Source organism: Rosa rugosa, chromosome 2 (genome assembly GCF_958449725.1).
Source record: "Rosa rugosa chromosome 2, drRosRugo1.1, whole genome shotgun sequence".
Taxonomy (NCBI): Eukaryota; Viridiplantae; Streptophyta; class Magnoliopsida; order Rosales; family Rosaceae; genus Rosa; species Rosa rugosa.
In genome coordinates, this window is record NC_084821.1 from 26,936,331 (window position 1) to 27,008,419 (window position 72,089).

The 72,089-nt window shown below is 37.5% G+C and overlaps 1 protein-coding gene and 1 long non-coding RNA gene across 2 annotated transcripts; one reads left to right on the forward strand and one right to left on the reverse strand.

Annotated features, from left to right (window-relative positions):
* Positions 1 to 26,997: 26,997 nt before the first annotated feature.
* Positions 26,998 to 28,902, reverse strand: LOC133728461 (uncharacterized). The gene is made up of 3 exons (XR_009855859.1): positions 28,680 to 28,902; positions 28,172 to 28,236; positions 26,998 to 27,217 (listed from the first exon to the last, which is right to left on the reverse strand). It is a non-coding gene; the product is annotated as an uncharacterized LOC133728461 (long non-coding RNA).
* A 12,104-nt stretch (positions 28,903 to 41,006) lies between these two features.
* On the forward strand, positions 41,007 to 47,145 carry LOC133731588 (calcium-dependent protein kinase 8-like). Its single transcript, XM_062158960.1, has 10 exons — positions 41,007 to 41,406; positions 41,668 to 42,244; positions 42,887 to 43,010; positions 43,145 to 43,288; positions 43,550 to 43,702; positions 43,803 to 43,918; positions 44,083 to 44,250; positions 44,608 to 44,838; positions 45,637 to 45,784; positions 46,523 to 47,145. The coding sequence occupies exons 2-10, from the start codon at positions 41,738 to 41,740 to the stop codon at positions 46,546 to 46,548; spliced, it is 1,617 nt and encodes a 538-aa protein (XP_062014944.1). The 5' UTR covers positions 41,007 to 41,406; positions 41,668 to 41,737; the 3' UTR covers positions 46,549 to 47,145.
* Positions 47,146 to 72,089: the final 24,944 nt, after the last annotated feature.

The following is a 72,089-nucleotide window of genomic DNA, read 5'->3' on the forward strand; positions in this document are numbered from 1 at the left end:
ATCTTGAGAGGACAAAGAATTGGTACAATGAAGGATCCAAGTTATAAGATTAGAATTGGGTATGGCAAATAAATAACATACTTGATTCAACAATGCATTTGATTTCAAAACTTCCTTAGTATAACCACAATCCCGACTAAAATGTACTGCTATTTCTTGATGTCCACCACACAACATACTGCCGGTTTGTGTAATTGGGATATGCCTATGTTGCTTTGGTCCGTCGCTGGACTCACATTTGGTTGGAAACGGACTCACTACTTGCACTCCGATACTTCAAGAACCCTGGTTTAATACCATGGAGATTGCGTACCTCATGGTTGAATTGTTTACACCAGGTTAGTCAGATCACTTTCAGAATGACACATATCTTTAGAGAAGGGAATGCTTTAGCTGACAAATTTGCCCGCTATGGGGCCGCAAATGTTGGTGCAGTCTGGTGGAGAACCTTACCCTCTTCCTTTCTAGCAGAGTTTGGTAGAGATTTGTCTTCAAGAATTAATTATCGCTTTTCTTAGTTTATGTTTTCCCGTAGATTTATAGTTTGTCCTTTGCTCTTGTCGGATTGTTTTTCTTTGTACTGTTTATGTATTGCTCCTTTGCAAGTTTGGGTATGCCCGGCTTGTTGCTTTGCGCCTCTTGGAAGTGGATTTGGCCTAGTCCACCCTTCCTGTTGTACCTTTCTTCTATTTTTTTAATAAAATTTCGACTAAGGGCGATGAGTTAGTCCTTAGTTCGCTTCCAAAAAAAAAAAAAAAAAAAAGTTTCCACATAAATATGTTTATTGTTCCTGGAACCTTGGCTTTCCAAAGCATCTTCCACAACGACACCATTGAATCTTCAGTAATTCGACTAAGATCAGACACTGAGAGCCGATAGGCAGACTTAACAGTGAATTAGCCTTTAACATCAAAATGCCATATAACTCGATCATTAGCAACCCTTGAACTCAAAGGTATTGAAAGAATACAAGAGACATCTGCCGGTTGACAAAGAGTTGTAACCTTATTCACATTCATTTGTCCATCTAAATTCATAAGATCGCTAACTCTACTTGTAAGATCAATAACACCTGATGAAGAATCAAGTTTAAAAGAGGGTCTTGTGGTATCCAAGGATTAAACCAACTAGCAATATTTAACTCATTCCCTACCTGCCACCGTATACCTCTGAATAACAGCTCCCTAGCTGTAAAAATACTCCACCAAGAAAAAGAAGGTTGTGCGTGAGCCTACGCCTCCCAAAATAAGGTATCTGGAAATTAATGTGCCTTGTAAATACAAGCAATGATGGACTCCAGATCAGTCAAAACCCTCCACCCTTGTTTTGCTAACAACGCCAGATTGAAAGCATAGACATCACAAAATCCTATCCCACCTTTTTCGAGAGGAAGACACAGTGTAGATCAGGACATTCAATGCATTTTTCTTTTATCAGAAGTGCTTCCCCACCAAAACTTAGCACAAATCTGTTGAAGGTCTTCACAAAAATTCTTTGTCAACAAGAAACAATTCATTGCATAAGTTGTTAGAGATTGAGCAATTATACGAATTAGAATATCCTTATCCGCATCACTTAACATGCGTCCTTGCCAATTTTGAAGCTTCTTCTCAAGCCGCTCCTTAATATATTGAAAATTTTTGGTCTTAGCCCTCCCAACATAAGTCGGAAGCCCCAAATACTTCTCATGAGAAGCCACCACTACTATACCAAATTGAGCAACCAAAGTAATTTGTTTCTCATTACTCACATTCTTACTAAAAGTAATAGAACTTTTATGGAAGTTCACTTTCTGTCCAGAGGCACTACCATACACATGTAAACATTGCCGGATAGAATCACACGCTCGTGAAGTAGCCTCAGCATACAACATGTTGTCATCTGCAAAAAGAAGATGATTCAAACTTGGGGCACCCTGGCAGATTGCAGTACCTGGTAACTCACCCCTAGAAGCACTCTAGGTCAATAAAGCTGAGAAGCCTTCTGTCCCCAACAGAAATAAATAAGGTGATAATGGATCCCCCTACCGAAGACCTCTTGTAGGGATAACATAACATCTAGATTTTCCTCTTACCAGAAATGAGTACCGCACAGATGTCATGCATTGCATAACCAAGTTGATCCAACTTTTTACAAAACCTAATCTCTACAACACCTTCCGCAAGTAACCCCATTCTAATATGTCATATGATTTACTCAAATCGAGCTTTAGAGCCAAATACTTATACGAATACCCATGAACCATTGACGGTCAAGTTCATATGTTTCAAAACAAATATTTATTTTTGATAAACAAAGGCGTATTTTGAAAAAAACATTACTTAGTAGCTGAATTTTAGTTTAAAAAATTAAATATTAAAAACTAGCCCACACCAAATTTTTATACTTAGCCCATATTTTTGAAATAATGGTAATTCCATTGATAATAGCGCATGCCAAGAAGGCCATTACATACCCACCTGCTGACACATAACAATGGCTAGAACAAGGATTCGTGGAGGAGCCACAGTGGTACATAGGATAGACCATATTTGAACTTATCGCTCACTTAAAAGCGAGCCTATAAGCTATGAAAAAACATAGCAAATAGACAAGCCAAACTACTTACCGTAATTTATACTTAGCCCATATGTTATTAAACTTATCGCTCACTTAAAAGCGTAATTTATACTTAGCCCATATGTTATTAAACTTAGTCCATATATTATCTTTTTTCTTTTTTTGGGTTAGATATATATATATAGGGAGTTTCTATTCATACCTCCAAAATCGGCATTTGGACCTCTTTCTTTTTTCAAGTTATACTTGACTTTGTCAACTCATGTCAAATTACCAATAAAGACACAAAAGAAAAAAAAAATTAAAAAAAGACTTTTCCCTTTTAGAGATATGAAATCAACAAATGGTCATTCTCATACCATTTTTTCCCTTTTGTTTTTGTTATGGTCTTCATCCTTACCAAGCAGCGGAGAAATCAACAGACCAGTTCCTTACTTTGCAGTTCTTCGAGGTAATTTCGGATATGCAATATTCTCTAACCAAAACACCCACAGACCACTTTCTCTTAAAATCATACTCATCCATTGGAGCGTACTGCAAATATATGAAACAAGGGAATCTTGGGAAGTTGAAGAAATGAACTGCTCTTGGCCTCTAAAGATGCATATGCCTACAAAATACAACTATAAAAAAACACCGGGGGGGGGGGGGGGGGGGGGGAGCTATCAACTGAAAGTTTTTTTTTTTTCTTTTCTTTTCAGCTTAGTTTTATCAAGAGTAAAATAATATTGTGAAATGTTCAAAAATTGATGGAGGTCCAACTACCGATTTTGGAGGTATATGAATAGAACACTCTAAAAAAAAAAATTATTGATATTATTGGATGATGGGTATTATGGCAAAATTAAGGAGGTGTAGGTAGCATATTGGTTATTTGTAAAAGTAAGTTAGAGGTCTATTAAGTAAGGAGGTCTAAATACCAATTTTAGAGGTATGAATAGAAGCTCCCATATATATATATAATTCTTTTCTTGAAATATTTTATTGGGCTAAATACTGTTTAGTACCCTGTGGTTTGTGCCCAACATCAATTCAGTCCATCGACTTTCAATTTCATCAAAAACACCCATGCATTATCAAATCTCATCTAATAGATCCTTCCGTCATTCCTCCGTTAACTGCAGCCATGAACTCGCTGACATGGCATGCCACATCAGCTTCTGTGGGCCCCATCTTTAAGGCAAAATTTCCAAATTGTCCATGCCTCCATCAGAACTAGTCTTCGTCCCCATAAGCAAGAACTGATCTTCATCCCCAGAAAGCAAGAAATCCAATTTCGTGTGACACCCAATCTCGGGTCATTTACAACATCTCCAAGTACGATTTCAGAGTCATTCCTAGTATTGCAACCTACTGACATCCCCAATTGCAAACAGAGATTGAAACTAATAGCAAAAACAATTGAAAACCTCAATTGGTTCCCCGGCACCCCACAATCAATTCCTACATGGGTTCATAAATATCAAACCCTACTAGTACCAGAATTTTCTTGTTAGATCCATTAGCCCAGCTCGAAGAAGTTTCAACTTCGTGAGAAAGAAAAAGGTACTTTATGAATCAATTGTAAAGAATAACCCAGGAAAAAAAAAAAAAAGCAAAAGTGGGAGAAAGGTTGGGGCTTTCGGGACACACTCCACAGCTTCAAGAACATTGATTTCTTCTCCCTTTCCAGATCTACTACAACAACCCTTCTTTGAGAATTAGCTCTCCAAATCAAATCTGTTTGATCTGAAATTTTCTCGCTTTCTCTCACTTTGAAGATATGGTCTGGGAAGAGGATGTGGTGGAGGAAGAACTGACAAAGGTTGAGCAGAGGATGTGGTGGAGGAAGATAACACCACTATTCTCCTCCGCCATCGACACTGCCAGAATCCCCCGGTTCTCTCTGCCCACCTTGCGCAACGCTGCCTACTCCTCCGGCGAGGCCTTCGCGTCGGTCTCAAGCTGCTTCAGAAGCTCCGACGACTCCACCAGCATAAACAGCACTCTCTCCCGAAACCGAACCATAATCATGGCCCGGATCACCGAAAGCAAGTTCCCGCTCTCATCCATGGAGCTGAAATCGAGGTCGATCTTGGGTCAGGTCGGGTTTGGGAGAAAGGTTGGGGCTTTCGGGGGAGGCGGTGGGTTGGGGTTGCTGCGGCGAAGGGAGGAAGGGTTGTTGTGGGGAGGGAGGGCAGGTGGGCTTGATGAGCTTTCTGGGGTTGAAGCCGATGATGTGGAAATTCAACAGAGATTAGTTGAGTTCTTCTGGAGATGGGAGAGAGGCATGGGCAATTTGGGAATTTTGCCTCAGAGATGGGCCCACATGAGCTGATGTGGCATGCCATGTCAGCAAGTTAACGGTTGCAGTTAACGGAAGAATGACGGAATGATCTATTAGATGAGATTTGATAATGCAGGGATGTTTTTGATGAAATTGAAAGTCGAGGGACTGAATTGATGTTGGGCTCAAACCACAGGGTACTAAATAGTATTTAGCCCTATTTTATTTTATTCTATTTTCTATTCTGCTTTAAGAAACATAGTCGCATAAAAAACTTGCTTTTTTTTAGTAAATTAGGTCAACATTTTTCTCTTTTTTCTCTTACTGTTTCTCTGAAATCAATCAGCCTCAGACGAAAAGCTTTGGTTCTTTTGCCGACTGTCATTCTCCCTCTTCACTCTTTAGGTGCAAGTTTATCCCATATTCCTCTTGGGTATATGATCTTTTGTACCTCTTCAGTTTTTAATTCATATGTTTTTTGTTTTTAGTTCACAATTGCTTAACCAAATCCATTTGAGTCCCATCACACTATTGCTACTTTATTAATATACTAATTTAGCTTGCTGACTTTGTTTAAGAGGTGTAGTCGTATAAATGCTATTGGTATATTAGGTATATATATAATTTTTTTTATTGACCAAGTGACCAACGTTTGACCCCATATGTATTGTTGGATTCTTTATCAATTCTTAGATTGTACTTTTCTTTTCCAATTAAGGTTTGGGATTATGGGTTTGCTTGTTTTTTCTGATCAGTTGGCTCTTCGTTTTATCGTTTAATGCATCGTTAGAGTAGTGTTTGTGTGCTTAACTTTTGATTTTATAATAGATAGTTGTTTACTTGATTTTATTGTTGCATTTGTCAATTGGTGATAGTTAGGTATTTAAATATAAGGGTTAAATACTTGTCACTCCTCATACTTTTTTCTTAAAAACAGTTTAGTCCAAATTTTTAAAATTAAACAGTTTAGTCATTATTCTCTCTAATTCTCACACAACAGGTCCTAAAATGACTATTATACCCCTCACTTCCTTTTTTTTTTTTAGGATTAAATACTCGTTACTCCTCATACTTTTCCCTTAAAAACAGTTTGGTCCCTCGCCTTTTAAATTAAACTGAATAGTCCTTATTCTCTCTAATTCTCATATAACAGGTCCAAAATGATCTGAAATGACTATTATGCCCCTCATTTTCTCTTTTTATTATTATTTTTATTTTTTCTCTATTTTTTTAAATTTTTCTCCCTTTTTTTTTATACTCTCTCTCCCCCCCCCACTCTCTCTCTATCTCTCTCTCTCTCTCTCTCTACCCCAAGCGGAGGCAATCCAATCCCTCTCCGCCATCCTCCTCTCCCTCATCTACGACCTCTGCCGCCGCTCAATCGACGCCGCCGTCTGCATCCCCGAGATCTTCCGATCTGAGCTGGCGCTCGCCCAGATGGAATTGGCTCCAGTGTTGTTCGAGGAGCTCTTCCTCATCACCCTTTGTGAACCTTCCAGAAGAGATCGGAAATTCACCCCACACCACTTCGAAGGACCTCTTGATCGCCTGACGTCGACTACCCAGGAACTGCCGGCAATCTTTCCCCCGACTCGCGTTCTGCTTCTGCGTTCAGACCGCCAGATCCTCCAGACCTACACCGCCGCACCGTACAAACCCTGACATCACCATCATCTCAGACCATGTCGGCAGCAACCCAGAGTGGATCATCATCAGAACCCGAAATCTGACCCAGATCGAGCTTAGAAAAACCTCGATTGCCTCGTCTCCCAACATTGACGACGACGTCACAACCAGAGCCGCCGGCTTCCATCTCAGCATTCGACGACGACGCTATCGCTCCACCTCGACCACAATTAGGATTCGATCTCAAGCCAGACGACCTGGTGTTCCGACCTTCTTCCACAGCTGAACAAGGATTAGACGTTTCGATCAACGACATGTCGGTGGCTTTTCGCGCGGGGTTGAATTCGTTGTTGAAGATGAGTGGGAACCAGACGGCGGGGCTGAAGGAGATGGAGAGCAGCTACGAGAGGGTTTTGGATGAGAATTGTAGGGTTTTCAGTGAGTATTTCAGGGAGGTTTTGGAGAATAAAGATGGAGGAAGAGTGATTGATCCACCGGCCGTGGTGTAGGAATTGAGTGAAGGAAGTGATGAGTTCCGGTTTGATGATCGGAGCACCGGAGAAGATGAAGGGTGAGGAGAAGTGGCGCTGGAGCTTGCGGTGTACGTGTGGGGACCGGGATCGACGTATGGTCGTGATTGGCTCAGGTTTCGGTCTGGATTCGAATGGTGATGGTGGTGCTGTGAGATGGTGGCCGGAAGTGGTGGTCTTCGATGATGGCAGAGGAAGAGAAGAAGAAGAGAGGTTGAGGGAGAGAGAGAAAAGCAGAAAAAAAAAAAAAAAGAGAGAGAGAGAAATTAGAAAAAGAGAGAAAAATAATAATAAAAAGGATCTTGGGGGTAGAATAGTCATTTTAGACCTGTTTTGGACCTGTTGTGTGAGAATTAGAAAGAATAAGGACTATCCAGTTTAATTTGAAAGGCGAGGGACTAAACTGTTTTTCAAGGAAAAGTTTGAGGAGTAACAAGTATTTAATCCTTTTTTTAAATTTCTCTCTCTCTCTCTCTCTCTCTCTCTCTCTCTCTCTCTCTCTCTCTCTCTCTCTCTCTCTCTCTCTCTCGAAATACAAAGGGTTTAGTTTTCTTCCAAATCAAGATCAAGAACCAAAGAGCGTTACATACACAAACTCAATATAAAAATCCAAAGCGGAGAACCAAAAACCCATCAATCATTGTCTGAAATTTCTCATACCCAGTAAGCGAAAATGAGTGTTCTTGAATACCTAGAAAAATTATATATAAAAAAAAAGGAAGTGAGGGGTATAATAGTCATTTTAGGACCTGTTGTGTGAGAATTAGAGAAAATAAGGACTAAACTGTTTAATTTTAAAAATTTGGACTAAACTGTTTTTAAGAGAAAAGTATGAGGAGTAACAAGTATTTAGTCCTAAATATAATGTCTTATCATAATCGACCAACCAAGAAAGCAAAAACTCTTGATTCATGACTCAAGAAAATAAGAGAAGATCATAATAGCAGTATAATTCTTGCATCTAATGAGTCATCATGTCAGTTTTCCTATACTCGAGCCTAGAGAGTTCGTTCATACTGCTCCTGCACCCAATACTGATAGTACAATACTCAATGAGCATCATGATGTCACTTCTCCTATACTCGAGCCTAGAGAGTTTGTTCCTCCTGTTCCTGCATCCAATATTGATAGTATAATACTCAATGAGCATCATCATGTCACATCTCCAATACCATAGCTTAGAGAGTTTGTTCCTATTGTTGATTCAACACGTAGAGATTCTATTCCTACTCCTCTCACATCCAATACTGATAGTGCAATACTCAATGAGCAACCTCATGTCACATCTCTGACTCTTGAAGATACATATTTTGTTGTTAGTGATTTGGAACAAGATCTGGGGAAATGAATCCAGATATATGAATATCTTGTTAATCATTGTGACCATATTCGACGTGGTTATATAAAGTTGGGGCCATATCAACCTGAACTTTTTGAGTATCCAAGAATTTGGTTAGGAAACCAATATCGTCGGTTCAATTATTTTTGATTCATAGATTGGCCATGGTTAGAGTATTTTCCTTCTAAGAATAAAGCATTTTGCTTCCCGTGCTTTCTTTTTGCAAAAGGTCTAAAAGATAATCCTGCACTAACTACTGATGGGTTTAATAACTAGAAAAGAGTTAAAGATGGAAGGAATTGTGTATTTTTAAATCACATTGGGGGTTCATGCTTATTACATAATAATTGTGTGAGATGCATTGAGGATTTGATGAAAACACCATAACATGTTGACATAGTTATGAATCGACAAAACAGAGAGGAAATTTTGAAGAATCAGTTGAGACTCAAGACAACCATTGAATCGTTATCTTGCATATCAAGGATGTGCTTTTTGGGGTCATGAGGAATCTTTAGATCAAGAAACTGTGGCAATTGTGTTGAACTTATAAAGCATACTGTGAATTTTGGTGAGGAAGTTGCTAAAGTTGTGTTAGAAAATGCCTCCAGAAATGGTACATACACCTCACCCACAATTAAAAGCAGATTTTAAATGTTCTTACAAACAAAGTGAGAAAGCATATTCTTGGAGATGTTGGGGATTCTAGTTTTTGTATTCTTGTTGATGAAACACTAGACTCATCTCATAAAGAATAAATGACTATTATTTTAAGATTTGTTGACAAAGAGGGTTTTCTAAGAGAACGGTTTTTTGATATTATGATGGTTGAAGACACTACTGCGGAGACACTTCATCAAGAAATATCTAAAGTTCTTCTCCATCATAATTAGCAAGTTGAAAGAATGCGAGGTCAAGAGTATGATGGTGCTAGTAACATGAGAGGGGAATGGAATGGGCTATAAGCATTATTTCTGAGAGATTGCTCATATGCATATTATGTACACTGTTTTGCTCATCAGTTACAATTAGCCTTAGTTGCAGCTTCAAAAAAAGTTGCTCTTATTGAGGTATTCTTTTCTTCCTTGAGTACGATTGTCAATGTTATTTGTGCTTCTCCAAAACATCTAAATGAATTTCATGTTGCTCAAGTAATGCATATTATAGAATTGGTGATCGATAGTTGGTGAGCGTGAAACCGGTAGAGGACTTAACCAAATTGGTATCTTGCATCGACCTGGAGCTACTTGTTGGGGTTCTCATTTTACTTCTGTTTGTGACTTGATTGATAAGTATGATGCGACGTGTACAGATCTTGAAGTTATTATGGATATAAGTCCACAGAGTCTTTACGTGCGGAAGCTAGCTAGTGGTGCTTACAATGCAATTAGGTCATTTCAATTCATATTCATCTTGCATTTTTTAAAAGAAATTATGGAATTTATTGATGTCTTATGTCAAGAACTGCAACATAAATCTCAAGATATCTTGAATGCTATGAATCTAGTGGAAGTTACAGTGAATTCTATTCAAAAATTGAGAGAAGATGGTTGGGAAGATTTTCTTGAAAAAGTGGAGTCTTTTTGCAAGCAACATGATATTGATATACCTGCTATGGATGGTCAATACAGTGTGAGTACACGTCGCTGTTATTGTCAGCAAATAAGCATAACAACTGAGCATCATTATCGTGTCAACATATTCTATGCTGCAATAGATTTTGAGTTGGTAGAGTTAAATGGTAGGTTCAGTGAAAGAGCAAATGAACATCTTATTCTTAGCTCATCTTTGGACCCTGCAGATGTTTTAAGGCATTTAACATTGATACTATTTGCACACTTGAAGAAAAATTTTATCCTCAAGAGTTGCATATTTTGAGAAGCGAGCTGATCATTTATGAGTCTGATGTACCTCATTATGATGTGCCAAAGAATGTGACTACTCTTTCTGAGTTATGCCGAGGATTTTTTGAAACAAAATGATGACAGAGATATCAAATGATTGATCGGTTGATTCATCTTGTTTTGACTTTGCCAGTTTCTATAGCAACTACAGAAAGAGCATTTTCAGCTATGAAACGTATTAAAACGATATTGCGTAATAAGATAGAGAATGGCTTTTTGGCTGATAACATGATTGTCCACATTGAAAAAGAGTTGGCCGAGAATTATGATACAGATTCAACAATTAAATATTTTGCTTCTATTCAAGAGCGTAGGGTGCAATTTGAGTAGGTATGTTCTTTTGTCTTAGACTTTTGTTATCGAATTTTTGTCAAATGTTATAATGTTGATTTTTTTTAATTAGTTAGCTATTTGATTGTTTGATATGTGTTTAATCTAAGATGTGGTTTGTATAACTTAAAAAAAAAAACTAAAAGAATTAGTAAACTTTTATTAAATTTTTTTTTTAGCCCACCCCATTCTAAAATCCTAGCTCCGCCATTGTTGATAAATATGATTTCACAGCTAACAATTAATTTTAATAAAATATAACATAACTAATTTATCATCCAAAACAACGTGAGATTTACTCACCTCTATATCCCGCTGCCATCGAACAACAATCGTGTGGATTTAGCTTGCAACTGAGCTGCTTTTTGGAGTGGATTCAATGACTATTATGAACATGATACGTATGTACAACATTGTAAACTGCATTGTGTGTGTGTGTGTGTGTGTGTGTGTGTGTGATTACATATTCATTTTTGATAATGGTTCACTTATGTTTGTTCGTTTTTCAGTTGAGGACCCAAAGAACATGAGGAACTTTGAGGTTTTGGTTTGTGAAACTGATGAGAAGTTTGTTACAATCATTGATGGAGTGTTTGCAACCTTGGGTGGAGATAAAACTAGGGGCTTGCAAATAGTGGGTTATGTCGAGCAGGAAATGAATAAAATCAGACCTGCTGGAGTGATCAAACCTAATTTTGATACTTTTTGCAACGCTGCTACTGGATATTTTCGCTTGATTCTTATGGATCCTAAATTCCATCATATCACCACAGTCTACATATGTCGATGAATTCCTGATCAAAATGTATGCGCTTTAATTATCTGGAACTTGGATTTTTTGTTTGAACTAAAATATCAAATATTTACTGTATTGAATTTATTTATTCTTTTGGTTTTGTAGAGACATCTCATTATTCAAGTGGGGGATGTGTATAAAACGGGCATCTTAGTAGAAAAGACGTATTTCGAAACTAGAAACGGTATCATCTTTGTATTACCTAAGTTAGAAGCGTATGTTAGAAAATATTTATTATAGTTTTTTTTAGAAAAAGTGAGTGTTTATTTCTTTTCCCCCCTAAAAACTAATTTTTATTTTTTATATTTTTTTTATTTATTTTATTTTTGTTTTTACAATTCTACCAGGATGGAGATGCAATATGATACTATGAAAGCACAAGAAGGTGTGGGAAAGATTGTTTGATAAATGGAACATTCGATAATCCTCACATTGGTGGAGTTCTTAAAGGTATTGCCATACTTTCTTGTTTCCTGATCTATCGTTGTGATTTGTTACTCTGTATTGGATAGTTGCTGCTTCAACCAATCTGACTATAGTTTGTGAGCCCCCGAAAATTTTGTTTAATTTTTAGAATGTAATTTTTCGCCAATAAGATTTTCTCAAGGTGATTTAAGTGAAGAAATCGATTTTGGAAATTGTTTTGGTGTCGAGACCACCTATTGGGCCTTATAAATTAAGCTTGGGCCAGAGTCCTTCGTTTTGGGCCCAGAAGGTTACAAAAGTTTAGTGAGGCGACAGTTTGTTGAATTTTCGAAGACGATAAGTTAAGTTGTAACAATGTTTGGATTTTGAGTTTTTACAAAATCGAGTTTTGGGCCTAGGACGAAGTCGAGAAGTAATTTAGGAAGTTTTCGATGAAAAATGAGTAAAAGAAAAGTTACGAACCCAAAACCGAAAGCAATTACCAATTAGCAAGAAGAGTTTCGTAATTTGTCACAAGGGCAAAATGGATATTTCACACACGCAAGTATAAATAGAAAGTTGGCAAGGGAAAAACCCTAGATTCCCATTCTCTCCCTCTCTCCTCTCTCGGCCGCATCTCTCTCTTTCTCCCCCGACCTCACTCTCTCTTCTTCTTCCCTCTGCCTTCACCGGAAAACATCATTTCCGGCCACCACCTCATGTCACCGCCACCACCAATCGAACCTTCATCCAAATCCGACCCAACCCGAGCCTCAGCACCGACATGCATCGCCGGCAGCCTCTACACTCGCCGACCCATGACCGCGACGCCACTGTTCCTCGAGCTTCGTCGATTTTCGGCCATCATTCAAACACTCTGCCGCCGCCTACGAGCTCGGGGTAGGCTATTAAGCATCACCCCAAAGCCTCGTCGCTAACCCGAAGCTGGAGAACACCGTATGCACCCTCACCGGCGATCTGGGCATCTGCAAAACCAGGGATACCACCTCCGACCTCTCCTGAGCGACACCACCCCCAGAAATAGGATCAGCGCCTCACCAATCACCAAAACCCATGGCTCCGACTTCTGTCTCCGACCAGGGCCACCGAACGCGTATGAGCTACCCAGCGCCGCCGTGAGCACCACCAGGTCATTCACTTCGTCCGGTAAGCTGGATTTTCGTCAAGTCCATCTTGGTTATCTTGAATTGGATTAAGGACCCTAATGCTGTCATTTAATTGGGATTGTATGAGGTTTTGTGGAGTCTGCGAATTTGGGATTTCTGGAGAGGAGAAGCTCTTGAGTCTGTTTCGATTAAAGTGGGAAATGGTAAGGATTATGTTCAGATTCTGTTTTGGAATGCAGAAATTGATCAATAGATGGACTGTTAATGGTGTTGTGCCTGTTAGGGATCAGAATGGATGAAGATGGTGGGAATGCAGCTATGGTGACTCAAGTCTCCGTTTGGAAAAGAAGAAATGGTAAGTGTTGGTCCCTGCCAAACTGTGGGTTTTGGTATGGTGATTGTAAAATTCTAGAGGTTGTTATTGAATGGAATGAAAAGTTGGTATGCTGCTTGAATGGTTAATGCTCTTTAAGTGATCGATTGTTGTGAATTTAACTTAATTGTGGACAAGCATGAAATGGCTAAATGTGTGTGGAGAAGATTAGTGTCATTAGTTAAAATGATGACGGAGTTTGAGTTTGTCATATTGTAAAGTAAACGGATGTTGTGAAAGAAAATAAGGAGCTTGAGTAATTATCAATGTTGAGTGGAAATGGGTAATGAAAATGGTGGATTTTATTTGATTGAGCTAGATTAGGATGTTGGATTAATGTTCATGAAATAAGGTTAAAAATCGGAGTATTCTAGTGTCGTCATATCCCGAAGTTATCGTAAGAATGTGATCATTCGGGAATGGTAACTACTATTTATTTGCTATTATTTAACGATTGAGTAAAAAGGGTCAAACAGGTTGACTTGGAATACATTAAGAAAATAAGTATAATCACCATATCCCGAAAGGAGTTTGAAAGGCGAAATCATTCGGGAGTGGTAATTATTATTTATTTGCTTAAGGTTTAGAAGCTAAATAAATTGACGTCAAATTGGTTGACCGAAATTTTAACATGGAAAGAAGTGTGATCACCATCTCCCGAATGAGCTTACTCCGTTAAGTGAATTGTTCGGGAATGGTTACCATTAAGTATCGCTTTAGAATAAATTGGTGACTCAAAGAAATTGAGCAAATGAGTTATGAATTAGTTACTTATCGAATATACTTTTGTTAAAGGATAATTCGATGGACCTAAAGAGAATTGAATGAATGCTTTGGTTGCTCGGTTAATTGGTTATAGTGACGTCAAGTTACTCATTGGTTTAATTTTATTATAAAGGACCCGAGCGTGTGCACTTGGATTTGGATAAAGGATCGAAAGTCGGGAACGAACCCGAATGTGGGCAAGCACTCCAATTCCAGGTAGGGTGAGCTGTCCCTTCCTTGTTAGAGGCTTTTCAGTATATGTGGAATGCTATACTATGATAGTATGTTGCCTGCAAGAACGTTTTTGGTTGTTCATTAGTCGATGCCTCGTGATACATGTGTTTTCAGAACTGATAATTGCAAATTGTGAAAACCGAGGCTAGACTTGCATGTTGAGATACTGTACCCTTGTAGGTGTGTACTTGTGACCTGAAAGTGAATGGGACCTAGACGCGTAGATTCCTAGGGATCCCACGGTGTCGATAACCGTGAACCTCCGGAGGGGGCTGTGCTCCTATGTTTGTCGGGGAAAGGTAAGTACAGACAGTGAACCAGTCATAGGAGACTCAGAGCCAGGAAATGGACACTTTCGCTACTTGTAGTCACAAGGACTACAGAGTAGTTGGTTGGTTCTCTTACTCAGGACGAACCAGATCGGTCACTGATTTATTTTACTTTAGCCGGCAGGTAAGTATCTCGGAGCTCCAAGTGTGTGAAGCATACTGCACATGTTTTATGAAAGAAAACAAATGTTTGTGGTTGCCACTTTTCTTAAAGTATTTTTCGATAAACGTGCACAATATTATGTAGTAAATATTTTCAAGTATATTATTTTTCAAACCTAGCATGGTTGGGTCGGCCCCTATTGGGCATGCGAGGACGAAAGCTCACCCCTACTATAGTGTGCAGGTTTCGAGCATGTGGTCGGGAAGCGTACAGGGGAGGCACATGGCACGGCTTGGCGCATTTCTCTTTAGTTTTATCAAAAGAAGGTTTTGGTCCTTAATCGGATTTTGTAGTAGCTAGTTTATTTACTTTTTATTTATTTCCTACTCGTTTACAAAAATTCCGGGAGACCCGTAACCCTGGGGCGCGTCTCCCATACTTGTAGTTACTTAGTGATCCGTTTTATTTTCCAAATTGGGCTCCGATTGCAAGCCCAAAACTCTTAGCCCTTTTCGAATTCCGCTTTTGAAAATGTGTTGTTAGGTTGCTAGAATGATTTGTCCAAGAAAGTGTTTTGTAAACCAACAACCTAAACTCAAAAGGCCTTGCGGTTTCGGGTTGATGAGCTATCGAGATGCCATTCGTGACATGTCGATTCCTCATTGGCTCGGAGTCGCGGCGCTGTGGGACCCCCTCTCGGGTCACCACAGTAAAGTGGTATCAGAGCTCTAGGTTCCGAAATACTTTCGAAATCGTTTTTTGCAAAACTAGCAACCCTTCTCATATTTTTTCAAGTGTCGAATTTGGTTGGGCAAAACGCTCGAATTTCTTGGACATTTTAAAGTATGTTGGTAAAAAAAAAAAAAAAACAAAAAAAAAGAAAAAAAAAAAAAAAAAAAAAAAAAAAAAAAATGTTTTCAACGTCCTTCCTTTATTTTGTTCTTCCCGGAGGATACCCTATTGCCTTATTTCACTTGCAAATATTTTTCATTGAGGCTACTTCCGAGTCATTCAAAGAATTTCCAACGGATTTTAAAAGTAATGATACATTTGAGGTTCCTTGAAAAAGAATTTTGTTTGTTTCCTTGTGGTGCTTTAAAGTTTGGTTTAAATTTTAAATTGCCAATGCCGTCATGATGCCGCTCGACCACAAACGCTCCAAAGGTAGTAAGTATGAAAATTGGATAAAGTGTTGGGTAAATTATTAGGGGATTGAGCATTAAGGAGTTAACGAGGTTATATTGGGTGAGTTGATACTCGGAAAAGTAGGTTAGAAATGAAGTTGAAAGGAATATTTGTGTACCCCCATGCTAGTGTTATAAAGTAAATTTTATTGATGGATTAAAGTTGTTGTACTACATATATTGTTGCACGTATTGAAAAATATAGAGTGTTGTGTGGAGCAAAGTGAAAACTTGAGTAAAAAGTGAGATAATGACCCCTATATAGTCATTTGGATAAGTGGTGTTCATATTTTCGCTCGATTTCCTCTTCTTCCTTCCGAGCGATGGCCCGACTGCAGCGGTTCCCCATCGATGCTCTACGAAAGAAGGTGTGATTTTCGAGTAAGGTAGACACCACTCAAGTGTTTCCCAAGTGGTGGATTGATAGGGAAACTTGTAATGGCAACACAAACATGAAATTGATTATTGCTGGAGCTTGGCATCTCCCCAATCTTGTTGTTAATTGGTGGAACGATATGAAGCTTTGTTGCTTTGGAAACTCTAGTGTTGTATTGTTGTGCTGACAAGATTACTTTGTGGGGAAGCACAAGGAATTGAGGAAAGACCAGTGGAGTCACATAAACTATTCTTGAGTTGCCATTGGTCTGCCTAGAGTTGAGAAATTATGTTCCCTATAATTAGGGAAATTGTTGGGAAAATAAATGATTGCGGAACCAGCAACGTGCTTGGAAATGTTAGTATGCTTTGAGACCACAAGGTCACGACCTTGTACTGGTATTTAGTAGGATCACTAGCAACGTTTCTAAGAGTGGTCAAGAAAAGATCCTTAAAGTATTATAACTTTAGCAGCCAGTTTTCTTTACTTCAAGGAGTCTTTGATTGCTTTGAAGTCAATAACGCCACAAATTTCAGAAAGTAGAAAAGTTGGTGGCACACTCTTAAAAGGCAACTTTGGTTACGTGGTTAGAATGAAGTTGAAATGGTGACGTCAAGGCGTAATTGAAAAGTTCAAAAATCTAGGTGACAAATTGCGCATTTACCTCACGTGTTTGCTTATGAGACAATGAATTCGTAACATTTCTTCCACACCAGGAGTTTACATTAACTATTTTACATTCTTGCCTCTTAGTACAAAAGTTGATTTTCGTCTCTTGCATTACTCAAAATGTTTTCCTCATAAGTCAAGAGACTACACCTTAAACAATCAAGTTTTCCTTACTAAAATGTTTTGTTTTACAAAGCTCGAACATTTTGGGTTCTTCAAAAAAAAAAAAAAAAAAAAAAAAAAAAAAAAAAATTTGTAGCCTAGAATTTGAAAACAAACTCAAACTATTTTCCTGTTCCAGTGAAAAGCCTTTGAAATTATTTCCTTACCTACCAAAAGGTTCTTGTCAACAAATCTTGTTCGAAAAGTACAAAAGTTGAAAATTTCCCTAATCTGTTTTTAAGCAAAAAAAAAAAATAATTGAAATTCCGAGAATTTTACTATTTTGTCTCTACAACTACTCAAAATGTAGTTTTATCCGACCTCTACTACTTTTAAAGTTCTGACAATTTGACGACGGTCTCAGTCAACATTTCTAGATTTGGATCTAGGGATTTGGTTGAAATTGCATACCCAAAATTTTAGTAGTGAACTCATTCAAAATTATTTTCCAACTTCTTGGAAACTTGAAATGTTAAACTCATTGTGGTTTTCTTTTCTCTTTGGTTATTCTTTTCATGTAAAACTGGTGGTTGGAAGAATGTTAGTTCACCTCTGAATTTACTCAGGACACCCATTTTGAAAGTAAAGGATTACTTTAAAGGAGAATATTTAGAAATTACTTTTTCTTGTTGTCGGACGAGGACACAAGAAAATAAAGTGCTGGTAACCGATTCAACTGTTTTGGCTTGACCAAAAATTGAAGGAGCGCTTATGATTTGATTTTTGAGTTTTGACATCAAACGAGTTCGTAGGGTGAAAATGATAGTTCAAGGTCGAGACCGTTAATGGAAATGCAACGAACTTTACAAATCTCGAGGAGTCGACTTCAATTGGTGATCCTCGAATTTCGTTGAGCATTATCGAAAGGCATTGTTGCAACTTGACGCCTTGAGCATTGGACGGCCTGTTCGGTCAATACCTAGCGACCTATTGATTGGTGTCTCATGACGAGTAGTAGACACCTAGCTGTTGCGATTTTATAGTGTGACATCAAATTTACTGAATCATGTGCTTGGTTTCGACGTCATATGGACCAGCTGTCACAATTGTTTGTTCATCGAGTAAACAGTATCCGCTAAGCTACGAATTAGGGTGTATGAGGTTTGACAACCAATATCGTTGATAACTAAGAGGTTGACGTCAGTGATGACATCGTTGACGTGTCATTTGTGGTGGCGTTCTACGAAACTTATTTATGTTGACCAACGGAGAAAGCTCGGTTTCTCTCCTTGGTTGCTACTTATATTTAAGGCTCAAATTCCCGAGTAATTTTCTACCATCGTGAAATGGGAATTGAGTGTAGACGTCAATTTGTTTTCGGTGATTTTGAAAAGTAATCTATTATTGCATGGTTGCAACGAAGTTACTATTTAGCAAGTTGCTAATCGAAAAGAAGCATGATTCATGGAATAAAGTGTATCCTATGGAATGATAATAGGAACACTTGGTGAGGTGGTAAAGATAGCTCCGGAATGGGGATGTGAAGTTAATGGGAGTACAAATTGTGAAAGTTTTACGAATGTTATTATGTTGCGTAACTTGATGCGTGATGGAGTAATCCACGTGAATTGTTTACAAGTAACGCTTGAGAAATTCTTACACTAGTGTGTTGGTCATCTAGTTGTGCAAACAAGGTTGATAAGTGGATTTACCACTGCTTTGCAGTATGTTGTTATTGAGATTATTGGGTGACTAAGTGTTAGTCCCCGATTTGTTATAAGACTCTTTGAATTATTCGGAAAGGCTAAAATTATAATGTCTTTGTATAGGGCATTGAGCTCAGAGGAGTTGGATGAGACAATGAAATCAAATGTTTGCACATACACACACAATGTGATAGAGGAAAAGTGCAATTTGCGAAAAACAAATGGTTATAGAGTTTGATGAGGTCCTCCCCATAAGTGGAGTAAGATGTACCATGTGAATGGTAAAGGTTCAAAAAGTATCAGAGGAAGGTAAAACAATGTCTTGTGCAAACTCGAGCCCGAGGTGAAAAGAAGTAACCTCTCTTATTCATGTATTGGGCAAATTTCGAGGACGAAATTTATTTTAAGGGGGGTAGAGTGTGAGCCCCCGAAAATTTTGTTTAATTTTTAGAATGTAATTTTTCGCCAATAAGATTTTCTCAAGGTGATTTAAGTGAAGAAATCGATTTTGGAAATTGTTTTGGTGTCGAGACCACCTATTGGGCCTTATAAATTAAGCTTGGGCCAGAGTCCTTCGTTTTGGGCCCAGAAGGTTACAAAAGTTTAGTGAGGCGACAGTTTGTTGAATTTTCGAAGACGATAAGTTAAGTTGTAACAATGTTTGGATTTTGAGTTTTTACAAAATCGAGTTTTGGGCCTAGGACGAAGTCGAGAAGTAATTTAGGAAGTTTTCGATGAAAAATGAGTAAAAGAAAAGTTACGAACCCAAAACCGAAAGCAATTACCAATTAGCAAGAAGAGTTTCGTAATTTGTCACAAGGGCAAAATGGATATTTCACACACGCAAGTATAAATAGAAAGTTGGCAAGGGAAAAACCCTAGATTCCCATTCTCTCCCTCTCTCCTCTCTCGGCCGCATCTCTCTCTTTCTCCCCCGACCTCACTCTCTCTTCTTCTTCCCTCTGCCTTCACCGGAAAACATCATTTCCGGCCACCACCTCATGTCACCGCCACCACCAATCGAACCTTCATCCAAATCCGACCCAACCCGAGCCTCAGCACCGACATGCATCGCCGGCAGCCTCTACACTCGCCGACCCATGACCGCGACGCCACTGTTCCTCGAGCTTCGTCGATTTTCGGCCATCATTCAAACACTCTGCCGCCGCCTACGAGCTCGGGGTAGGCTATTAAGCATCACCCCAAAGCCTCGTCGCTAACCCGAAGCTGGAGAACACCGTATGCACCCTCACCGGCGATCTGGGCATCTGCAAAACCAGGGATACCACCTCCGACCTCTCCTGAGCGACACCACCCCCAGAAATAGGATCAGCGCCTCACCAATCACCAAAACCCATGGCTCCGACTTCTGTTTCCGACCAGGGCCACCGAACGCGTATGAGCTACCCAGCGCCGCCGTGAGCACCACCAGGTCATTCACTTCGTCCGGTAAGCTGGATTTTCGTCAAGTCCATCTTGGTTATCTTGAATTGGATTAAGGACCCTAATGCTGTCATTTAATTGGGATTGTATGAGGTTTTGTGGAGTCTGCGAATTTGGGATTTCTGGAGAGGAGAAGCTCTTGAGTCTGTTTCGATTAAAGTGGGAAATGGTAAGGATTATGTTCAGATTCTGTTTTGGAATGCAGAAATTGATCAATAGATGGACTGTTAATGGTGTTGTGCCTGTTAGGGATCAGAATGGATGAAGATGGTGGGAATGCAGCTATGGTGACTCAAGTCTCCGTTTGGAAAAGAAGAAATGGTAAGTGTTGGTCCCTGCCAAACTGTGGGTTTTGGTATGGTGATTGTAAAATTCTAGAGGTTGTTATTGAATGGAATGAAAAGTTGGTATGCTGCTTGAATGGTTAATGCTCTTTAAGTGATCGATTGTTGTGAATTTAACTTAATTGTGGACAAGCATGAAATGGCTAAATGTGTGTGGAGAAGATTAGTGTCATTAGTTAAAATGATGACGGAGTTTGAGTTTGTCATATTGTAAAGTAAACGGATGTTGTGAAAGAAAATAAGGAGCTTGAGTAATTATCAATGTTGAGTGGAAATGGGTAATGAAAATGGTGGATTTTATTTGATTGAGCTAGATTAGGATGTTGGATTAATGTTCATGAAATAAGGTTAAAAATCGGAGTATTCTAGTGTCGTCATATCCCGAAGTTATCGTAAGAATGTGATCATTCGGGAATGGTAACTACTATTTATTTGCTATTATTTAACGATTGAGTAAAAAGGGTCAAACAGGTTGACTTGGAATACATTAAGAAAATAAGTATAATCACCATATCCCGAAAGGAGTTTGAAAGGCGAAATCATTCGGGAGTGGTAATTATTATTTATTTGCTTAAGGTTTAGAAGCTAAATAAATTGACGTCAAATTGGTTGACCGAAATTTTAACATGGAAAGAAGTGTGATCACCATCTCCCGAATGAGCTTACTCCGTTAAGTGAATTGTTCGGGAATGGTTACCATTAAGTATCGCTTTAGAATAAATTGGTGACTCAAAGAAATTGAGCAAATGAGTTATGAATTAGTTACTTATCGAATATACTTTTGTTAAAGGATAATTCGATGGACCTAAAGAGAATTGAATGAATGCTTTGGTTGCTCGGTTAATTGGTTATAGTGACGTCAAGTTACTCATTGGTTTAATTTTATTATAAAGGACCCGAGCGTGTGCACTTGGATTTGGATAAAGGATCGAAAGTCGGGAACGAACCCGAATGTGGGCAAGCACTCCAATTCCAGGTAGGGTGAGCTGTCCCTTCCTTGTTAGAGGCTTTTCAGTATATGTGGAATGCTATACTATGATAGTATGTTGCCTGCAAGAACGTTTTTGGTTGTTCATTAGTCGATGCCTCGTGATACATGTGTTTTCAGAACTGATAATTGCAAATTGTGAAAACCGAGGCTAGACTTGCATGTTGAGATACTGTACCCTTGTAGGTGTGTACTTGTGACCTGAAAGTGAATGGGACCTAGACGCGTAGATTCCTAGGGATCCCACGGTGTCGATAACCGTGAACCTCCGGAGGGGGCTGTGCTCCTATGTTTGTCGGGGAAAGGTAAGTACAGACAGTGAACCAGTCATAGGAGACTCAGAGCCAGGAAATGGACACTTTCGCTACTTGTAGTCACAAGGACTACAGAGTAGTTGGTTGGTTCTCTTACTCAGGACGAACCAGATCGGTCACTGATTTATTTTACTTTAGCCGGCAGGTAAGTATCTCGGAGCTCCAAGTGTGTGAAGCATACTGCACATGTTTTATGAAAGAAAACAAATGTTTGTGGTTGCCACTTTTCTTAAAGTATTTTTCGATAAACGTGCACAATATTATGTAGTAAATATTTTCAAGTATATTATTTTTCAAACCTAGCATGGTTGGGTCGGCCCCTATTGGGCATGCGAGGACGAAAGCTCACCCCTACTATAGTGTGCAGGTTTCGAGCATGTGGTCGGGAAGCGTACAGGGGAGGCACATGGCACGGCTTGGCGCATTTCTCTTTAGTTTTATCAAAAGAAGGTTTTGGTCCTTAATCGGATTTTGTAGTAGCTAGTTTATTTACTTTTTATTTATTTCCTACTCGTTTACAAAAATTCCGGGAGACCCGTAACCCTGGGGCGCGTCTCCCATACTTGTAGTTACTTAGTGATCCGTTTTATTTTCCAAATTGGGCTCCGATTGCAAGCCCAAAACTCTTAGCCCTTTTCGAATTCCGCTTTTGAAAATGTGTTGTTAGGTTGCTAGAATGATTTGTCCAAGAAAGTGTTTTGTAAACCAACAACCTAAACTCAAAAGGCCTTGCGGTTTCGGGTTGATGAGCTATCGAGATGCCATTCGTGACATGTCGATTCCTCATTGGCTCGGAGTCGCGGCGCTGTGGGACCCCCTCTCGGGTCACCACATAGTTCATGAACTTTCTACTACTTTTGTGGTAAATGACTCTTTAATTATTAGTTGAAGTATAGTCAAAGGATCAATGAGTGGTTTATTTATAAATACACACATATATAATATTATCACTACTATAGAAAATGTTTTTAATGACGTTGGAAAAAAGTCTTTGAAAACTTTGGATGACACTTAAAAAAAACGTTATCTATCAACGAGTCATTATAAGTGTCTTTTAGGTAGTGTTTGGATATGGGATTTGGAGGTTCCAAGGGATTTCAAGGTGATGGGATTATAAAGTGAATGAATTATATGGTGATGGGATATTAAAATAAAGGGACATAAGTGGTGGATTATTTAAATGACTTGTTTGGGTAATTTTTTTTTAGTGAAGGGATTTAATTATGGGATTTTGTAAACATATTTATTTTTTGACAATTTTTTTTTTATATATATTTTACCATAGAACTATTGTAGTTAATTGCAATTTTTTTTTCTTTCTAAAACCAAATAGATGTAAAACAAGAAAAATTTGTGCTTCACCAATTAATTCCAAAACTTCCATTAAAATAAAAAAAAAAACCATGACAAACCCTAGAAAAATGCAACAACTAAAATTTCACAGTCACAATTCGATTCTGGTCTTACTTGAATTCATAGACTTAAAATGTCGAACATTCTAATAACATGATAGTGATAACATCCTAAACATCACAACAAAACCATACAAATTTCAAAAGTCTCGTGGCATTGACTTCAAAACAAATTCACTTTTCTTCTCAAGTGGAATTTTCTTCAATATTTGAAACTTTGTCGCATTGTTAGCAAACACTTCAATTGCTTTCCAATGCACGATCCATTTCCAGATTCCAATGCAAGTATTTGTCTCCATCATCTTCCTTTTTCATACCCTTTTGCTTCTTATCCATTCCTTTTCTAGCTTGCATTAAACTGAAACAACCAAAAAAAGATTAATGTTAGTATACTCAATATTTCCATACATGCTGTTTAACTGGTTTCACAATCAATATACTCATCAGCCAGACAAGTATTATATAACTCAACTTATAATATGTAGGGGAAACACAACTTCCAGTACAGAAGGTCAAGTAAATTCTAGCTTGGCTCATAGGTTCATAACTAGACTAGAACCAAAGCACAAAAACCAACCACAAAACTCAACATACAGAAGCTATTACAGAAAACAAACAGTAAATTCAACAGGTAAAAATTCTTACTTTGCAATTTGCTGCTTGTCATTGGCAAACTGAGGAAAACTGAACATATCATTTTCTTAAATCCCGTCTAATAATCCTCTCTCAAAATCCCGTCTAATTTAAGTCCCTCCCTGTTTTTTTGTCAAACGATGGATTCTTCAAATGAGATTTTTAATCCCTTCTAAAAGTCATCTCCCTCCTCAAAATACCTCACCCAAACACTACCTTAAGGACGTTCCAAAAACGTCCTATAATGTCTACTAGGACACTGAAAAAGCGTCCTTGTAACTCGAATACACGTCCTCTAACATCTATTAGGACGTTCAAAAGATGTCCTCTAATGTTTACTATGACACTAGATAAGTGTTCTTAAATCTAAAAAAGATGTCCTTATATGTATTATAAGACATCTAACAAACGTCCTTAAAACTTCAAGATGAAACAAAAAAATATATATCTACGAATCCAATGATTTATGAATGTCATTACTAACCAAAATTATACATTATTGACCAAAGTACTGGTTGAATGAAACCAAATACAAAATTATTGCTATCTACAAAATCAATAGTTTAAATCAATAGACGTAGAAGAAAATGAAGGGCATTAGGAACAAACCCAAGGTTAGTGAGACCGTTCATCTGGAGGCAAAGGATGAATGACCATCACTAACTTCTTCAACAATGGATCCTTTCCCAAATGAAAAGGGAAAGAGTTAGGCATTTGGTTTCGTTAGGTCTTTTAAACTTAGTCATCTTTTATCTTCATCAACTTTGATACATTTACTTAAACACTTGAAAATCACATGTTCCACGATTAAGTGTCTTGACGAGTTTTCTTAGTAATCATTTGCTGGAATGCCCCGAATTTTGAATAAATGAAATTTAAATCTGAAACGCGATAACTCAACAAATCGCCCAAATGCTTAGAATTTTTTTTTTTTCATTTAAACTAATCAACAAATAAACTGAAACCATAAATGTCAATACAGACTCAATCACTAGAGTCAAATATTAGATCACTAAGTGTTTATATAAACTCGAAAGCATCAAAGTAAAATGTAACGCTCACTAAGAGTTACTACAAACAGCAGTACGATAACAAAATAGCAAGGTTCTAAAAAACGCTAGGCGCTAGTCGGGCGAAAGGCCGGGGACTAGCGCCTAGGGCAGGGACTAGGAGGTTATTTTATTTTATTTTATTTTTATAACATATAATTATATATATATATATATATATATATATATAAATATAAAAGGTATTATAATGTTTGAAAATAGTGAAAATACTCAAAATATAGATAAAATGTTCAACAACAATGAGATATTGAGTTCTTAGAAATAAAAAAAAAAATGCAAATTTGATTCTTCCAAGCCTAATCCTCAAATATATCCCTCTAGTACTCCCTCCTCATCGGACTCAAACTCAAAATCCATCTCATCTTCTTCCTCTTCATCCGAAACAAAATCATCCTCATGAAGTTCTCTAATTTCTTGAAGTCTACAACTTCTCCTAGGCTCTAAGCTACTATCCACTCCCGATCCCGATCCCTCTCCAACTATTTCACTAGTAAGATCGGACTTAATATCTTCATCACCACCATCCAGAATCCATCTTTGGGCCATAGTAGCTTCACTAACAATTAATACATCCACATTCTTCTCTTCTGATGATCTTGGCATTGAATTGGACATAGACTAAATTGTTTAACCTCGTTGTATCTAGTCTATTCATTTTCTTTGTATGGATCTACATAAAGAAAAAAAAAAGTATATTATGAGTTTTAAAATAATTAGTAAACTACATTACTACTTGCTTATAAACTTACAAAAATGCAAAACTAAATAAGTACTTACCCCCTCAAAAGCGCTCCAATTTCTCTCACATCCGGATGAGCTTGTGGTCAATGAAAGTATCCTTTTAGCCATACTTTGCAATTTTGGTACAAGGTTTCCATAAATATTCCACCACAAAACTAAAAAAAAAAAAACATAAACAAAACAACAACAATTATGAATTAGCCAAACTCCAAAAGCAAAACAAACAAAACAATAACAAATTAGCAATTGGCTATATAAAAAAATAAGTTGGTATTTCTTACCCGGATTATAATTGTCATTATTTTGTGCGCATCCCACCTTAGCCAAACCTCTTCCAAATCCACCATCTTTCTTCAAATACTTGTGCAATTCTACATTTATCACCAAACTTTGAGTTTGAATGTTATCGGGAAAGAATACTTCAACACAAGTGAAGAACCCATCCATGACCACATTATCATTCTCAATGCTTGGATTGGCATATGTGTAGTAAGGGTTCAAGAGGTAGCCTGCTAAATGCAATGGACTATCAAGTCGATCACGGGTTTTTCCATCAACAATGTCAAGAATTTGACGATAGTGAGCTTCTTGATCTTTGAATGCCATTTTAATCTCCTCTTTGGCTCTAAGTAGTTCTCCATACACAAAGCCCATTGATGGTTTTCTATCCCCATCAACAAGGCGAAGCACTTTGACTAAAGGGATAAACACCTTCAAGCAAAGACTTACCCCATTTCAAAAAGAAGCACTCAAAGTGATATTCACCGCCGTCTTCCCCTTTACACTCTTTGCATACTTGCTACTCATTCTTCTTCTCCATTAAGCTTTGCAAAGTGAGGAAAGTGGTTGCAAATCTAGTGACTCCCGGCCTCACTATATCTCTTTTCTTTGTAAACTTCCTCATCAATGCCAAAGTCTTGTGATGTGCATAAATATAGATGGTGAAGCTCTTTTCCTTCTCAATCACTCCTTTGAATCTAGGTTGGTTGCCAATTCCTTGAAGCATAAGATTCAAGGTGTGAGTTGCACATGAAGTCCAAAATATGTTTGGCCTCTTCAACTTCATCAAATCTCCCGCCGCGCCATATTATTTGAAGCATTGTCCGTCACCACTTGAACCACATTTTGTGGCCCAACATGACAGACCCGCTCTCGGATTCCACGGTGGAATCTGAGGTGGATCTGTATAGATCAAGTTAGAGAAAGATTTTTTTCGAAAATTCGACATAACCTCCCCTAAAAATGGACTATCCAAAAACCTGTTAATCAACAATACACTTCTAATATCATAAATCTCCAATAACTCCCAAATATGTCCTCTAGTCTCTCACAAAATCAACTTTCACTAACCATCAATGAATAGATAAAACAAAGTGTCTCGTCGAATATTTACATGCAATTTCAATAGACCTCAATTTACTTATGGCATCTCAAAGCTCCTCTAATTAACATAAGAACTACTACTAAGTAAACTATACTACTGATGTCAGAAGATCAAGTGGATGCATGCATTTGACGTGGATATTGATTCGACCTTTGCAACGCTAACCTGGGCAAAACAGAAAAACCAAAGAGCCTCGAGAAAATCATAGAAAACATGAGACAAGCTCAATGAGAGGACAAAAATAATTGAATATTTCAAACTACTTTCCAAAAATCTTATTTTCCTTAAAAAAATCATTTTTCTTTCGTAAACCTTTGGCATGCAATTAACCACTTATAGTAAAAAGACAAGTTCAAAAGTTATATGTCACGAATACTTTCAAATACCAATTTATAAGATAAACTTGTAACAAAATAAGCACTTTGCTTTAGTAAGGTCTCAAGAAAACTGAAGGTAATAACTGGGAGGTAAACTCGATACTTGCTTGCAAAGGTAACTTAGTCCAAGGCATCTTGCATAACTTCCAAAACTAAAAAAAATATTACCAAACTTGTACCCAAAAACTGGTCATACACCTACAATGATCTAAATCAAAATAGGCAGAGCGTGGCGGACAACTGGTCATGCACCCATGTTGAGCGAACTTAACATGAGCAGAGCGGAGGAGGGGGAAGAATTGGTCGTACACCTGTGTGCATCAGGCAGAGCGGGGGAGCTGGTCATACACTTGTGCGTCCACCGGTACACAAGCAGAGCATGAGGGTATACGTGCACGTAACCGGAAAACTGATGAAGTATCGATGTATCTTGCTGGGGTTGGGTACTCGTAAGGTAAGTTGAAATCCAATTTACTTTGCCAAAATAGAAGGTTCTTTCTTTTCGTACACGTAACAACATTTAAAACTTCATATCTAATAGACCATTTGAAAAGTTTCTTTCTTTCCCAAAAATAAGCAATTTACTTCAAAGCATAAATTATAAAATTGCATAATGACCACAACAATTAATTTACGAGAAACCACAATAAACTTCTTGAATATTAAATAGATAATTAAGGAAATCAAATATCAAAGAATCAAAGTAATTGCATGCATTTCTTTAAAACAAAGTCCAACTCACAATGAAGGGTGACTAGGTGAGTCCCATCTCGGGAATGTCCTCGGAAGCTTGCTCAACCGGATTACCTAGTCAATAAGAATTTATGAATAAATTAAGCTCAATCCCGAAAAACTAAGTAAAGAAACGTGAATGCATCCTAACAAATCGTATCCTCTCCTTGACGTAATGTCACCCAAGTCTTTCTATAATCAAGTATTCATCTTAACTTTCTTCCACTAGCTTCCCTTTAACTCCAACACTTCTAATTTACAATTTCTCCAATTTATTCTCAACACAAAATCTAAATTTCTCATCCAAAATGCAACAACTTTACTTGGGCTAATACTAACACATCCTAGGAAGCATAACAAATCTCAAAAGAACTAAAAATGGCCATGAAAGGCCGCCGGAGATGGCAAAGCTGCGGTGGCTCATGGTGGTCGGAATCCCAACTTCCAAAATCTTTAAATATATATGCAATATTATACTCAAAAGAAAGCCCATGAGGTAATAATGAACAACATTATACCATGGGATTTCTCCAAATTCTCAATGGTTTGGCCGGAATTCGGAAAATAGCCGGAAAACCACCCAATCTTCCCTCATTCGATTCGTCGCGCACACTTGATGATAGGTCTTGAAACTTATGTAGATAGGAAGCCCATGAGGTAAGGAAGAGATTAGTATAAGAATTGTGGCCGGATTTGGCCGGAATCGGCGCTGGCGACGGAAAATATGGGCGGCAAGGGCTAGACCTCGTTTTCTCTCTCTGCTTGATCTGTTTTTCACGTGAAAATGGATTGGGGGGGTGGGGGGAGAAGGTAATTAAGCTAGGGTGAGGCGAAATGACCAAAATACCCCTCACACGAAAATACTCATAACTTTCTCGTTACAACTCCGTTTAACGAACCGTTTGCGCCTACGCTCTCGTATTGTCGTGCTTTATTTTTCCACGCTAAGAAAATAATTTTTAGAAAATCCAAAAAAATAATTTCCTATTAAGAAGGCTAATTTAACGATACGATGAACTAAAATATCTAAATGCAATGCAAATAAATTAAGGGTTAGTATTTCCGGGTACGGGGTGTTACACAACATCTTCAATGCACTTGTCCACATATTTAAAAATATACGTCCCGGTGTGTGCCTCATCCGATGCTTCCTTAGAAGAAAGAAAAGTTGTGCCTTCCGCACAATTGACACACAAATTCATGATACTTCTTCTTTTCTGGTCGCTCCAAGCATTGGTCATAATAGAGCAACCATTCAAAGCCCACTCTTCTTATTGCTTCTTCAATGAACTTTTAGTTCTCTCTACCTCTTCCTTCAATAATGGCTCCCTTAATTGGTATTGGCTTGGAGGTCGGTAACCCGGGCTAAATTGATCAACCGCTTCGACAAACCTCTTGAAGTTATCACTATCAATGGCATGAAAAGGAATCATGGCTTCATACACCCATCTAGCCAAGTATTGATGCACACTATGTGTTCTTTGCTTAAAAAGTGCATCATTGATATTTTGTTGTCTCATCTTCCTACTTCCATCCAATGAAGAATTTGGATCGATGGGGGATGCAAAACTGTCTATAGGCCCAAGAGTATGCGGCATTGTTCTTGTCCCTTGACTCGCTTCATTGTCTTCATCTCCTTCAAGAATGACTTCTTGCTTCACTTCGGCTTCATGTCTACTCTTTTGTTTCTTCTTAGACTTTGCCTCTTCAATAGCATTCTTGCATTTGGCTTTATCCTCATCTGAAGACTTTTTACAAGGAGCCACATTTCCCTTGATGTGGGCAATATGTTGCTTCATTCGATATATCCCACCACTCACTAATTTCCCACACAACTTACACTTCAACCTATCCAAGTTTGAAGCATCCGCCAACTCCTCATATTCCCATCCAATATCACCTGAACCACGCTTCAATGATCTATCCATCTCCGACATTGCATTAGATGCCGAGGAAAATGTAGTACCCGTCATTGCCCTAAATAAGTAAAAGAGTATTCAACATTCAACAACCATTTCTATATATGCAAATATGCAATTCAGTTTACAAAAACAATGAAACCTGTCAAGTCACTCAAGTGATTACCAAAAACTCAAAAAGTGCATAACAGAGGCACATATCATAATTAATCTGAGCATACAAGTATACAACTACACAAGTATTATGTATACAACTTGTCACAGAGGCCAAATTCAATTAATCAAGTCCTATGACTCCCATCCAAAACGACCAGATATTCAATTAAGCAAAACAGAACAGTCCAAACTTAATGTCAACAATCAAAGAATCAGAAACTTAGTGCAAAATGACCAAAACAGAACAGTCCAAAATTAATGACAGAAGCTTCAAACAATCAAACTTAATGTCATCAACAACTCAACAAGACAACAATGAACAATCAATGAATGTGAAACTTAAGAAGCACTTAGTCTGAAGCAGGGAAACAAAAACCATGTGAAAGTGAGAAACAGGGGGAAACACTCAAACACAAGTCATCAACAAGACAATAACACGAGTCAAAACTAAAAACTAAAAACTCAAAACACGAGTCATCAGAATTTAGAAACACCCAACAACTTCAATTCTAACATTCACAGTTTCATACAATACCCAGCACCTTAACAAGAGATTAAAAGACTCACCGAGCTTGAAGAACCCAGAAATCGAACCAAGAGTGTCTTCTCCTTTGCTGCTTGAGTGGCTTGACAACTTGAGGAGGAGTCGAATAAGCAAACCAAGAGTGATGACTAGAAAGTGAAAACCCAGAATGGGTTCATGAGATTGTGAGAATCATGATTCATAAGATTCAAAAATTCTGAATTCGATTGAATCATTGAAATGTTCTAAAACCTAGAAATTCAACTTACCAGAAATTCGTTGTTACGGCGTCACCGGCGACTTGGACAGTCGGAGAGAGGTTGAGCACCTGAAACGCTGAGAATAGTGCGGCCGGACTGCAGAGAGAGGCTGAGAGAAAGAGACCGGAGGAAGGCGCCTCCAGTTTTGGACTTTTGGTTCAAAACGACGACCCTCCAGAACCCTATCTTCGATTTGGGACTTTGGTCTTTGGGTAAATTACTAAATTGGCTTTAAGTCTAGAGAAAAAAAATAAAAAAAGGTTGAAACGACTAATCGCCAACCGCCCAGATCCTGCCTAGCACCGCCTAGGCGGCCGATTTTCTCCTCAACGCATAGCTCACTCAACTAGGCTAAAATCGGAACGGGGAGGAGGCGCCTAGCGCCTAGGCGGCCGCCTAGCTCGATTTTTAGAACCTTACAAAATAGGTTTGAACCTAACGTACACTGCTGCAACTACACGCCTCGGTCTCAACCCTGGTTGTCCTGACCTGCAGCAATAACCCCTACACCATGGAATAGTGCACTAGGTTGCAAACAACAAACCCGGTAAGCTTTTTAAGTTCGTATGAGTAAACTCAAATAAAATGACTCAAACAACACATGTTTAACAATTTCTCAACTCAAGAATAAATTAAGCAACCCAAAATCAACTACATAAATTAGTAAGAACCCAAGTCCCTCAATGGACAATAAAAAAAAGAAACCACCCGAGACTATTTTTTAAAAACGTGTACTCATGAGTCGCAAGTAACCTACGTGTTACCCCCATGACATACAATGACAGACATACTAGAGCTCTAACTGAATCATAACTCGTCACCTGGCCAAAGACATGGTATCCAATATATTTACCTCTGTCACTACTGTGACACCAGATCCGTAGACCGAAAACATTTAAAAAATCTCACATGACTCAAAATGTTACACCAAAACTCTAGTACTCTTTCAACACAATATAAATCAACAATTACATGATATATTGCATTCCTGAAAAGAGTAGATGCTCAAAACAATAACATGAACAAAATCACAAGGGTTTTTTGCACCAACAGTGTCTGGAGACTTGGGTGACTGACAATATGATACCCGAACTTACAAAGTTATCAATATGATGCCTAGACTCACTTTTTATCATCAACATCGTACCTTCGTCAATTTTCCGTAACGGAGCCGTTAGTTTGAGCACGTGTGACTCACGTGAGTCACTAAATGAGGACAAAAAGACTGATTTACCCTCAAAAGCATTTTTTTTTCCTTTTCTTTCTTCTTCTTTTTCGGCTTCTTCTTCCTCCTAATCTAAATCATCAAGAACTCACCCTAGTTCTGGTGAAAATCTGGCCCTCAAACCCAAGAAGCCCAAGTTTGATCTCCAGCTGATCTAAGGGAACCCAACTGATTTAATTGGAGATCAAAACCTCTAGTAGAACAATTGAATGTACCTGCAATTCCAATGTGCTATAAGTCTCCGTCTTGTACCATATATCTACTTCATCCTTTTCATACCCACTTTGTTAAATTCAATACCCATTTTATTTCCAACAACAAACAATTGAGTTTCCTAAGAAAATTTCAAATGGAGTGGTGGACTGTTTGATCTTGAAAACCATGTATGGATTGGATTGATAATTTCAAGAGTGGTGAGTTTTGAGGAGTTGGAGATGGCGAATCAGGTGTGAAAGTGAAGAGGGAGACGATTACAGCATCCATGACATGGAATTGGAGTCTTTTGCTGTGATTTTCTTTGGTTTTTGATGTTTTCAGAAATTGGGTTCTTGTATTTTGATTCTTTCTCATCTGGGTTTGGCTTGGTTTGACCAGTCTTGCTGGTTTCGGGATATGGGTGCTTTTCAATATTCATGCTTTGAACTCAGAACACTTGTGTTTGGTGGGTTAGCCAGGCGAATGTCAACAAGCTTCATTTCTTGTTACATTGATATACATGGTGTTAATTTCAGTTGTTCCTGCTAGGACGAGCACCTAAACCCGCTTTCCTCTTGCTGCTCTAGATCTCAACGAAGTCATTTTCGTTAGCTCGCTGCTTCTGGATCTGGAGGTCAAGTTGTGGAATCGTCTACACCGCTCTGGCCAGCAATAAATTCAAAGAAACGACGCCGTCGAGCGAGCTGTGCTCGGAGAACTCAGACGAGATGGAGTCTCCGACAGTGTCCGTCCGTCAGATAATTGGATTCGATTTTTCTCTCGGTTTTGCATTGATTGAAAAAAGTTATCTTCTGGTTGATTGTCTTGCTAGAAAATGCCATCATCCCATCTGTTTGCAATTTGCAGATGAAAACGGAAATAGAAATAGTTTGGCCTAGAAATCTGGGTTGGCCATTTGGTGTTCATATCCACCTGTTTTGGTGTTGATGATGAGATTGTGAAGCATATTCTCATCTCCGGTCGATATGCCAAGCATATCATCTCATTCTCACCTTTGGTCTTGAATCGAAGGCACCCCATTATTTTTTAGGCATTTTCTGAATCCAAGTTTGGGAATGAGTTTGGTCATTTTTTTGTCCGAGTGTTGTTATTTTGGAAGAATTTGGGGATTTGATCGAGTTTAGGGCTGATATTAGTTGAAAAAGTCTTTTTTGCCCTCCGTCAATGAGTCACGTGCAACGCACGTGGTCAAATTTGACAGCTCTGTGACAGAAAATGACTGTGGGTATGACGGAGATATGAAAAATTGAGTTTGGGTATCATATTGATAACTTTGTAAGTTCGACCCAAGTCTCCAGACACTGTTGGTGCAAAAAACCCAAATCACAATTATTATGCTTATTACAATGTCACACTATCAAGATATATTTCACGCAAACAGACACACACACACGCGTAGTCATCCACTTAGGAATGTCATTAATACCAACTATAGTCTACAATCGCAAAACTTGAGAAAATTATTTTTATAATTAAAATCTCATTTTACGTACCTATGAACCGTAACCAATCAAGCTCATATAATTTTAAAACAAACATTTATTTTCAGAAAACAAATTCACAATTTAGCGATTAAACCGAACAATAAAATAACTCTGTTTATAAATGAACAATGTGAGATTTACTCACCACTAAATCCTGCTGCGTCTTCTCTTACAGCCGATAAAGTACATAACACTCTCCGTCAATCACCTAAGTAAAATAAGGTCTCAACTTAGTACACGATTAAAACGAAACTGGTTACGGTTTGAACCGAGCATTTGAACCCAAAATCGAAGATTTTGTCAATAGAGAAAAAACTTCCTACGAGACCTCTTAAGGTCTTCGGAACACTTCTAGGATCAATTTCTCAAAATTATAAGACGATCCAACTGTCGGATCCTCACGGATCGTAAACCGAGAAAACCGAAACTACGTTAAATCTAGCATGCTTCAAATGAACACAACGTGACCCCATAATATATCAACATGCTCATATCGATGAGTAGATGACAATCATAAAAACAGAACCTCAAAAAACTTGCCGGATGCGCCGCCTGCAGTGGCTGACCGTGGGCTCCACGCGCTGCTGGCAACCCCCAAATTGGGTCATAAAACCTATGCCAAAATGTTAATCTCAACATGTACAACAACTTTCGCAACTAGCACAAAATTTTGGCGGGAATTTACCTCAAAAATTCAAGAACTCGGTGAAACTCTAGAATTTCAAATCCTCAATTCGACCTCCACACTTCAAATCGCTTCAAGTCGCTTGGAAGGGAAGATGTGCATCTCCTGGGCTTCAAAAGCCCTCAAGAATTGACTCCTGAGGTGGCCGGAATCGGGAGTTCTGACGGTGACCCTGAAGTAGTGCCGCCACCCAACTTCTTTGCCTTACTGCGCCTTCTACAGCCAAAATCGTGCAACAAAGTTGCCACAGACTTGAAGAGGGAAGAGAGACGAATCATGGGACGGGTGGCGCGGCCAACGGTGGCTAGACGGCCGAGATATGGCCGGAAGAAGGAATGAAGCGATTTTAGGCGCGGGGAGAGAGAGAGAGAGAGAGAGAGAGAGAGAGAAAGAAACTCGGTTTCCTTTTTTGGAAACTAGGTTTTTTTTTTCTCAAAATTCTGAAATTTTTCTATTTATCCAAAAATAGAAACTTTTTTAATTGACCATAACTTCTTCATACGAACTCCGATTTTTGTGTTCCGCATGTCTACAAACTCGTATCGACTCGCTCTACGATTTCCATGAAAGAAGTTTTCACAGAATCCTAACGTATAAAAAGTCAACCCTTGAATCAAAGCATTCCAAGCGAATAATTATCCGAAATAATTTCTATTTCTCGATTAATCATAAGAACAAGGCATCGAAACCATAATTTGTACCAATTGGAACTTTTATTAATTTTACATAAAATACAAGAAATTAATACGAAAATCTAGGTCATTACATTTGCATTGGTTAGGCTTCCTCTTTTTTATTTTTTGTTGTTGTTATTTTTGGAATAAGTGTATCATCCAATTCTAATATGTATACTAGCTAGGGAGTAACACTTCATATGAGCATTTTGGCAAGGTTGTGGTCTTGTTTTGAGAGCTTATATTCTCTTGTTTGAACACGTTTGATTGATTATAATGTTCATTTCACTGCAAAAAAAAAAATCACTACTCGCATAGAGAAGAAGCCCTTTATTTATTTATTTATTTTGCATAAAAGTTAGTTGAGTTTGCAACTATTCCTCACCAGTGGTGGCGGATCCAGAAATCTTTCTCAGATAAGGCAAGATTATTAATGGACTTCTTTTCAATTGGTTTTCAAAGAAAATTTTCTTATACTTTAATTGGAGTTATAAACTCTTAAATATGTAGCAATTACATACATGAAAATTGGAGCACAAATAGATATCACTTACTGAAGCAAAATTATGAAAAACAAAAAAACAAAAAGAAAAATGATCAAGAGGTGAAAAGAGAAGTATAGTTTGTAGTTTATAAAAGTATAAATATTATGTTATCTTAAAAAGAAAAAAGTTTAAACAAAAATTATTTAAAGAAATACACAATTCTCTAAACCTACAATAGAATAGTGATGTTGATGCCACGAGTACTATGCTATATCTTTGACAAGTATTGTCTATACTATATTTAAGAGAAGAGAGTTTGCTCACCATAACTGAAGTTTTTTACTTTTATACCCCTAGAAATATTACATAACTTTATATATATGACAAAAAAATAAAAACTTCAATAAATAATTTAATAAGAAAATTTATTATTTTCAGAAACTAACTACCCACTTCTAAACGGGTGACTACCCACTTCTCCACATCTATAGGGTGTGAACAGTTTCTAGTGTTATTTATATTTATTTGAATTTAAATCTAGTTATGACTCTTGGCCCTAATTGTGAGCCCCCGAAAATTTTGTTTAATTTTTAGAATGTAATTTTTCGCCAATAAGATTTTCGCAAGGTAATTTAAGTGAAGAAATCGATTTTGGAGATTGTTTTGGTGTCGAGACCACCTATTGGGCCTTATGATTTAAGTTTGGGCCGAGATTCTTTCATTTGGGCCTAGAAGGTTACAAAAGTTTAGAGACGCGACCGTTTGTTGAAGTTTCAAAAACGAAAAATTGAGTTGTGACAAAGTTTTGGATTTTGAGTTTTTACGAAACCGAGTTTTGGGCCTAGGAAGAAGTCGAGAAATAACTTGAGAAGATTCCAACGAAAAACGAGTAAAAGAAAAGCTACGAGCCCAAAACCGAAAACAATTAGGTAGAAAAGTTTCGTAATTTGTCGCAAGGGCAAGATGGACTTTTCGCATGGGCTATGAATAAATGGGTTAGAGAAACCCCAAAATCTCAAAACTCTCTCTTCCCCTCTCGGCCGTACCTTTCTTCTCTCTCTCCCTGACCCATCTCTCTCATCTTCGCTCTCTGCACCGCCGGGAAAGTCCCATCTCCAGCCACCACCTCTCGTCACTGCCTCCACCCTTCGAACCAGCACCCAAATCCGATCAGAGCCCAGCCATTCTACCATCGATCGAAAGCTCCTAGCCACCACATGCATGCCCGGAAAGCTATGACGCCACTGTTCCTCGACCCTCGCCGGCTTCTGGTGATTCCCTCGCCCTTCCGCCACGGTCGTTCTACTCAGCAAGCAAGGCGGAGCAAAACCCAGAGAGTCCTCTTCGCCGCCGACGCCTGATGACATCGTTCGAGCATCGCCGGAGGCCTCAACTCTGCATGCGTTCGATCTCCGGTTTCCAGCTCGAATTGAGCTCAACGACATCCCTAATCGGAATCAGAGCCATGTCAATCACCAAAACCCCATAGTTTCGATCTCTAGTTCCGACCAGAGACGCCACACGCGCTTCACGCGCCGCCGTTGGCGCGTGAGATACTCCAGCACCGCCGTGATCTTCACCGGCGTAATCCCTTCATTTGGTAAGACGTTCTCAAGCCTCATTCCTTAGGTAGTTGAACTTCAATTCCGATATAAGTAGGTTTCTAATCTTGGGTTTTCTGGACTTGGTCGAAACATGGACTTCAGATCGGATGGAAAGCTTCTGGTCTTGTTTTCAATTATGTTCTTAAAGAGATGAGGAAGAACTGATGAGGTGCAGTAGGTCATTGAGTTCATGACCTTGGCAAGAATCGAGATAGGGTAAGAATCCAATCCTTTTAGATTATGAATTCAAGCCTGTTGGTTATTGTGATTGATTAATTAAAAAAAAAAGGTTCTGTGGTGGGGATGAGGAGCGAAGTTTTGGATGAAGGACATTAGTCTGAGGCCACCACTGCGTCGAAGAGATTTGTAAGATACATGGTAAGGACATTCTGCAATTTCTGTTTTGGATACAGAATTGGTGGTGGGTTGCTTATTGATTGTGTTTTATCTGCTAGGGATCCGAAAGGTTAAAGGTGGTGGATTGCAGCCACGACAAATTAGCTTCTAGTTTGGGAGAGAAGATTGGTAAGGGCCTGGTTTGGTGATCTTGGAATTGTTGTGGTTGAATTGAACAAAACTGTGAATTCATGGTGAATTAAGCATGTTGTAAGATGATTGGAAAATGGATTAAATGGAGGTTGAATTGAGGTGACTTTTTATTTTGAGTTAAATGCTTAAACAGTTTGGTAATTGAGATCGGATCAATTTTACTAAGTAAACTAGATGTTGTGATTGATGTTAGTATTGAGAAGCAGTTGGTCAAGAAAATGGTGGATCCTTTATGATTTAAGTTATTCAATTAAAGTAAAGGAAATAATTACAATTAAAGTGTTATGGTCCCGGAATGAACATAGTAAGCAAACTCATTCGGGAATGGTAAATTATTCTTTGTTTTTCTTGTCGAACGAATACTAAATAAGGAAAGGTCAAATAAGTTGAGCCGAGCTATGTTTAATAGACACAAGTGCTAAGTTTGATCACCATATCCGAAATGATTCAAATGCTATGCCATTTGGATTGTTTGGGAATGGGTAAAGACTTTATCTACAAAAGGATAATCCGATGGACTTTAAGGAAAATTAAATAAATGCTTTGGTTGCTCGGTTAGTTGAGTTATAATGATGTCAAGTTACTTATTGGTTTAATTTTATTATAAAGGACTCGTGCGTGTGCATTTGAAATTGGATGAAGTATCGAAAGTCGGAAACGAAGCTAAGTTTGGGCGAGCACTCCAATTCCAGGTAGGGTGAGCTGTCCCTTCCTTGTTAGAGGCTTTTCAGTATATGTGGAATGCTATACTATGATAGTATGTTGCCTGCAAGAACGTTTTTGGTTGTTCATCAGTCGATGCCTCGTGATACATGTGTTTTCAGAGCTGATAATGGTTGATTGCGAAAACCGAGGCTAGACTTGCATGTTGAGATACTGTACCCTTTGTATGTTTGTGACCTGAAAGTGAATGGGACCTAGACGCGTTGATTCCTAGGGATCCCATGGTGTCGATAACCGTGAACCTCCGGAGGGGGCTGTGCTCCTATGTTTGTCGAGGAAATGTAAGTACAGACAGTGAACCAGTCATAGGAGACTCAGAGCCAGGAAATGGACACTTTCGCTACTTGTAGTCACAAAGACTACAGAGTAGTTGGCTGGTTCTCGTACTCAGGACGAACCAGGTCGGTCACTGATTTATCTTATTTTAGCCGGCAGGTAAGTATCTCGGAGCTCCAAGTGTGTGAAGCATACTGCACATGTTTTATGAAAGAAAACGAATGTTTGTGGTTGCCACTTTTCTTAAAGCATTTTTCGATAAACGTGCACAATATTATGTAGTAATATTTTCAAGTATATTATTTTTCAAACCTAGCATGGTTGGGTCGGCCCCTACTGGGCATGCGAGGACGAAAGCTCACCCCTACTATAGTGTGCAGGTTTCGAGCATGTGGTCGGGAAGCGTATAGGGGAGGCACATGGCACGGCTTGACGCATTTCTCTTTAGTTTTATCAAAAGAAGGTTTTGGTCCTTAATCGGATTTTGTAGTAGCTTGTTTATTTACTTTTTATTTATTTCCTACTCGTTTACAAAAATTCCGGGAGACCCGTAACCCTGGGGCGCGTCTCCCATACTTGTCGTTACTTAGAGATCTGTTTTATTTTCCAAATTGGGCTCCGATCGCAAGCCCAAAACTCTTAGCCCATTTCGAATTCCGCTTTTGAAAATGTATTGTTAGGTTGCTAGAATGATTTGTCCAAGAAAGTGTTTTGTAAACCAACAACCTAAACTCAAAAGGCCTTGCGGTTTCGGGTTGATGAGCTATCGAGATGCCATTCGTGACATGTCGATTCCTCATTGGCTCGGAGTCGCGGCGCTGTGGGACCCCCCTCTCGGGTCACCACACTAATTAAAGATTTCAAACTACCTGGTAGCGTCGTTATTGGAGAGAAGAAAAAGAAAGGGTTAAATACTGCTTACTCCCTATACTTATAGGGTTTCATCGTTTCAGTCGACCTTCGAATTTCACCTAAAAAGTCCCTGAACTCTCAATTTCCTCCCAATTGGTCCCTGCCGTCAAGTATCCGTCAAAAACTTCGTTACCTTCCCCTAAAAAGTCTATTATACCCTAAATTACTTAAAAAAAAAAAAAAAAAATCTCTTCCACTCTTTTTTTATTTTTACCTCTTCTTCTTCCGGCTCTCTCGCCTCCTTCTGTTCATCTCCTCATCAAGATGGTTCCAATCCACTGGTCTTCAAGAGGTGAAATGAAAAAAAGAAATAAAAGAGAGAGAGAAAAAAAAATTTATAAAAAAAAAAAAGTGCTGGCATAATAGACATTTCCTCAACTTTAACAGAAAATTTTGACAGCATGGACCAATTGGGAGGAAATTGAGAGTTCAGGGACTTTTTAGGTGAAATTCGAAGGTCAGGGACTGAAACGATGAAACTCTATAAGTATAGGGAGTAAACAGTATTTAATTCAAAAAGAAAGGACATGCAGGGTATCATCCCCAACCCTCTTGCCCTCTCATTCAGAAAAGAATTATGCAGAACCCTACGACCAAAGAGACTTCCATAGCTTATCTTAAGTTTCAAGGTCAGGCAGCTGCCTAGACTTGACGCCCTGAATCCGCCCATGTTCCTCACCATTTGAGCTGATCTTAAAATTCTGTTCTAGTAAAATGTTGTGAACTTGTGAGTCCCAGGATATACAAATTTCATTTTCTGGTAGTGAGCTATTGAAAGCATGGCATTTTGTAGTCAAAAACTTGTTTTAAAAAGAATGGATAAGGTCTTTGCCAAAAAAGAAGAAGAAAGAAATAACGAAAGAAAGAGAGAGAGAATGGATAAGGACAGGATCCATATGTAGTGATGTACACATAATACAACTAGGTTTTACTAAATAATTTGGATGGTGGTTTTCTTTGTTTTCCAAACCAAACTAAGCTAAACTAAACTGTTTGGTAAAACCCAACTGTTAAAACTAAAAATAAGCTAAAATGGATTTATCCCCCAATGATTCATTTTCTTAAGATTATTGCTATATGAATTTGCGGGTAACCGACCCAACGGTAGCAACAGAGAAAAACACCAAAAAGCCAGAAACAAAAGAGGAACCTGTGACTTGTAATGTTAGCTGTGTATTTTGGGAAGAGAGAGAAATAGAGAAAAGGAAAAAAGAGAGAAAAGAGAAAGGAGAAGAGAGAGAGGTTTGTTTTGGTGGTTGACTCCCAAACAAAAAAGAAAGAAAAAATTTTAGGGATTTAAAGAGAGAGAGAGAGAGAGAGAGAGGAGGAAAGGAAAGGGAGGATTTTTTTTTTTTTTTTGGAGAGAGAAATAGAAGAGGTTTGACTCTCTATCTCTCTCTGCAAATCCATGGCGTTTTCTTCACATCACCTTCATATCCTCCTTCCTAAAATCCTTCATTTCTTGCAATAGTAATTACTGCAGGCCTATTTTTTTCTTCTGGGTCTCCTTCAAATTTGAATTCTAAAAGAAAAGAAGAAAAAAAAATATCACAGGTGGGTTTTGTTCTTCCCCAACATTTTGATCTTTAGCCATTAGCATTGAGAAAAGTTTTGATCTTTAGTCTTCCATTGTTATTGTATGTGTACATTTCTTATTGGGTTTCTAAAAATATATAATTTATTGCTTTCCATATCAAGAACACAAATCACAGTTTCTAAATTTGGGTTCTTGCTGGACAAAAAATTTATAGCTGGGGGCTAAAATTTTGGATTTGTTAATGCCATTATGTTGATTCATTTCTAATTTGTGTTCAGGTTTGCGATTTATTAACGTTTTTTCTGAATTGGGTGGTCCTGAAATCTGAAAGTTTGAGGGTTCTGATTGATGGGGAATTGCTGTGTAACCCTCGGTAACTCTGCCCAGAATAAGAAGAAGACAAAGAAGAAGCCAAATCCCTTTGCTACTGATTTTGGTGCTGCCAATGGCAATGAGGGTGGGGACAAGCTGTGTGTTTTGAAAGACCCGACAGGGAAAGACATTTCGGCCCAATATGATCTGGGTAGGGAGCTCGGCCGTGGAGAATTTGGAATCACTTACTTGTGCACAGATTTGTCATCAGGTGAGAAATTCGCCTGCAAATCGATTTCGAAGAAGAAGCTGAGGACTGCTGTGGATATTGAGGATGTGAGACGTGAGGTGGACATCATGAGGCATTTGCCTCAGCACCCCAACATTGTGTCATTGAAGGACACTTACGAAGACGACGAGGCGGTTCACATTGTGATGGAGTTGTGTGAGGGAGGCGAGCTGTTTGACCGCATTGTTGCTAGGGGTCACTATACGGAGCGTGCAGCTGCTGCTGTAATGCGGACAATTGTTGAAATTGTTCAGGTTGGATTCTATTATTCTTATGTGGTGTTAATTTGGAATGTGGTCTTGCATTTGATTTGAATATACATCTGCGATATGATATGGTTTGTCTTATATGATTCTGGTTGGTTTGTTATGTTCTTGTTCTGTGGATCATTGTTTGCTGTCGATATAGTTAAGGGGAAATGTGAGGTAAGGTACATTAACGATGCAGAATTGGTTATTGTATATGCGTTGCCATTGGTTTGAATTGGACCATTTTAAGCATATGATTCTTCTTCCCGTTGTTATTTAGTGCATGCACTTTATATAATGTAAAGAAGTACATTTAATGAGTTGAGAGTGTTGGACTCAATTCTCTATGAGTTTTCTGTTGATCTTTATTTTGTTTTCCTTTGTCGTTTTAATTGTAGGATAAGTTGATCTTGCTGTATTTGGACTTGATAACTTTACTGCTGACCATCAGAACTAGTTCTAGTCTCCTTTATGTTAAATTAATTATCTGTTCCTTTCAAAAAAAAAAAAAAATCAATTATCTGCTAGTTCTTTTTTTGTTGTCATGGCTACTGATCTTATTCAATTGCTGTTGTGCATGTTCCGGTATTTGTGGGGTCCTGTGATTGTGACACATTCTGGTTTATTGACGTACATTTTACCGTGCAGAGCTGTCACAAGCATGGAGTAATGCATCGCGATCTCAAACCAGAAAACTTTCTATTTGCAAATAAGAAAGAATCAGCTGCCTTAAAAGCAATTGATTTTGGGTTGTCCGTATTCTTTAAACCTGGTATTGCACTGCTTCCTTCTTGCATGTTTAATGATATTTCCACAGATCTCAGAAGTTCATGTTTTAGAATTAATTGGCACATTTCTTTATCTGCTTATGTTGAATACAATGTAACTAAAGGTTGCAATATGCAGGTGAGCAATTTAATGAGATAGTCGGAAGTCCGTACTACATGGCTCCAGAGGTTCTGAAGCGCAATTATGGTCCCGAGGTTGACATCTGGAGTGCCGGAGTAATCCTGTATATTTTACTCTGTGGTGTTCCACCTTTCTGGGCAGGTTTGTATCTCTGTTTCCAGTATTCTTATTGAGTCTTTACAACTTATATGGGGGTTAGAGTGGAAAAGGATGTATAAAGCGTTTGCTTTAATTTTCTTATTTGAAAAAGAGGATGAAGTAGTAAATAGTATTCTCCAGTGTGAATGTTTCTGCTTCTCAGGATATCTTTGATATAAAATGATCATGGATACAAGTTCGCTTGCTGCTGTAATTCATTGTTTGTACTAGATTTACTTATAATTTGAAATTTTTTCCATGTAGAAACTGAACAAGGAGTAGCACAAGCAATTATCCGCTCTATCATTGATTTCAAGAGGGACCCTTGGCCTAGAGTCTCTGATAATGCGAAGGACCTGGTAAAAAAAATGCTTGATCCTGATCCCAAGAAGCGGCTGACAGCTCAAGAAGTACTTGGTAATTAGAGTAATCTCATCTGCTATATAATGGCAAAGATATATTGTTGCAAAGGTTTATAACTTTAGATGACAACTTCCACTCAATTCTTTTCATGCAGATCATCCTTGGATACAAAATGCCAAGAAGGCCCCAAATGTTCCACTTGGTGAGACTGTGAGAGCAAGGCTGAAACAATTTTCTGTAATGAACAAACTAAAAAAAAGAGCTCTGGGGGTAAGTATTTTTATTATCCTTTTCAATATTATTGATGTCCCCCATAATTATGGAAGGGATTTATGCTGGGTCACTTGTATTTTGTGTGGAAGTTGGCCTTTCTTCTTATATGCTTCGAAATTTCTGTCACTTGATGTTTGAACTTTTGAGTATCTTATACGCAGGTCATAGCCGAGCATTTGTCAGTTGAGGAAGTAGCTGGCATAAAGGAGGCATTTCAACTGATGGATACTGATAAAAAAGGCAAGGTATCCCTGGATCAGCTTCGAAATGGAATACAAAAACTCGGCCAGCAGATTCCTGACCCAGATTTACAAATACTAATGGAAGCTGTAAGCATCAATTTGTGCTTCGCTAACTTGTCCTTCATACTTTTTATTTAACCTTGGATTGGATGATAATTGCTCAACTCTGCAAGAATTTGTGCCTGGGCAACTTGTCCTTCATTCTTTTTAAGCTTGGGTTGGATGATAAAAGAAATTTATAAAGAAAAGGCTTAACTCTGCGACATATAGAGTTTTCCATGGCAAACTGAAATCCAGCTGAAGTATTAATTGTCATGATACAGCTCAAATATGAATGCTACTGGGGATTTCTTGAACTTTCTGAAGTTTTTCATTGTGCTGATACAGCTCATGTGAGTTTCTTTTATGGTTTCTAAAAATTACTAATTGATCTCACTCACACAGGCTGATGTTGATGGTGATGGAGCTCTGAATTATGGAGAGTTTGTTGCGGTTTCGGTTCACCTTAAAAAGATGGCCAATGATGAGCACCTACATAAAGCTTTTGCATTCTTCGATCAAAACCAAAGTGGTTACATAGAAATTGAAGAGTTGCGAAATGCTTTAAATGATGATGTTGATGCAGGCGGCGAGGAAGTTATCCATGCAATTATGCATGATGTGGATACAGATAAGGTACAATTACAGCTTTCATTACACATAGCTCATTTAAGAGACAGGCAACAGAAAAAGGCTTTTGCCTTAAATTGAATCCACAAACGGTTCTATTCCGGCAAAGGATTAGTAGGCCCTACCTTGTTGCTAGTTGTGAATCATGATATCATATTTCATAATTTGATGGTCTTTTGGGTTTTTGAATATTCTTCATGCCTTCCCATTTTTAATACCTTGTCAAGTATTTGTTATTTTTATGTAGCTAAATCGTCTTGGTTGACTTCCTTTCTTGTTGACTGTTTTTGTTTTATTTTATTTGGATTCTTTTTTGTTTTGTTTTGTTTTTTTTTTTTTTTTTTGTGTGTATTTTTTTTTTTTGCAAACGATAAATCTTGTTGCTTATTGATACGCTATAGACTATAGTTTTGAATTGCTGTTAATTTGGGAAAGGCTTCTTTTCTAAGAAAGACTGGTTTGGTCACTCATTTCTGTTCCATCTCTGGAAGCATGAGCTGGTTGAAGGGAAAGGGTTGACTGTATTTTGCTTTTCTGTTATTCTGTTATGATGATTGAATCACCCATTTGAAAAAGGCCGAAGAGTTGTTCAGTTACATATGTGTGTGCGCGCGCGTGATTTCATGACCAGCACAAACATCAAAATTCAAAACTGAATAGGAATGACATTATAAATCACGTGATGCGAATTTTATTGGCTTATAAAATGTTTTCAGTTGGCAAGATAACTTTCTATTTACTTTTTCTAACGTGCATTCATCATTGATTCCTTGAACTGCAACCTTTTTCCATATCATCTTGCAGGATGGGCGCATAAGTTATGAGGAGTTTGTCGCTATGATGAAGTCTGGTACAGATTGGAGAAAAGCATCCAGACAATATTCACGGGAAAGATTCAACAGCATAAGCTTGAAGTTGATGCGTGAAGGGTCTTTACAGTTAACCAATGAGGGTAGATGAACCAACATTCTTTTTATTTTATTTTAATTTTATCAGTCAACATATATTTGAAATGAAATGATGTTTAAAGAGTTAAAAGTTTCTTTCATTTGTTGGGTTTATGATTGTGTTTATTCTTTTTTTTGAGAGAAATTGTGACATGTAGGATTGGGGTGAGGGTACATGCCAATTAGTGTTAGGTTTAGTTGTGAGATCATTAACCTCAGTATGTGGCTGTAAATATTTCAATCAAGAGTCTTGGGCATTTTCCACTAGAAAGGATTGTCTTTCAAATATGTGCCACATTATTGCTTGCATATGCTGTTGAAGATGGGTCATGTCACTTGATACTGTTCTGAGATCTCATTATTCTTCTGCCTGTGGATCTCATGACAAGGAAAGACTTGTTCAGTTTAAGCTTGGTTTGTTTTTAATAATTACCTTGCCTATGAACCATCCTCGTATGCTAATTTGAAAACTTGCTGAGGAACATGTTTTATAATGCCAAAGCTATTACTGGTTGGTTTCATTTGTATTGTTCTAAAAATATTAGCATGATGACCAAAACCGAGCTGCTATTTTTTTTTCTTTGAAATGGGTGTTTAGGTTTTGCACTTTTTATTCAAATTCTTGGAAGATACATGCTTGCTGTCTGCTATTTCTTTTGCCAACTCTTGTTGTCCATGAAATCCTCAATACCACCACAATTAAGGGCTTACCAAACTGCAATGTCTCGTATATGCTCCCTCAGACACCGCTCCTCTAGGTGCTGCATGACGGGCAACAAGAGATCTGGCTTGTGCTCATAGTGCTCAATTGCGGTCTACAACAAGGACTCATCTCAGCCTGGTGGAGGCTTCTTAGGACAAAGAATACCAAGTTCCATTGAATGACAAGCTGGCTATACAAGTATGTCACATGGTCATTCCAGTGCCCCTCTCTCTTCCTAGTTAGTATTGGTAGAAGAAACTTGGTTTCTGTTTCCTTGCTACATAAACAGTACAGTCCAAGTATGTGATAGGTGTGTTTCGTGTCTGATTTTTCGGTGAAGCGTGTGAATACTAAGGGAAGGTGGAAACTATTAACGATGATTCTCTGGCCGGAAAAAAAAGCTTCATTTCAAATGGTGCTAAATGAGAAGATTGTGGGCAGCCGGTTGGAGACATTAACTTGGGTTATGTTCGTTTTGCGGTTTTAGGTACTATTAGTGCCAAAGGAACAAAATGTCGAGTGCAATGCTGAGGCAATTTACGATGGTTAATATTGGCGTAATTTTTCCGAGTCAAATACAATAAATATATGCTATTTAAGGAACCAAAATCAAAGAAATATTGCATAGTGCTCGGATTGGTCTCCGGCATCTTCATTTTTTTATATATATATTTTATTATTACATTGGAAGGGGGGATGAAACAACTGATTTAGGCTAACAGCAAAAAAATGAAATGTTGCAATTTATGTGGATAAAAAGCAAATACAAAATAATGGAAAAAGAAGTAGTGCAAAAATGTGAATTAAAAAAAAAAAAAAAAACCCGGTCCTTTTCGTAGAACCCCGTAGATTTTCTCAAAATATCAACACAGCTATTCCATAAAAGACCCAAACCTCTTCTTCTTCTGTTTCTAACGCGATAGAGAAACCAAGACCTTCTTCATTCATCTGGTAATGAACAAGCTGCAAGGTACGATTTAATTTCTTAGTTGTGGTTGAAGTTATTAATATTGTTTTCATAAACTTTGCCATTTTTGTTTTATTCTGAATTCTCTACACAGATGATGATGATTGTTTTGGTATGAAGATTTTAAGGAATCAATTTGTGTGTAAATTGCAAAGCACTATACTAGAGTGTTGTATATAGTGGAAATGCGGTGTTAGATCAGTTTTTGAACCTAGATGATTGGCTGGCTACCTCATATTTAAATAGTTGGAAGTGCAATCCTTGTTTAAGTAGTGGAAATCTTGCGACTCATCCTTGGTCAATCTTGTTGTTCTTTCGCAAATTTGCTATCTCTTGGCCAAACGCTGATTCTTATTGTCATGCCCCGAATTTTGAATAATAAATTCAAATCCGAAACATGAATTAAACAACTAAATCAAATAAACGTTCTGAATTTTTTTCATAATAACCACACCTCACGACACTCAAATTTCAAATCTCGAAATCTCGAGTTAATTATTACAACTCACTCTTACAAGTAAAATTGTAAGCTCTAATTGAGCATAACAAACCTCACAATTACAAAAGCTGTAAAGCCAAAACAAATACTCTAACCCGCACGATCACCGCCCTGATTCTCTTGACCTGCAGGATTACCCGCTACACAATTTGAATAGTATATCGGGATTGCAACAACACCAAACCCGGTAAGCTTTTGACAGCTTGTATGAGTAAACAAGAATGAACTGTTGATTTATTAAAATTACAATTCTTATAACTTAGGTAAACAACCAACAATCTCAACTTTCACAAAGAAAACATCAAGCCAACTCACAGAAATCAACAAAGAATACATCACCACAATCTCATAACCTCTATATTCCTCATGTGGTCTTTCCCACTATACGTTATTAACCTCACTGTAGTGGTCATTCCCACAGCCTGCAGTTATTCCTACTGTGGTCTTTCCCACAATTTATAATTATCCCCACTGCAGTGGTCATTCCCACAACCTGCAGTTATTCCTACTGTGGTATTTCCCACAACTTATTATTATCCCCACTGCAGTGGTCATTCCCACAGCCTGCAGACTTATCCTCAAACACACACACTTCGGTTATCATTAAACCGAAGGACCTTAGACCATTCGGTTCTCGGAACCCTACATTCTCTACTTTCTATTCAACACACAAGGTCAACATCATTAACACGAACATTCATTGATAATCATTTTCACAATTAATCATGGCAACTTCAAAACAACATCATATCATAACCAAGTCATCACAATTCAACACACACTTCAATGTCACTGATAGGAGCATTTTAATGCGACGTTTTACTTGTTTTTCCCTACATTTCTTGCGTTATTTCCTTAATAAAACTCTGTTTAGGAAAGTTTCCATTCTTCGATTGGGAAAGTTCCTATTTGTACTAAGTTTCTATTTTTGTAGTTTCTATTTATCATTTTTAGTAAGTTTCCATTTTTGGTAGTTTCTAATTTTCATTTTTGGAAAGTTTCCATTTTCAGTTTAGGAAAGTTGCCATTTTTTTTCATTTTAGGAAAGTTTCTATTTTTCTTACTAGTTTCTATTTTCAGGACCTCAGAGCTAAAAAGTGGAAATGAACTCACAAATGGAAAGGGAGCTTGCGAACACCAAGGGGAGCAAAAATGAGATGCAAAGGACCACACAATTGAGCAGAAATGAAGAAATGAAGCTTTCCTGGTCCAACCAGGAAATCCTGTTCGAAAGAGGAAACTGTGTGAAGCAAAACTCTGAAGCCCATTGAGATGTGTGATCGAAATTATGATGGACATGACGTTGGAGACATCAAGGCTTGAAGAGGACGCAAGAAGGCCCAAGAATTATCAAGCAAGATGGACTTTCGGCAAAAGTGGATAAAACCCATGTAAACTAGGGTTTTGTGACGTCAAGAGAAAAATGTGGAGACTTAAGAGTTTTGCGCGCCGTCCAAAGCTAGAGGAAATCAAGGAAGAGTTTTTAAAAAGGAAAATATATTTTCCTTGGGGATTAAATTTGCCATGTAATACTTAAGGAGAAAAACAAGGTGACAACATGGGAATTAAAGATGATTGATTGAGGATTTCAAGGAGAGATTTTCTTGGGAGAATTTTATGGGAAGGAAATATTGTTGGAGGAATAATTTGGTGTGATTGCCAACGTGAAAATCAGAAATAATCAAGGAGATGACGGCAAGAGAGATTCAAGGGAGAAATAAAAGGAAAGAGAAAAAGGTGGAGACGTGTCTAGGTGCATCCCTAAATTCCCTAAAGGAATATTAGCCGAAATTCATGAAGAAAATCAGAATAATTCCAAGGAAATTCGGCAATTAAATATTAGGGAGGTATTTTAGAGAATTTTGATTGGTTGGAACACATCACACAGATTACTTGGCATTCTATGATTGGTTGGACTACATCACAAAGCTTACTTGGCGAATTCTCATTGGTGGAAGCTATGTGGAAATTTCTGATTGCTTTGTGAACCCTAGCCGTGCTCCTATATATACCCACCTCTTTGACGTTGAAAAGGGTTCCACATCCCTTAGAAAAATTCAGAAAAATTATATTGTTGCCGTGAGCTTCTCTCATTTTCTCTCCATCCTCTAAAGCAAGCCACGGAGTTCAAGCAAGGCCGAAGGGAGAAGAAGGAGCCGTGACTATTCCTCCACCATCCACCATTGAAGACTTGCTTTCAAGCTTCAAGGATCACAACGAAAATCATCCATCCTCATCTTCCATCCACGGTGTAATTCGACCACTACTTTGTAACCTTTGTTTGAATTTCGTTGGTTTGCTTTAGTTGACATATGTGTTTGAACGAATATTAATTTCTGGAATTTTTTATGATTGAATGAAATTTTCAGATTCATATTATTGTTCTTCGAGAGTTGCTTATGTGGGTTTGTTTAATTAAATTTGCGTTATAGATATCTTTTGTATTTTAATCTTATGTGGTTGCAAACATTTAGGGTTTTGATATGAATGGTGCTAGGTTTAAGAACATGAAATTGACTTTTCGTTTTGTGTAAACTTGAATCAAAGTAGTAAAGGTTTTGTACAAAGATCGAATTTAATTAAAGAGAATTGCAATTAGGTGGACTTTTCCATACTAAGTTGTACACTTGAGTTGATAGCCTTTCTCTATGTGTAATGCGTTAAACATGTTATGATTATCTAACTTTTTAGAGCTTGAATGCATGTTTAATAGGATTGATCTAGGTGCTTTCGCTTGGATTAATTAGCATTGAAAAGTAAAATATGGGAAATTGTTTGCTTTTGAACGTTTCACATGATCAACTCCTTTCTCATGACTTAGATGAACAATGTTAGGGTTTGAATCAATTTTAATCATAGATTTCGGTTTTGATCTTTGTTCTCTCATTCCATTCATATTTTTATGTTTTTATGTTTTTATATTTTACTTAGTTTATTTTAGAAAACAAAATCAAAACCCCCCTTTTCGTGTAAAATGTTTATAGTTGTGAATATCTTTGTGAATATTATACTTTGTTTTAATTTTAATTGTTTAATTGTTTGACTTTCCATATATAGTTGTGAATATAGTTGTTTAATTTTAATTGTTTAATTTTAAAATGTTTATAGTTGTGAATATCTTTGTGAATATTATACTTTGTTTTAACTTTCCATATATAACCACGTAAATATATATAATATATATATATATATATATATATATATATATATATATATATATATATATATATATACGTAATTATCCGCTCAGGAATAATCACTAATACCAATTATAGTTCACACGCAATAAAACCGAGAAATTCATTTTTATAATTAAAATCATATTACTTACCTATGGACCGTAGTTGATCAAGTCCATATGATTTAAAACAAATATTTATTCCGTAAATATTTTCACACAATTGCGACAAAATAAAGTAATTAAATGTATTGGGTTCGTAATATGAACCACATGAGGTTTACTCACCTCAATATTCCCGCTGTGTCTTCAATTTAACACAATTCACAACAGAACTTGCTCACCCATGTAAGACCGTCAATCACCTAATCAAACACGACCTTAACTTAGCCAATAACTCAAAAACATACTCAAATGACAATCCTACGGTCGGATTCTAAGTTATACGAAAATCCGACGGACGGATTCTCACAAATCGCCTCCCGAATCACTATTTTGCAATTATACGAAGATCCAACGGTCGGATCTTCACCAATGACCACACAAAGTCACTGGCACAGTCATACGATCAACATAACAAAACTACAAATCCATCAGACGGTCCGATCTTCACAGATCAACAATCGAACGATCGAAATCGATCGAAACGTAAAAATTCATAACTTAATCATATGATATCCAAAAATTGCGTATAATATATCAAAATGATCGTATAATATATCTATATTTTTGACCCCCAGAGGTGGCCTTAAAGGGCCGCCGGAGTTAGTGGCAAAGCCGCCGCCGACCACCACCAATGGTGTCGGGGCCGGGCTGCTCTTCTTCATCTCATCAAGCTTAACAACTTTCCTAACTAGCATGTAAGTTGGAAATGACCGGAAGGGGTCAAAATTACCTAGAACCAGTCGAGCTTGGCCGGAAATTTTCTAGAAACCGGCGAGTATTTGCAGAAACCGGCGAGCTCAAGTTCGACGTAAAAACTTCCACCATTCGCTTCGATCCCTTCTAGAGACTTGTTCAGAAAGTCAAGGCGAGTTCATCAAGCCAAGAATCACAAGAAATCGTGGTCTGGAACTCGAGATATCCGGATCAAAAGGTGATTTTCGATCTAAATCGAGGCGAGCTCCAATGAACGTGAAATCGTCCACTCCAGGTGCGATCCTTCTTGGGGTTTGATAAGAAAGTTGAGACGAGTCCAACAAGTCAAGAATCAAGAGGAGTGGTGGCCTGTAGCTCGAGATATCGAGCTTGGAACCAAATCGAGGTTTAACCGGCCTCGAGCTCCACTGCCGTGTATGACCCACGAGACGGCGAAAGGCTGCCACCGGCAGCTGCGCAAGGAAGAGGCGAAGCTATAGGAGGTGGTCTGAGGCCTTGAGATGGCCTAAGGAGGGAGAGAGAGCTCGGAGAATCCTTGCTCTTTTTTCTATTCGTCTTGGCCGAGAGAGAGAGAACGAGCAACTTTCCAAAAATGGGAGGCCGGTTGAGAAAAAAGGATAGTTTCCAAAATTGCTAGGGTTTTTTCCTTATATACCCAAAATGGAAAAATCTCGTAAATGTCGTAACTAGTTCATAAAAATTATGATTCCTTTGTTCCGCATACGCATGAATTCGTATTGACGAGCTCTACAACTTTCATGAACGAAGTTTTCCCAAATTTTGAACATACAAAAAGTCAACTCCTTTGACCCCCCTAAAACGTTCAGTATTCGAATAAAAATCGTTCAAACTAATTCCACAACCTCTCCAAGCTTCGTTTTCAAGTCTATGACCACGAAATTATTTCCAAAAGGTCATCGGAAATTAATTTGAATTTTCAGGGTATTACACTTGTAGTAGCCATGGGAGGTTGGAACTTCATTCACTTCACATGCTTCATAATTTTGCTTGGCTAGAGTCCTTTAGTCTTGGCTGGACTTGGTGGAGCTCAGAAGAATTGGATTGATAATAGTGGTGGGTTTCTTCACTTCTTGTCTAACCAATCTGAATTTGGTTTTGGCTACATTGCTACTCCACAAGAGCTCACATTGTTTTGCTAATTGTTATTCACGTTAACAGTTCAGTTAGATAGTTGTCTGGACTGCAAATAGGGATTCCTGAGTTTCATTATTAAGGATAGTGTGTCTTTGCAACAAAGTCGGAATGAAGTGTCGTTTTGCGTCTCTGTAGAATTGCAGGACAAGGGAAATCTGATTTTGCCTGCGTCAATTATCGTAGTCTTCAAAATTTTACAGTTATGGAATGAGTTTTACTCTCACTGATCCTGCATTTCCTTATTTTGTGATGGTTGATTCTTTCGCTTTTGTTCCATCTCTGGCCAGCACTCTCTGCTTCGCTTTATAGGTTAGTCTGGTTCAATTTTGCTACCATTGTTAAGAGGTTATTTATTATGCTAATCACGTTATGTTCTTATGATAGAAATTTGTAGGTAACAATCAGATATTGGTTCCTTTTAGATGCGAGCATCGACTATGAAAGCAAGGAATTAGAATACTACATCTTTCATTATTTACGTGACAATAATGTTAAATTGTTAGATATTTTTCTTATGAAAGTTTGTTTTGGATAAGTAACATTTAACCCCTTTTGCCAATTCCAATTGTTAACATCTCTCCTCCACTAGAGTTTACTAATTTGGTAATTTGTCATTTTTTATTATTTGGGTTTGCATGTTCTTTGGATTTTGTATGATCTCCTAGCCGTCTCTGTTTCCTTGCTACATAAACAGTACAGCCCAAGTATGTGATAGGAGTGTTTCGGGTCTGATTTTTCGGTGAAGCGTGTGAATATTAAGGGAAGGTGGAAACTATTAACGACGATTCTTTGGCTGGAAAAAAAAGCTTCATTTCAAATGGTGCTGAATGAGAAGATTGTGGCCAGCCGGTCGTGAGAATTAGTTCATATAATTCATAAATAAAGCTAGGCGGAAATAGCCCGGGTCCGGTTGGAGACACTAACTTGGGTTATGTTCGTTTTGCGGTTTTAGGTACTATTAGTGCCAAAGGAACAAAATGTCGAGTGCAATGCTGAGGCGATTTACGATGGTTAATATTGGCGTAATTTTTCCGAGTCAAATACAATAAATATATGCTATTTAAAGAACCAAAATCAAAGAAATATTGCAAAGTGCTCGGATTGTTCTCTGGCATCTTCATTTTTTTTTTTTTTTAGTTCTTACATTGGAAGGGGGGATGAAACAACTGATTTAGGCTAACAGCAAACAAATGAAATGTTGCAATTTATGTGGATAAAAAGCAAATACAAAATAATGGAAAAAGATGTAGTGCAAAAATGTGAATTAAAAAAAAAAAAAAAAAAAACCCGGTCCTTTTCGTAAAACCCCATAGATTTTCACCATTATAATGGCTCAAAATATCAGCACAGCTATTCCATAAAAGACCTAAACCTCTTCTTCTTCTTCTTCTTCTTCTGTTTCTAACGCGATAGAGAAACCAAGACCTTCTTCATTCATCTCGTAACGAACAAGCTACAAGGTACGATTTAATTTCTTGGTTGTGGTTGAAGTTATTAATATTGTTTTCATATACTTTGCCATTTTTGTTTTATTCTGAATTCTCTACACAGAAGATGATCATTGTTTTGTACGAAGATTTTAAGGAACCAATTTGTGTGTAAATTGCAGAGCACTGTACTAGAATATTGGGTTTAATAAGGAGGTAGCTGTATCCTTGCACTCTGCTTCTTTTGTTGTTGTTGCTGTTGTTGTAGTGTCATTTTTTAGTTAACATTGTTGTATATAGTGAACTTCATTCACTTCACATGCTCATAATTTTGCTTGGCTAGAGTCCTTTAGCTAGTCTTGAATAGACTTGGTGGAGCTCAGAAGAATTGGATTGATAATGGTGGTGGGTTTCTTCACTTCTTGTCTAAACAATCTGAATTTGGTTTTGCCTGCATCACTACTCCACAAGAGCTCACATTGTTTTGTTAATTGTTGTTCACGTGAACAGTTCAGTTAGATAGTTGTCTGGACTGTAAATAGGGATTCTTGAGTTTCATTATTACGGATAGTGTCTTTGCGACAAAGTTGGAAGTGTCGTTTTGCGTCTCTATAGAATTGCAGGACAAGGGAAATCTGATTTTGCCTGCGTCAATGATCGTAGTCTTCAAGATTTTACAGTTATGAAATGAGTTTTACTCTCACTGATCCTTCATTTCCTTATTTTGTGATTGTTGATTCTTTCGCTTTTGTTCCATCTCTGGCCAGCTAGCACTCTCTGCTTTGCTTTATAGGTTAGTTTGGGTTCAATTTTGCAAGCATTGTTAAGAGGTTATTTATTATGCCAATCATGTTATGTTCTTATGATAGAAATTTGTAGGTAACAATCAGATACTGGTTCCTCTTAGTTGCGTGCATCGACTATGAAAGCATATGGAGTCACACCACACTAACAAATCACAAGGAATTAGAATACTACATCTTTCATTATTTACGTGATAACAATGTTAAATTGTTAGATATTTTCCTTATGAAAGTTTGTTTTGGATATGTGACATTTAACGCCTTTTTCCAATTCCAATTGTTAACATCTCTCCTCCACTAGAGTTTACTAATTTGGTAATTTGTCATTTTTTATTGTTTGGGTTTGCATGTTCTTTGGATTTTGTATGATCTCCTAGCAGTCTCTATTTCATTGCTACATAAACAGTACATCCCAAGTATGTGATAGGAGTGTTTCGGGTCTGATTTTTTGGTGAAGCGTGTGAATACTAAGGGAAGGTGGAAACTATTAACTACGATTCTTTGGCCGGAAAAAAAGCTTCATTTCAAATGGTGCTGAATGAGCAGATTGTGGCTAGCCAGTCACGAGAATTCGTTCATATAATTCATAAATAGAGCTAGGCGGAAATAGCCTGGGTCCGGTTGGAGACATTAACTTGGGTTATGTTCGTTTTGCGGTTATAGGTACTATTAGTGCCAAAGGAACAAAATGTCGAGTGCAATGCTGAGGCGATTTACGATGGTTAATATTGGCGTAATTTTTCCGAGTCAAATACAATAAATATATGCTATTTAAAGAACCAAAATCAAAGAAATATTGCAAAGTGCTCGGATTGTTCTCCGGCATCTTCTTTTTTTTTAGGACTAATTTCAGTTTACCCCCCTGAGGTTAGGGGTCGTCATCATGTTAGTCCCTGTACTCTCAAATTTCATCAGCCGTGTCCAATTTATACTATTCCGTCCAATTTGGACCGTTAAGTCTGACTTTTGAGGGCTAAAATGGTCATTTCAAGACAAAAAAAAACTAAAAAAAAAAAAAGATTTTTTTTTCTTTTTTTCGTTTTTTTTTTTTTTTGCATTTTTTTTCTTTTTTTTTTGTTGCATTTTTTTCATTTTCTTGTTTTTTTTTTTTTTCTTTTTCTTCGCTTATTATTATTATTATTATTTTATAATTTTGTCTTCAACCTATACACCACAAGTTATAATAAGTTTATAAAAACAAAAACAAAAAAAATACTCTAGTGGTTAAAAAACCGCTTTGCTAGTATGTGCATGTTTGAATACAAGTGTTTTGTAGAGTCTCATGATATTATTTCAGGATGTACTCTAAGTGCCTATTGTAATCAGGGGTTTAGGCTCAATGTCCCCTCCTTGTATTCGACAGTTTCATTAATCAAGGCTTGAGGGCAGCCGCACCAGCCCTTTATTCAAAAAAAAAAAAAAAAAAAAAAAGCCGCTTGCTGGTGTACGATATTTGTGATATATCTCCGATAAAGCGAAAAATTTTAGGATATATCTATAAAATATATTTATAAAATATAATAGGTTTATAAAGTGAAGAATAATAGGATATATCCCCAACAAAGTGAAGAAATATCTGTAAAATATGATTAAAAAAAGGAACACCTAGAGTATTTTTTGTTTTTGTTTTTATAAACCTATTATAACTTGTGGTATGTCTCCGATAAAGCGAAGAATTTTAGGATATATCCCCAATAAAGTGAAGAAATATCTGTATTTATTTTTTTAATCATATTTTACAGATATTTCTTCACTTTATTGGGGATATATCCTAAAATTCTTCGCTTTATCGGAGACATACCACAAGTTATAATAGGTTTATAAAAACAAAAACAAAAAATACTCTAGGTGTTCCTTTTTTATTTTTTAAATTTTTTCTTCAACCTATACACCACAAGCTATAATAGGTTTATAAAAAAAAAAAAATTACTCTAGGTGGTTAAAAAGTCGCTCGCTGGTCTACGATATTTGTGATATATCTCCGATAAAGTGAAAAATTTTAGGATATATTTGTAAAATATATCTATAAAATATAATAGGTTTATAAAGTGAAGAATAATAGGATATATCCCCAATAAAGTGAAGAAATATTTGTAAAATATGATTAAAAAAATAAATACAGATATTTCTTCACTTTATTGGGGATATATCCTAAAATTCTTCGCTCGCTGGTCTACGATATTTGTGGAACATCTTCGATAAAGCGAAGAATTTTAGGATATATCCCCAATAAAGTGAAGAAATATCTTTATAGATATTTCTTCACTTTATTGATAGATATTTCTTCACTTTATTGAGGATATCTTAAAATTCTTCACTTTATAAACCTATTATATTTTATAAATATATTTTACAGATATATCCTAAATTTTTTCGCTTTATCGGAGATATATCACAAATATCGTAGACCAGCGAGCGGCTTTTTAACCACCTAGAGTAATTTTTTTATTTTTTTTTATAAACCTATTATAACTTGTGGTGTATAGGTTGAAGACAAAATTATAAAAAAATAATAATAATAATAAGCGAAGAAAAAGAAAAAAAAACAAGAAAATAAAAAAAATGCAAAAAAAAAAAACAGAAAAAAAATGCAAAAAAAAAAAAACCGAAAAAAAGAAAAAGAAAATCTTTTTTTTTTATAGTTTTTTTTTTTGTCTTGAAATGACCATTTTAGCCCTCAAAAGTCAGACTTAACGGTCCAAATTAGACGGAATAGTAGAAATTGGACACGGCTGATGAAATTTGAGAGTACAGGGACTAACATGATTAAATTGAAACTAGAGGGACTAACATGATGACGACCCCTAACCTCAGGGGGGTAAACTGAAATTAGTCCTTTTTTTTTATGGGTCCTTGACCAAAAGCCCCAAAATGGGCTAAAGTTATCTCACTTACCCCAGTAAGAGATTTTTGTTCCCACTAACCCAATTTCAAATAAAATGTCAATTTTACCCTTAAGATAATTAATAAACTACAGCCTGCCACTCTCATCTCTCTCTCTCCTCTCGTCTCCTCTCTCCTCAGTGTCGTTCTCTCTCTCCTCTCTCTCGTCAGCGTCGTCGTCGTCGTCGACGTCGACGTCGAAGCTCAATCCGAGGCCACCGAAATCCGTCTCTCTGTCTCCTCTCTCTCTCGTCAGCGCCATCGTCGAGGCTAAACCCGAGGTCACCGGAATCGCAGGAGGTTTTATCAATGATTCTGACAGTGCAGGTCTACAACCGGCGAAGAAGAAGAAGAGAAGGGAAAGCATATCAGCAACAGAGGTCGAGCTCCGATTTGCTCCGATTTGGTGGTTTTCTTCGATGAGCACGTCTAGATCCGACGTCAAACCTCTCTCTCTCCACTCATTCTCTCTCTCCAAGTCGCTGATTCTGGTGGTGTAGAACCTCTTCCCGAAACTAGTGAAGATTCCGGATCTTGAAGGTCGAGAAAATAGGAACTTTCAGAGGAGAACTTTAGGAGGTTTTATCAATGATTCTGCAGGTGTTCTGTGGTGGATGAACAATAAACATGCTTTTGTTTTCTTTGGTTGTCACTACTTCTAAAATGGAATTCAATTGGTCTATTGGTTTCTTGTCATGAATATGCATCTACTGCTGACACTATCTATCTATCAAAACACACACAAACAAAAGCACGTGTCAATATATTAGAGTTAATGATGTACTCTTATCAAATAATTTGTTAAAGTAAGCACATTTCTGGTCCTATTCTGGATCTGAAATGATTCTGTTGGTTTTGTTGATCATATTATTAGTATCTGGGTGCTCAAATAGACCCCTCTATTAGGGGGCAATAGACCTTTATTGGCAGTCTATTGGGGGGCAATAGACGTCTATTAGGGGGCAATAGATGTTTTGAATTGATGTAATCTCCTCGTTTTTTTTCTTTAATCAAAGTTTTATTTGTGTAGTTTTAGGAAGATTAATTACCATTTTGGGGGGCAATAAACGTCTACTGGGGGGCAATACATGGCTGATAGTCGTCTATTGGGGGCCAATAAACGTCTATTAGGGGGCAATAGACTATTGGGGCAATAGCGTCTATTGGGGGGCAATAGATGTCTATTGGGGGGGCAATAGATGTCTATTGCCCCTCTATTAGGGGGCAATAAATGTCTATTGGGGGCAAAAAAACTTTCCGGTGAGATTTTCAGCAATTTCCGGTGGGCGGCAGCCGGTGACCGGATTCCGGCGAAAGTTGGCCGGATTCCGGCGGCCGGTGACGGGCTCCGGCGAAGTCTCCTATAGTTTCTCTCTCTCTCTCTCTCTAAGTAAAAAAGAGGTGAGGGGTAAAATGGTATTAAAAAAAAATTAAAAACAAAAAAAAATCTTAATGGGGTATTAGGGAAGACTCCCTTAGAGTGTATTGGGTAAGAGGGAATTAAAAAAACTTAATGGCGTAAGGGAGAAAAAAATCCCTAGAAATGGGGTAAATGGACAAAACCCCTTGTTTTATTATTACATTGGAAGGGGGGATGAAACATCTGATTTAGGTTAACAGCAAAAAAGTGAAATGTTGCAATTTATGTGGATAAAAAACAAATACAAAATAATGGAAAAAGATGTAGTGCAAAAATGTGAATTAAAAAAAATGAAGAAAAAAAAACCCGGTCCGGTTCGTAGAACCTCATAGATTTTCACCATTATAATGGCTCAAAATATCAGCACAGCTATTCCATAAAAGACCCAAACCTCTTCTTCTTCTTCTTTTGTTTCTAACGCGATAGAGAAACCAAGACCTTCTTTATTCTTCTCGTAACGAACAAGCTGCAAGGTACGATTTAATTTCTTGGTTGTGGTTGAAGTTATTAATATTGTTTTCATATACTTTGCCATTTTTGTTTTATTCTGAATTCTCTACATAGAAGATGATGATTTTTTTGGTATGAAGATTTTAAGGAACCAATTTGTGTTTAAATTACAGAGCACTGTACTAAAGTATTGGGTTTAATAAGGGGGTGCGTCTGGGCTACACCGGCGTAGCATACGCCATTGTGGGCCCATTTCACGTGGCTTGTTCATTTCCACACAATTTGAATTAGAAGGGTAGTAGAGTAATTATAGAGATAACTTTCGTTATTAGTAAAGTGGCTACCGTTACTGTAAAAAGATGAGGGTATTAATGTAATATGCGGAACAAGGTAAAAGGGGCTAAGGCCTAAGGCTGGTGTTGAATCATCATCTTCATTCTTCTTCTTTTCTTGTTCATAAACACATATATTGCCTTATCCAGTGCGGTGGGCAACATTTCGTGCGTACATATTTTCGGGGCCTTATCGAACCTGATGATAAGTTTCTATGTCCCAAGTTCTTGATCAATTTCGAGGCCATTATCAAACGCCTCCGCTCCACTGAAGCTGTGGACCAAGAAGAAATCATTGAAGCCTGTATGGGCTCCTCCATCGAGCTCCAGTATAACCCCAACGACCACACTCGAGACCTAAAGTTATGGCTTTGCTTTTTCAGAACCAAAAATACACTTCCTTGAAGCCAATTCAAAAGTTTAGTAATGTGCTTATACCGCTTGATGAGGAGGAGCCACTGCTTGAACTATGATCACCACTTGCATTGCCCCCAAAATCTTTCTCAATCTTAACCGGAGGAAAGCTGCTCATTGACATGTCGTCACCAATATCCACATCTTCATCTCCCACTCCACCTACATTGTATTCTCCAATCCAACAAGCTTCGGAGCTGCTGCAAGTTCCAGTCGAGACTTGTATTCCCTTGGTGGATAGAATATTGGAGAAGAGAGATTGAACAGAAACTAGTCTTTTCAGTTGCATCAGTTCGTGGTTCTTGTTTGCAATTAGAGCAAGGCATGTGTTAGCCAAATAGCTACCCTCAAGTATAATAGGTACAAGTAATAGTATAAGGATTTAAGAAAGGTTGTCAAACCCATAAGGATTAGATTCCTTTCACTAGCTAGGGTGTGAACCTAAGGACTAGAATATGCAAATGTACAATCATAAACCTAAATTCACAAGAAAATTTAGGCTCATGGTGAGTATGTGCATTGTGGTGGTAGTGAAATTGTTTGTTGGATAGAGTGGTGAACCAAATTAAAATAAATGCTCAAATAAAAACTAAACTAGTAAAATAATGGATGAAGTTAGGGGTTGGATTGTCTACCACTAACCTCACTTGCAAGTATTGAAGTTCAAATACAGGTGATGTTATTCTAATTTTCCAACTACCCTCTTTGCATCCGGATAAGACTACAAAGGCTTAAACTCCTTTAATGTTATTAATTCCAACCGGAAAAGTCTAGAATTAACTACCTAAGAACAATTCTTATTACCGGTTAAGTCTCAATTCATTGTTCCTAGATGCATAAAGCTTTGAGTTTAGATAATTATGCAAGCAAACCAATCCTAGATCTAGGCGATTTTAACTCACAACCTTCATATGCATATAGAGGATGCTATCATACTATCAATGCTCAAGGTTAACTACTCCCTAAACATTTTTTCATGAGATGACAAACACAACACATTCAAATTAGTTAAATTTGAATAAATGCGTTCACTTCTTGAATTAGCATATGAAGATGAAAATCACAAATAATATCAAATGTAAATTAAAACAACAATTCATACAAGTTTGGCTAGGGCTTTCAACCCTAGCCCTAACAAAGTAACTACTCACTCATAGTCATACAAATTGGCATCAAATCTATAAAGTAAATCAAGGTAAATTAAAGAGTTAAGGAAAGAATGAACTAGTTGAAGCTTGACAAATCAATGGCTAACTCCTTCTTTGTTTTCCTCATTCAATGCTCCTTGAATCCTCCTTGATGGTGGAATAGATGGATGATAAGCTTCTTGATGGTGATGAAGATATGATGCTCCTTTGGCCAATTTTGAGTGGTGGTGATGGTAGTTGTGGGTTTGGATTTTAGGAGGTGGATATGGAAGTTTTATGAAGGAGATGAATAGAGAAAGAAAATGTAATGGGATGGAATGGTTGATGTTGAGAGTGAGAAGAGAAGGTGTTTATATAGGGAAGAAAAATAAGAGTGAAATGATGAGTGAAATAAAAATAATGAAAGTGGAGTATCGAAGTGGTTTGTAAAATATGGAAAAGATGGAGTAATGATGAAATGAAAGCAAAGCATGAAGGTGCAGAAGTATGGAAGTGATGATGATATATTAAAGAGGATGGAGTAGAAAAATATATCCAAGGAAAAAGAGAAAAGCATCTAGCTTTCTTCATGTGGGTAGGAATATGTTGAGCTGTTTTTTTAGGTCACTTTCTGCCCCTTTATTCCTTCAATTATTTCTCCACCAAGACTTCATCATGGGCCTCCGATTTATTCATATCAAATGTTCCTCTATGAGTGTAGATCATCCTGTTAAAATTTCAGAGCTTTTGGAGTAGTAGTTGGGGCGGAAACGCTACTGGACTCCTTACAGGTCCAGTTTTCCAGTTTTGCTTCTGCAGAAAATTGGACTGATTGTTTGAAGACCTTCCACTTCTATCTGGCTCTTGCACTCTTCATAAGAAATGTTTCTTAGGATGTCTAGAATGGATCTGGAGCGTTTCAGCTCATTTGGAGTTCATTTTATCAGGCAGCCGCTCCTTCTTCCTTGTCTAGCTCACTTTCTTCTAGCCGGAGAAAGAAAATGTTCTAAGGTTGACTTTTTAGTGCATTTCCATTCTTCTCCATCATTTCCTAGCATGATAAGGAAAACATAATAAATATATATAAATAAACAAAAAAGTTAAGCAAAAGTACAAGATTAGGGAAATAATGAAATTGGATTAGTCAACATTAAATTTGGACTTTAGAACAAGTAATTTCCATGTTTTAAGGGACAAATATGTATATGAATTATGATCCAACAGCATGCAATTAACTTTGGTTTGACACAGTGGTGAGGACACCTAGCAAAATGTGTTGGCTGCAATGGTTCGAGCCACGTGGGCTGTAGTTATATATTTTTTCTTTGTTTTTTTGGTACAAATTTATTTGATGTTTTTTTTTTTTTTTTGAGAGAGAGACGAAGGCATTTTATTACTCAATGAGAAGAAGTGTTACAATAGGAAGCAACAAAGCTTCCCATGGTGGAAGGTACATGACCCTTCCAATTAGCAGACACATTAGAATACAAAGCAAGCTTTGCAAGCTTGTGTGCATCCAAATTGGACTCTCTGTAAATATGTTGAAAAAAAGAGCTAGGAATAGAGGCTAAGTGGACCACAATGTCATCAATTACCCTCTCAATAATGGAGTGATCTTCCTGTTCAGCCTTCAAAGAATTAACCAACTGCAGACAATCACTTTCAAAGATAATAGGTGCCTGTTTGAACTCCACAGCCCAGGCACATGCAGCCCTCCCAGCCAAAGCCTCTACTACGATAGGAGCACAAACTGAAGAGACTCGGCATCAAGTTCCACCAACAATCAGGCCTTCAGAGTCACGTACCACAACACCTATCCCTCCCATGTTAGTACTACTGTCAAAAGCTCCATCTAAATTTGCCTTAAGCCACCCTGCAGGAGGAGGGTACCAAGGAGTTGAAGCTCATTTAGTGTTGGAACTCCTACCCGGACGGAGAGAAGTAAACAAGGAGAAACCAGAAGCTGCTTGGAAAAAGAGCTGATCCAACTCGAGGGTCTTACTATTCCAAACTCTTTGATTCCTCTCTTTCCATACTGCCCATAACAGATACAGAAGAAAATCAAATAACTCAGGAGAGAGACTTTGCATACAATGAGATAACCAATCCAAGATAGAAGCTTGATTAACACTCCTGGAAGATATCACCGAACTTAAGCTTGGAACCTTCCGTAACATATCATGAACAAAAGAACAATCTCTACTAATATGATGAATAGATTCATCTCCATCATTGCAGAAAACACAACCATCATTAACCCAAATTCTCTTGGTTCGAAGTTGAGCTACTGTAGGAAGAATAGAAGCACATACCTTCGACATGTGAACCTTAACCTTGCCAGGAATTCTAGCAGCCCAAATCCGTTTCCAAGTCTCCACAACATGAATTAAATTAATAGCAAGCTTGTAGGCACTTTTAGTTGAGAATAACCCTTTTGCATCAAAATGCCAAATCAATCTATTAGAAACACTCCGTTGACTAAGAGGAATAGACAAAATTAGCATTACATCTTCTGGCTCAAACCACTGAGCTATAACATCAGAGTTCCAAGACAACCCTGGGAGCAATAATTCCTTAACCAAAGTCGGAGCACCATCCCTCCTAATAAAAGGTCGGAATGAGCTAGGTCTAGGTAACCAAGGATCATCCCAAATATGAATAGATTGACCATCTCCCACCTGCCATCTCACTCCACTTTTAAGCATAGATCTAGCTTCAAAAATTCCCCGCCAACAAGATGAGGGTGATGACATTAAAGAGGCACTCCAAAAATCACCATCAGGGTAATACTTTGCCTTATAAATTCGACTAAGTAAAGAATTCGGATAGCGTATTAAACGCCATCCTTGCTTAGCTAAAAGAGCAAGATTATGAGCATATAAATCACGGAAGCCCATACCTCCCTCCTCTTTAGGTTTGTGCAACCCTTCCCAAGATAGCCAGTGAATTTTCTTATTCTCCGCTTTACTTCCCCCACCAAAACCGAGCACACATCTGATGAAGAGAATGACAAAAGTCTTTGGGAAGAAGAAAGCAGCTCATAGCATAAGAAGGAAGAGCTTGAGCTACAACACGAATAAGTAAGTCTTTACCTGCACCACTTAGCAGTTTCCCCTGCCAACCTTCAAGTTTTTTGCTCAAACGTTCTTTGATATACGAAAAAGTTCCAGACTTCTTCCTACCAACATATGTGGGAAGACCAAGATACTTTTCATGTTTAGGGACAATGACAACCCCTAACAAATCTGCAAGCTGCTGCTGCAATTGTACATTCACTTTTTTACTGAATACAATACTACTCTTAGAAAAATTGATTCTCTGGCCAGAGGCCATCTTATAATCTTTTAAAACAGAAAGAATATGACCACACTCTTCCTCTATTGCCTTCCCAAAAATAAGACTGTCATCAGCAAACAACAAGTGATGAATACTAGGAGCATTTGCACAAACTTGGATACCTTGCAGCAAGCCTGTAGAGGCTTTGCGCTCAAGTAGAGCTGAAAAGGCCTCAGTGCACAATAGAAATAAATATGGTGAGAGAGGATCTCCTTGCCGCAAGCCACGAGTAGGACTCAGATACCCTTTAGGTTGACCATTAATTAGGAAAGAGTAACGCACGGAGGACACACACTGCATGATAACCTGAATCCAAGCTTCATCAAACCCTAACTGAAAAATAACTGCCTCAAGAAAGCACCATTCCATACGGTCATATGCTTTACTCATATCAAGCTTTAAAGACAAAACCCCATCTGTAGAAGAGTTACAATTATTCATAAACCCTAATTGAATAGAAAGAAAATAAAACCTTGTATGATATATATAAACCCTAATTGGAATCTTCTGTTGTTAAAAATATGGGACGGAATTCCTGTAAAATAAAAATACAAAATAATATGATAATATCTTGAGAAATAAGAATAATGATATAGATGAGAAAATAAAATAAAGTAAGAAAATAATATAATATATAGATTTTTATATAGGAAAACTTATCGAGTTGAGGCGTACAAGCGCACTGTCCTAAGAGAAGATTTGTCCCCTACTGCACAGGGTTAAATGACGAACTTCCCCCAAGATACAACTCTTCGAGCTCCGTCGTGCAGCTAAGAAGCCTCATTGAACCTTTAATCACCCGTGCACTCAAAACGGTGTATATGTAAAGTATGTATATGTATAGTTTGTAAGAATATCTTTGGTAGAGGTATTTGGATAGAGTGGTTGCATTATGGTGGACTATACCGTCATGTATACCCTCATTATCTGACAATCTAAACTCCCACACATGTGCGTGTTTCATGTCTCACCATATGCCTTCCAACCATAGTCACGTACCCTTATATAGGGCACACTTACCATACCATCAATAGCCTCATTAACCGTGTAACGGTCAAATAATAATCATATATTTAAAACATAAAACCGTTAAACCATAAATAGAGTAATAAAAACAAGGATTAAATACTTGTTACTCCTCAAACTTTTGCCTGAAAAACAGTTTAGTCCCTCGCCTTTCAAATTAAACTGGATAGTCCTTATTCTCTCTAATTCTCACACAACAGGTCCAAAATGATCTGAAATGGCTATTATGCCCCTCATTTTCTATTTTTATTATTATTTTTATTTTTTTCTCTATTTTTTTAATTTTTCTCCCCTTTTTTTATACTCTCTCTCTCTCTCTCTCTCTCTCTCTCTCTCTCCCTCGACCTCTCTTCTTCTTCTCTTCCTCTGCCATCACTGGAGACCACCACTTCCGGCCACCATCTCACCAAAAACCTAAACTCTCCCTTTCTCTCTTCTCAGCCGCGCATCCTTCTCTCTCTCCCCTGACCTCTCGCTCCCTCTCTCTTCTTCTTCCCTCTGCAACCACCGGAGAACACCATCTCCGGCCACCATTTCATCACGCCGCCACCTCCAATCGATCCAGCACCCAAATCCCAGAAACCCATCTGCCCGCCGACCCCTGACGACGCCGTTCGAGCATCACCGAAGCTCTCGGCTCTGCATGCCTTCGATTTCTAGTCTCCAGCTCGAATCGAGCTTCAACACCTCCATAAACGAAGTCGGAGCTACACTATCTTTCGAAACCCCAAACTCCCGACCTCCGATTCTGACCAGAGCCGCCGCACGCGCTTCACGCCCCGCCGCTGGTGCGTGGGAGAAGCTAGCTCCGCCGCTCATGGCTGTTGGAGCTTCAGACCGCCTCTATTAGGCAATCTTCGTGTTTTATGAATTGATTAATCGAATGTTTGGTGTTTCGGAAATTTTAGCTAAATTTGGGTTCAATTTGGTTGTCTGTAGGCAGCAAATCCTCCTGTGATTCATTCACTCCCTCTTGTACAGACTATTCAGACTTGTCTATTAGGTTATGTGGCTGGTTCTGTTGATGTATTTGATGGCTGTTTATGCGTATTTGATTGCTGTTTTGCTTCAATCGCTTCGGTGATTTCTGTAGATTTTGTGCTTGAATTTATTGTTTTTTCATGTGCGAGATGCGTAAATGGTTGGAAATTTTGGGTTCATCTTTTCGGGAAAAGACTCAGGTTGATTAGTTTGGTGCTTTACTCATGATTAGGCGGAGTAGATTTCAAGTGTATAGGAGATGGAATTGTGTTGGAGAATTTTGGTTTTTTTTTTTTAAATTTTTCATTTTTTTTTAAGCTACATGAATTATTATTCTATACGGCTAATATCAGTGTGTGTATTACTCTAGGAACATATTGGGGGTTTTGGTTTGGCTTTTGTCAAATCGGCATGGTGGATTTGTTTAAGAATTGGATACTTAATGTAAATAGTGCTTCTGGAAGGTAGACATGGCAGAAGAAATGAAATGGTGGCCGGAGATGGTGTTCTCCGGTGGTTGCAGAGGGAAGAAGAAGAGAGAGGGAGCGAGAGGTCAGGAGAGAGAGAGAAGGACGCGCGGCTGAGAAGAAAGAAAGGGAGAGTTTAGGTTTTTGGTGAGATGGTGGCCGGAAGTGGTGGTCTCCGGTGATGGCAGAGGAAGAGAAGAAGAAGAGAGGTCGAGGGAGAGAGAGAGAGACCGTGCGGCCAGGAAAGAGGGAGGGAGGGAGGGAGAGAGAGAGAGAGAGAGAGAGAGAGAGAGAGTATAAAAAAAGGGGAGAAAAATTAAAAAAGACTAATTTCAGTTTACCCCCCTGAGGTTAGGGGTCGTCATCATGTTAGTCCCTCTAGTTTCAATTTAATCATGTTAGTCCCTGTACTCTCAAATTTCTTCAGCCGTGTCCAATTTCTACTATTCCGTCCAATTTGGACCGTTAAGTCTGACTTTTAAGGGCTAAAATGGTCATTTCAAGATTAAAAAAAAAAGAATTTTTTTTTTTTTTTGCATTTTTTTTTTCTTTTTCTTCGCTTATTATTATTAGTATTTTTTTATAATTTTGTCTTCAACCTATACACCACAAGTTATAATAGGTTTATCAAAAAAAAAAAAAATACTCTAGGTGGTTAAAAAGCCGCTCGCTGGTCTACAATATTTGTGATATATCTCCGATAAAGCGAAAAATTTTAGGATATATCTGTAAAATATATTTATAAAATATAATAGGTTTATAAAGTGAAGAATTTTAAGATATCCTCAATAAAGTGAAGAAATATCTGTATTTATTTTTTTAATCATATTTTACAAATATTTCTTCACTTTATTGGGGATATATCCTATTATTCTTCACTTTATAAACCTATTATATTTTATAGATATATTTTACAAATATATCCTAAAATTTTTCAATTTATCGGAGATATATCACAAATATCGTAGACCAGCGAGCGACTTTTTAACCACCTAGAGTATTTTTTTTTTTTTTTATAAACCTATTATAACTTGTGGTGTATAGGTTGAAGAAAAAATTTATAAAAATAAAAAATAAAAAAATAAAAAAGAAACACCTAGAGTATTTTTTGTTTTTGTTTTTATAAACCTATTATAACTTGTGGTATGTCTCCAATAAATGGAAGAATTTTAGGATATATCCCCAATAAAGTGAAGAAATATCTGTATTTATTTTTTTAATCATATTTTACAGATATTTCTTCACTTTGTTGGGGATATATCCTATTATTCTTCACTTTATAAACCTATTATATTTTATAAATATATTTTACAGATATATCCTAAAATTTTTCGCTTTATCGGAGATATATCACAAATATCGTAGACTAGCGAGCGGCTTTTTAACCACCTAGAGTATTTTTTTTGTTTTTGTTTTTATAAACCTATTATAACTTGTGGTGTATAGGTTGAAGACAAAATTATAAAAAAATAATAATAATAATAAGCGAAGAAAATGAAAAAAATGCAAAAAAAAAAACAGAAAAAAATGCAAAAAAACGAAAAAAAAGAAAATTTTTTTTTTTAGTTTTTTTTTTGTCTTGAAATGACCATTTTAGCCCTCAAAAGTCAGACTTAACGGTCCAAATTGGACAGAATAGTAGAAATTGGACACGGCTGATGAAATTTGAGAGTACAGGGACTAACATGATTAAATTAAAACTAGAGGGACTAACATGATGACGACCCCTAACCTCAGGGGGGTAAACTGAAATTAGTCCAATTAAAAAAATAGAGAAAAAAAATAAAAATAATAATAAAAATAGAAAATGAGGGGCATAATAGCCATTTCAGATCATTTTGGACCTGTTGTGTGAGAATTAGAGAGAATAAGGACTATCCAGTTTAATTTGAAAGGCGAGGGACTAAACTGTTTTTCAGGCAAAAGTTTGAGGAGTAACAAGTATTTAATCCTAAAAACAAAATGAAAATAACCCTCAAAATAAATAAAATATATTTTAATTTTAAATAATAAAATTTCCAACAACCCCTACTGATTTAAAATTAAAATAAGATCATTTAAAACAAAATAAGTGAGTGCTTTTACTGTGCAATCGGCATAGGTATCTTTCGAGTTTGAACCTAGCTTAGTGTGATAGTCTCCATTTGAGGAACCAAAGTGACACAGTCTTGAACTTTGATACCTTTGACCAAACTTTAACATATCACACACACAGTACGGGTAATTAGACAGGTTCCCATGTTGGCGCATTTATGGCCGTGCGCGTATCTTGATTCTCATGAGAATATTAGAGAACAACCCAATTCTCATTGTCGCGGCCTCACGAACAACTCTCACTTAGGTGAGTTCTCCAAGGGTACGTGTGCCCAGACCCCGCGGGAGTTTACCTGCCTCGAAACTCATTCAGGGTATCATTGTTTTCCCTTCCTAACGTCACATTTAATATAGCACTTAATGCCTTGGAGATGCACAAGATAATATCTCTTTTGGATATATCCTTAAAATTTATGTGTGCTATATTTGAGTCATGCAGTATGGATTGTTTCTACCACATTGAACTTCCTTCATGGGATCTCCAATCACAGAAGTTGGGTTGCCTCCCTAGGTGACTCCCTTATGGGCTTAAGCACATCCCCCTTCAGCAATTTTATATATAGTCTCCTCCTCGAGACTATAAGAGCCTCATCCGGGAGGCATATATATGATTTATGTCATATTTTACTTATTTTATTTTTCCTTTGGTCATATCTTGCTTGTCCCTTTAGCTTGCAAAACCTTGTATTTTAATTTGTCTGCAAGTCTCAAATAAACTATCAGCCACAATTCTCATAGGAGTGTTTTCCTCCATATGAGAACATAAAAATTGATAACTCTGCACTAATTATTTAATGATCATGTAAGATAAATTGTTGAGTGTTGACCCTACATTACCATAGGGCATTTAAAAATATCATTGAAGTAAATAGTAAATGGTGACTAGAAATATAGAGCATAACCCCCACATTACCTGATATTAAATGTTCTTAAAGACATGCTTACAAATATTAGCAAGAGTTATAGCTAGAGCTTACCCCCACATCACCACGATAGACGCTCTTCATGAGAGAACAGTAAATGCTAAGAATACTCATAACAAAATCATATATATAGAACCCGTAATAATAAGCATTAACGAATTCTCTAATGAAATAGGTGATATTGTCGAACGCAGCTGTAAATTTCCAGTTAGGCAGAGTCTGCAAGTTTTGCTATAGTAATATGATCTTCTTATTCTGAACATTCAAGTTCAAAATATTAATAGGCCGGAATTTACAGCTGTGTAACTTTTAGACAGAGCACCATAACTATAAAAGAAAAACAACTATTAGCTCTGCTGTGTAACTCCCTGGTGATCAGTTGCTACAATGTTTTTAAGAAGAGCAATCATATCAATTGAAGTCAGAAAAAAAGAAGGATCCTCTGCTAAATATGGTCCTGAGCACGATAACTATAAATGCAAAAGAAGTATTAGCTCTGCTATGCAACTTGATCAGTAAGATCGAATAAAATTCTTGTTCTTAATCACCATTATGTGAGAGACCCTTAACAACATTAATAGTATAGGAGATGGTATTGCATATATATTATAAACAATTTAATCAAAATACCGATGCAATAAACTTAATTGAAGACATGACTCTAATAATAAAAATTTTAGAGGATGCAGGGCGACATTGATACACCCAGAGGAAGAGCACACTCTTCACCTTTATTTTAGTATATAGGATTTAGATATTAGAATTCTCATTTTGTAATTTTTTTCTTCTAATCATTGAAGTTATTTACTAACTTAACACTAAAGTAGAAATATTCAGATAAAAAAAAAACAATAATGTAGTGGTAGATGTTTGAAGCAAGTATAACGAAAAAAAATTATAAATAAATATAAAAAAATTGCCCATATTGAATACGGGTGAATGTTTGTAGCAAGTATTTGTCAAAAAAAAAAAATAGTAGCAAGTATTTAAAAAAAAAAAAAATAGTAGCAAGTATTTTAAAAAAAATAAAATCCCAGCTAAAAAAAAAAAAAAAAAACTACCCAAATTGAAAATGGGTAAATGGGTGGGTATGGGTTTTACCCATTTAAAAATGGGTGGGTAAATACCCATACCCGCGAATTATTTGATGGGTATTACCCATTGGGTATTACCCGCGAATTATTATTGGGTGGGTAATACCCAGCGGGTAATACCCAATGGGTACAAATGCCATCCCTAAATAAAA

Excerpts from the sequence above, each read along its gene's own strand:
- LOC133731588 (XM_062158960.1), top strand. The coding sequence starts at position 41,738 with ATGGGGAATTGCTGTGTAACCCTCGGTAACTCTGCCCAGAATAAGAAG. Across the intron at positions 43,011-43,144 it reads GTCCGTATTCTTTAAACCTG|GTGAGCAATTTAATGAGATA; the intron begins GTATTGCACTGC and ends TGCAATATGCAG. Across the intron at positions 43,703-43,802 it reads GACAGCTCAAGAAGTACTTG|ATCATCCTTGGATACAAAAT; the intron begins GTAATTAGAGTA and ends CTTTTCATGCAG.